The following is a 72,089-nucleotide window of genomic DNA, read 5'->3' as shown; positions in this document are numbered from 1 at the left end:
TTATCCATAGGTAAACAAATCATCGGCCAGAGGGTCAAGTGTGCACTCCGAACGCTCCGAGAGCAAAACAAGATGGGTGGTGCTAAAGCTTAAGAGGGTGTGAACGATGCTGAATGGGTGTACAGTCGTGGCCAAAAGTTGAGAATGACACAAATATTAATTTTCACAAAGTCTGCTGCCTCAGTTTGTATGATGGCAATTTGCATATACTCCAGAATGTTATGAAGAGTGATCAGATGAATTGCAATTAATTGTAAAGTCCCTCTTTGTCTTGCAAATGAACTGAATCCCCCCCAAAAAAATGTCCACTGCATTTCAGCCCTGCCACAAAAGGACCAGCTGACATCATGTCGGTGATTCTCTCGTTAACACAGGTGTGAGTGTTGACGAGGACACGGCTGGAGATCACTCTGTCATGCTGATTGAGTTCGAATAACAGACTGGAAGCTTCAAAAGGAGGGTGGTGCTTGGAATCATTGATCTTCCTCTGTCAACCATGGGTACCTGCGCCGTCATCACTGCTTCCACAAAAAGGGCTTCACAGGCAAGGATATTGCTGCCAGTAAGACTGCACCTAAATCAAACATTTATCGGATCATCAAGAACTTCAAGGAGAGCGGTTCAATTGTTGTGAAGAAGGCTTCAGAGCACCCAAGAAAGTCCAGCAAGTGTCAGGACCGTCTCCTAAAGTTGATTCAGCTGCGGGATCAGGGCACCACCAGTACAGAGCTTGCTCAGGAATGGCAGCAGGCAGGTGTGAGTGCATCTGCACGTACAGTGAGGCGAAGACTTTTGGAGGATGGCCTGGTGTCAAGAAGGGCAGCAAAGATGCCACTTTATCTCCAGGAAAAACATCAGGGACAGACTGATATTCTGCAAAAGGTACAGGGATTGGACTGGGGTAAAGTCATTTTCTCTGATGAATCCCCTTTCCGATTGTTTGGGGCATCCGGAAAAAAGCTTGTCAGGAGAAGACAAGGTGAGTGCTACCATCAGTCCTGTGTCACGCCAACAGTAAAGCATCCTGAGAACATTCATGTGTGGGGTTGCTTCTCAGCCAAGGGAGTGGGCTCACTCACAATTTTGCCTAAGAACACAGCCATGGTACCAACACATCCTCCGAGAGCAACTTCTCTCAATCATCCAGGAACAGTTTGGTGACGAACATTGCCTTTTCCAGCATGATGGAGCACCTTGCCATAAGGCAAAAGTGGCTCAGGGAACAAAACATCGATATTTTGGGTACATGGCCAGGAAACTCCCCAGACCTTAATCCCATTGAGAACTTGTGGTCAATCCTCAAGAGGCGGGTGGACAAACAAAAACCCACAAATTCTGACAAACTCCAAGCATTGATTATGCAAGAATGGACTGCCATCAGTCAGGATGTGGCCCAGAAGTTAATTGACAGCATGCCAGGGCGGATTGCAGAGGTCTTGAAAAAGAAGGCTCATGAACTTCATGAACTTTGCATGAACTTCATGTAATTGTCAATAAAAGCCTTTGACACTTATGAAATGCATGTAATTATTCTTCAGTATTCCATAGTAACATCTGCCAAAAATATCTAAAGACACTGAAGCAGCAAACTTTGTGGAAATTAATATTTGTGTCGTTCTCAAAACTTTTGGCCATGAGTGTAGACAAAGAAGAGCTCTTCACTAGATAGCAAAACATTCAAAGACAAAAGTGAGTTTACAAGCTGATCAACTTTCAAAGCAGAATTACTTTCCCATTGTTCCTCAAATGCAGTGTATGATATACCATTTTGTAGCTCTGAGTCTCTACTTTTATCTAATGTAAAAAACACCATTTCAAATTTTGCTACAACAGACCAAATCCAGGTGGTGAGTCACTTCCAAAATCCATTTGCTGAATGCTGGCTGAACCCTCCAGAAACTAGATGTGTTGATAGGATTCAAAACAAACTGACTGAAAACAGGTGGTCCGAGAAAATTGCATCTAAACACCACGAAATCTGGCAGCAAGGCTTATTTTGATTTCTCAACTCATCCTCAACCTTTAACATTCAACTCAACCATGAGCATAAATACATAAAAACACAGCACACTGTGTATATAGAGAAAAGGCTAATTATACTGTTTAGGGGTATACAATAGCAGGAGTAAAAAGCATGCAACTGACTCAAGTACTCACTCCTTTACAATACAGTCAATGCATTCTAGCACCTCCCACATTCAATTCCTCTTCATGAGGGTGTTATTAAATACCCCAGAGTACAAGTAACAGACACATCAAGAAATTACACAAATTAACTTAACAAGGCACAGCTGTTAATTGAAATGCATTCCAGGTGACTACCTCATGAAGCTGGTTGAGAGAATGCAAAAAGTATGCAAAACCGTCATCAAGACAAAGGGTGGCTACTTTGAAGAATCAAAAACTAAAATATATTTCAAGAACTTTGAAAGTTTCTTCAAGAGCAGTCGCAAAAAACATCATGCGCTATGATGAAACTGGCTCTCATGAGGACCGCCGCAGAAAAGGAAGACCCAGAGTTACCTCTGCTGCAGAGGATAAGTTCGTTAGAGTTACCAGCCTCAGAAATTGCAGCCCAAATAAATGCTTCAGAGTTCAAGTAGCAGACACATCAACATCAACTGTTCAGAGGAAGCCGCGTGAATCAGGCTTTCATGGTCGAATTGCTGCAAAGAAACCACTACTAAAGACCGTGAAGCATGGAGGTGGTGGTGTGATGGTGCTTTGCTGGTGACACTGTCTGTGATTTATTTAGAATTCAAGGCAACCTTAACCAGCATGGCTACCACAGCATTCTGCAACGATACGCCATCCCATCTGGTTTGGCTTAATAGGACTATCATTTGTTTTTCAAAAGGACAATGGCCCAACACACCTCCAGGCTGTGTAAGGGCTATTTGACCAAGAAGAAGAACAATGGAGTGCTGCATCAGATGACCTGGCCTCCACAATCACCCGACCACAACCAAATTGAGATGGTTTGGGATGAGTTAGACCGCAGAGTGAAGGAAATGCAGCCTACAAGTGCTAAGCATATGTGGAAACTCCTTCAAGACTGTTGTAAAAGCATTCCAGGTGAAGCTGGTTGAGAGAATGCCAAGAGTGTGCAAAGCTGTCATCAAGGCAAAGGGTGCCTACTTTGAAGAATCTAAAATGTAAAATATATTTTGATTTGTTTAACACTTTTTTGGCTACTACATGATCCCATGTGTTATGTCATGAGTGTCCTGAGGGGATCCAGATGGGTCGGAACACCTTTGCAGTGGATAACTTCAGCCAGAAGTCAGAAGTTTACATACACCTTAGCCAAATACATTTAAACTCAGTTTTTCACAATTCCTGACATTTCATCGTAGTAAAAATTCCCTGTTTTAGGTCCATTAGGATCACCACTTTAAATTAAGAATGTGAAATGTCAGAATAATAGTAGAGAGAATGATTTATTTCAGCTTTTATTTCTTTCATCACATTCCCAGTGGGTCAGAAGTTTACATGCACTCAATAAGTATTTGGTAGCATTGCCTTTAAAATGTTTAACATGGGTCAAACATTTCGGGTAGCCTTCCACAAGCTTCCCACAATAAGTTGGGTGAATTTTGGCCCATTCCTCCTGACAGAGCTAGTGTAACTGAGTCAGGTTTGTAGGCCTCCTTGCTCGCACACGCTTTTTCAGTTCTGCCCACAAATTTTCTATAGGATTGAGGTCAGGGCTTTGAGATGGCCACTCCAATACCTTGACTTTGTTGTCCTTAAGCCATTTTGCCACAACTTTGGAAGTATGCTTGAGGTCATTGTCCATTTGGAAGACCCATTTGCGACCAAGCTTTAACTTCCTGACTGATGTCTTGAGATGTTGCTTCAATATACCCACATAATTTCTCCTTCCTCATGATGCCATCTATTTTGAAGTGCACCAGTCCCTCCTGCTGCAAAGCACCCCCACAACATGATGCTGCCACCCTATGCTTCACGGTTGGGATGGTGTTCTTCGGCTTGCAAGCCTCCCCCTTATTCCTCCAAACATAATGGTGGCCCTTATGGCCAAACAGTTCTATTTTTGTTTCATCAGATCAGAGGACATTTCTCCAAAAAGTATGATCTTTGTCCCCATGTGCAGTTGCAAACCGTTGTCTGGCTTTTTTATGCCGGTTTTGGAGCAGTGGCTTCTTCCTTGCTAAGCGGCCTTTCAGGTTACGACGATATAGGACTCGTTTTCCTGTGGTTATAGATACTTTTGTACCCATTTCCTCCAGCATCTTCACAAGGTCCTTTGCTGTTGTTCTGGGATTGATTTGCACTTTTCGCACCCAAGCACGTTCATCTCTAGGAGACACAACGCGTCTCCTTCCTGAGCGGTATGACGGCTGCATGGTCCCATGGTCCCGCGTGCGCTATCATGCATAAATGTATTTTGTCCCCCTACACCAAAGGCAGGTTAAAATATCAAAACAAACTCTGATCCAATGACATTAATTTGGGGACAGGTCAAAAAGCATTAAACATGCATGGCAATTTAGCTAGTTAGCTTGCACTTGCTAGCTAATTTGTCCTATTAAGCTAGCTTGCTGTTGCTAGCTAATTTGTCCTGAGATAAACATTGAGTTGTTATTTTATCTGAAATGCACAAGGTCCTCTACTCCGACAATTAATCCACACATAAAACGGCCAACCGAATCGTTTCTAGTCATCTCTCCTCCATCCAGGCTTTTTCATCTTTGAACTTATATGGCGATCGGCATCTAAACTTTCATAGTATTACCACGATGACCGGCAAAAACAGTTAATCTTTCAATCACCCACGTGGGTATAACCAAAGAGGAGATGGCACGTGGGTACCTGCTTCTATAAACCAATGAGGAGATGGGAGGGCAGGACTTTTGGCGCGATCTGCGTCAGAAATAGAAAGGAGTTCTAGTTTAGCCCTTGGCAACGCAGACACTCGTTGGCGCGCGCGAGCAGTGTGGGTGCAATAATTGAATAACATGGATTTCAAAATTTATTTTGCGACGCTCGAGCACGCGACGTGTCCGGTCTGGTCAGCATATAACAGAAGCTTCAAAAGCCAGGACATCATTTTCTGGAATTTTCCAAGCTGTGTAAAGGCACAGTCAACTTAGTGTATGTAAACTTCTGACCCACTGGAATTGTGATACAGTGAATTATGTGTGAAATAATCTGTCTGTAAACAATTGTTGGAAAAATTACTTGTGTCATGCACAAAGTAGATGTCCTAACCGTCTTGCCAAAACTATAGTTTGCTAACAAGAAATTTGTGGAGTTGTCGAAAAACAAGTTTTAATGACTCCAACCTAAGTGTATGTAAACTTCCGACTTCAACTGTATATACACTACCTTTCAAAAGTTTGGGGTCACTTAGAAATGTCCTTGTTTTTAAAAGAAAAGCTCATTTTTTCCCCATTAAAATAACATAAAATTGATCAGAAACAGTGTAGACCAGTGGATTTTTTATTAACATGACTAAGTGTAAGCCTATGCAACATTAACCAATTTAAAAACAGTACTGTAGCAATGAGGTTTGTGCAGTAAGCTATAGGCCCATTACATTATCACCACATACTGGCTTTGCTTGAATTTACCTGCCGTTGTTCGGTATATATATTTTTTTATTACATTTCAAAATTTGACGTAGGCTATATGATCACACCGGTAATAGACCCATTGTTGTATTACTTGTGAGGCACAGCTGAGTGAACATACATTTAAATAATTTGCTTTTTATTTTACTGGGCTGATGGTGCCTGCATCTGATGGTCAGTCGCAGCGGAGAAACAGCAGACTGGAGTGCCCATCTCTCAACATCCCTCCACTCTCCCTTTCCTCCACCGACCAAAAAGGGACAGTCTTCCAGCTGATGGCGAAACTTGAAACTCGCACTACATTATTTCTGTCTCATGCACAAATTCATGTTGTTACTCATATGAACAGAGAAAGTGAAATATACATTGATATTAAAAAAAAGAGCCAAGCCGCTAATAATAACAACAACGCAATCCTAGAGATACACTTCCTACTCATTCATTACAGCTGTACTGCTTGTTGTAGCGCTGAGTGGAAATAGGAAGAACGTGCATTTTATTGCTTATAATAGTGTTGAATACAAAGTGTTGACAGTGCGGAGTAAGAACTTAATAACATGAACTCACTCATAAAAACATCAGCTCTTTGCTGTATTCTCTTGTAATGGTTATAAACATTTTGAAATCTCACAGTATCAATTTTGCCGTAGCTTGCTTTTATGCCTGTAACGTTAGTGCAGACTCGGTCATCTAAGCAATCTGATTGGCCAGCGGTAGGCCTATAGCGCACATGATTTTTCAACAGTTTGCCTACCCCGGCACGCAGGGCAGCCGAATTGGCTGCACCTACCGACAACAGCCCGAGAGTAATAAAAAAAAAATAGGAACACAAGGCTTTATCTTAGTTTTTTTTACAGAAATGTTTGGCGATCGACTAGAAATGCCTTGGAGATCGACAAGTCGATCGCGATCGACTTGTTGATGACCACTGGTGTAGACATTGTTAATGTTGTAAATGACTACTGTAGCTGGAAACTGCAGATTTTTTATGGAATGTCTACATATGCGTACCGAGGCCCATTATCAGCAACCACCACTTCTGTGTTGCAATGACACGTTGTGTTAGCTAATCCAAGTTTATAATTTTAAAAGGCTAATTGATCATTAGAAAACCCCTTTGCAGTTATGTTAGCACAGCTGAAAACTGTTGTCTGATTAAAGAAGCAATAAAACTGGCCTTCTTTAGACTAGTTGAGTATCTGGAGCATCAGCATTTGTGGGTTCGATTACAGGCTCAAAATGGCCAATGACTTTTCTTCTGAAACTCGTCAGTCTATTCTTGTTCTGAAAAATGAAGGCTATTCCACGTGAGAAATTGCCAAGAAACTGAAAATCTCGTACAATGCTGTGTACTACTCCCTTCACAGAACAGCGCAAACTGGCTCTAACCAGAATAGAAAGAAGAGTGGGAGGCCCCGGTGCACAACTGAGCAAGAGGACAAGTACATTAGAGTGTCTAGTTTAAGAAACAGACACCTCACAAGTCCTCAACTGGCAGCTTCATTAAATAGTACCCGCAAAACACCAGTCTCAACGTCAACAGTGAAGAGGTGACTCCGGGAAATAAAAATAACATATATTTTTTAAATTGTGGTAATCAAAACAGTTTTTAGCACGTGATTGCATTCATAATTGCTATTTGTTGTAAAATGACTGGCTTATATAAGCACGTTTCACTCCAGTAACAGCAGTTGTGATTTTTAGGCACTGCTCTTGTGCCGTCTGACATGTGATAGGTAATTCTGCTCCTCAAACAAGGCTCTGTATGCTGTGTGCGTGGGATAAATAAAATACACGAAGACTAACGAAAATACACAAGCACCAATTTAATTCCACTAAAGGCAAATTAACCTATAGCCCAGTAAGAATGACCGGTCAAATGTATTGTTGTGTTTCAGCCTGCATTTAAAATTGATTAAATTGAGATTTTGTGTCACTGGCCTACACAGTTGAATGGCTGTGATAGGAGAAAACTGAGGATGGATCAACAACATTGTAGTTACTCCACGATACTAACCTAAATGACAGTGTGAAAAGAAGGAAGGCTGTACAGAATACAAATATTACAAAACATGCATTATGTTTGGGGCAAATCCACACAACACATCACTGAGCACCACTCTTCATATTTTCAAGCATAGTGCATCATGTGAAGGGTATGCTTGTAATCGTTATGGACTGGGGTGTTTTTCAGGATGAAAATAAAATGGAATAGAGCTAAGCACAGGCAAAAATACTACAGGAAAACCTGGTTCAGTCTGCTTTCCAACAGACACTGGGAGACAAATTCACCTTTCATCAGGGCAATAAGCTAAAACACAAGGCCAACTATACACTGGAGTTGCTTACCAAGACATTGAATGTTCCTGAGTGGCCTAGTTACAGTTTTGACTTAAATCTGCTGGAAAATCTATGTCAAGACTTTTAAATGGCTGTCTAGCAATGAGCAAAGGACAGCAACCAACTTGACAGAGCTTGAAGAATAATGTGCAATCCAGGTGTGCAAAGATCTTGACTTACGCAGAGAGACTCACAACTGTAATCGCTGCCACAGATGATTCTAACATGTATTGACTGGGTGTCAAATCTTATGTAAAAGAGATATTTCTGTATTTCATTTTCAATAACTTTGTAACAATTTCTAAAAACATGTTTTCACTTTGTCATTATGGGGTATTGTGTATAGATAGGTAAAATAAAAAAATCTGCTTTCATTTGACATGCGTCTATGAACTTCATGTTGGTGCTCATGGGTCCTTTTACATGGAAATGACCCTCACTAACATGCAATGGCGATGTTTTTTGCAATGGCTGAGTCAGCTGCTTAAAACGCAAAGTCGAAAACATTTCCATGAGCTGTGAGTGACAAACACTAAACAAACGAATGAATTGTTATGGGAGGTTAAACGCAGAGTGGCCTTTCAAAATTCTTCATGTAGATAAACTATATCCCATCTCCTCAAACTGACACCTTCTTGCAATGCAAACTCACCCATCTACAGTCAGACTGATTTTTTTTTATTTCATAAATACAAAATAATAACTACTGCAGTGTTGTTCACATTGACATGTTGTGTACCACTTATAATCCTGGCCTCGTCTCTTCCCAGACATCAAACGACAATAAATAAGCTATGGCAAATTTTCTGACAAATTAAAATGTGCCAAAGGGGAGGGTGGTGGCAACATCAAGGTCCCTGCTGAGTGAGAGGCAGAGAAAAAGCTTTAACATTTGCTACTCTCTACAAATAACGACCGTTTCCCCAAATGTCCGCACCTGTTCGGACAAATCCGCCTTACCCACCTCTCTCACAGACAGGAAGTAAACAGGGACTCTGCTTTTTGTGATAACAATTTACAGGTAAATCAAAACATTAAAGTAGGTTAAAAGGGGGGAAGCATTATATAAGGAGCAAGCTAGTTACTAAAATCCTAAAATGCTAGTAGTGCCCTACTTTCATTCTGTGTGAAGCCATTACACACACACACATATTTAAATTCCGGACTCGGACTTGATATTGCTCGTTCTGATATTTCTTTATTTTTATTTGTGAACAAAGAATTAACACCACCACTGCTCTTCACGCTGAGCTGGGATAGAACTACAAGGGTGTGTGTCTTCATTCAACAGTTAAATGAGTTGAGCACAGTCAGTAGAGGCCAATGTCAGTGATATACATCCTGCGCACATAGCCATTAACCAAAGGAAGGGTGTGAGATGTTAAGAGTAACCCAAATGCATTAAGGCTAGAGGAAGCTCTTACTGTGTTGGTTTCTGTGACCCTACCTCACCCCTAGGTGTTTCCCACCTAGCTATTTAGTCATGTGACACAGTGCTTAGGTTGCTCTTGAATAAGACCTGTGTACACACATTTTGCTGGAGATAAGGAAGAGACACACACACACACACAGCGAGACAGAGATGGAGAGACACACACACACACAGAGATATGGAGAGAGACAGACACAGAGACACAGAGAGAGAGAGAGAGAGAGACACAGAGAGAGAGAGAGAGACACAGAGAGAGAGAGAGAGAGAGAGAGAGAGAGAGAGAGAGAGACACACACAGAGAGAGCGAGCGAGAGACACACAGAGAGAGCGAGCGAGAGAGAGACAGAGAGAGATGGAGAAAGACAGGGACACAGAGAGAGAGAGAGAGAGAGAGAGAGAGAGAGAGAGAGAGAAAGAGATGGAGAGAGAGAGAGAGAGAAAGAGATGGAGAGAGAGAGAGAGAGAAAGAGATGGAGAGAGAGAGAGAGAGAGAGAAAGAGACGGAGAGAGAGAGAGAGAGAGAGAGAGAGAGAGAGAGAGAGAGAGAGAGAAAGAGATGGAGAGAGAGAGAGAGAGAAAGAGATGGAGAGAGAGACAGAGAGAAAGAGATGGAGAGAGAGAGAGAGAGAAAGAGATGGAGAGAGAGACAGAGAGAAAGAGATGGAGAGAGAGACAGAGAGAAAGAGATGGAGAGAGAGAGAGAAAGAGATGGAGAGAGAGACAGAGAGAAAGAGATGGAGAGAGAGACAGAGAGAAAGAGATGGAGAGAGAGAGAGAAAGAGATGGAGAGAGAGAGAGAAAGAGATGGAGAGAGAGAGAGAAAGAGATGGAGAGAGAGAGAGAAAGAGATGGAGAGAGAGAGAGAAAGAGATGGAGAGAGAGAGAGAAAGAGATGGAGAGAGAGAGAGAAAGAGATGGAGAGAGAGAGAGAAAGAGATGGAGAGAGAGAGAGAAAGAGATGGAGAGAGAGAGAGAAAGAGATGGAGAGAGAGAGAGAAAGAGATGGAGAGAGAGAGAGAAAGAGATGGAGAGAGAGAGACAGAGAGAAAGAGATGGAGAGAGAGAGAGAGAGAGAGAGAGAGAGAGAGAGAAAGAGATGAGAGAGAGAGAGAGAAAGAGATGGAGAGAGAGAGAGAGAGAGAAAGAGATGGAGAGAGAGAGAGAAAGAGATGGAGAGAGAGAGAGAGAAAGAGATGGAGAGAGAGAGAGAAAGAGATGGAGAGAGAGAGAGAGAGAAAGAGGTGGAGAGAGAGAGACAGAGAGAAAGAGATGGAGAGAGAGAGAGAAAGAGATGGAGAGAGAGAGAGAGAGAGAGAGAGAGAGAGAGAAAGAGATGGAGAGAGAGAGAGAGAGAGAGAGAGAGAGAGAGAGAGAGAGAAAGAGATGAGAGATGGAGAGAGAGAGAGAAAGAGATGGAGAGAGAGAGAGAAAGAGATGAGAGAGAGAGAGAGAGAGAGAGAGAGAGAGAAAGAGAGAGAGAGAGAGAGAAAGAGATGGAGAGAGAGAGAGAAAGAGATGGAGAGAGAGAGAGAAAGAGATGGAGAGAGAGAGAGAAAGAGATGGAGAGAGAGAGAGAAAGAGATGGAGAGAGAGAGAAAGAGATGAGAGAGGGAGAGAAAGAGATGGAGAGAGGGAGAGAAAGAGATGGAGAGAAAGAGATGGAGAGAAAGAGATGGAGAGAGAGAGAGAAAGAGATGGAGAGAGAGAGAGAAAGAGATGGAGAGAGAGAGAAAGAGATGGAGAGAGAGAAAGAAAGAGATGGAGAGAGAGAGAGAAAGAGGTGGAGAGAGAGAGACAGAGAGAAAGAGACAGATAGGAGAGCGAGACAGATATATTATGTACAGTGCCTTGCAAAAGTATTCAGACCCCTTGGCACATTTTATTGTGTTACAAAGTGGAATTAAAATGTATTTGTCATTGTCAAAAATCTGCACAAAATATTATGTCATGTCAAAATGTTAAAGATTCATAAAAATGTAATAACTTAAATAAAGTCGTTACATAAATCCATTTTAATCTCACTTTGTAAGACAAAATGTGAAGAAATCAAAATACTTTTGTAAGGTACTGTAAATCCTACTGACGGCCCAATAAGCTGTTGAGTTCTTCATATAGAGGAGCAAAGAAAAAAGGTTGCAAGTCTTCCATTTTTCTTCATAACTTTGGAGATTACACTTTTGCACTTTGTAGTGCATTTCAATTCATACTGACATGTGTAAAGCAGAGGCAACAACACTAGATAGGTGCGCATTCCTCAGCATCTCTTACCTGTGTCTGTGTTCATCGTGGCCCCCTTGTCCATGTATGACCACCTGTTCACCAGGATGCTTAGCCCCCTTGGGAGCCTCGATATGTGGAATCAGCACATCTTCCAAACCCAGGTCAAAGCGCTTGTGTTTTGAGTTGTCCGGGAGGAAGAAGAAAGCCCCAAAGCATAAAGTGATGAAGGCACTGAGGATGAGGAGGAGGATAAACTTCTCTGAGAGCCTCAGAGTGGCCCTGTGATGTGGGAAAGAGGCAGCGCCGGGTGACAGGGTGGGTATCCTGCGGCCCGACAGCGGCAGTAGAGCTGGTGTGGTCATGTTGGACTGTGGAAATTAACTGAGGGTGGACAAATGTCACGGCTGTATTATCTGCTGCTGTATTATCTCATTCCGGCGGCGAGTACGTGTCCAGAAATCAAGTGTTGCGATCCCTCAGTGAAGTGACTGGTCACGAGTGAATTTATGTTTTTTATTCTGAAATTGAAGGAGAGAGTTATGAGGACAGAGCAGGTATATTATTGGTGCATACCATACACTCTTTGGTTCATTAGCCTGAACAATACCTGTCTTTACAGTCAGAATAATCATCACAAAATATAACAATGAGGCTTTTAAGTCAGTAACACTAAATCATTAACCTTACAAAAGACCTAGGAACCTGCACATCTGACTTTGGGAGTAACTGTATTTTGAATAAGCACAATCTGTTAGTCCATAAGGATTAACAGCCCATTCAGAATGTACTGTATTCATTGAACGCAATTATAAAGAACAAGGTAACGTTTCAAAGGAGAGTCGGCAAAGACCTTTATGTCAACCCGGTTTGAAAAGGGAAAGATACTTTCAGGTAGGCAGGCTAAAGGTTACATCAAATAGTGATACGTAGCTAGATGATGGCAAAATCACCTGCGTGAGCGCGTGATACCATCACCTCCACTTATCAGTGATATCCCTGAAATCTAATGCGATACATGTTTCCATTGCAGTACCTAATATAATTGTGTAATAGTAATTGTAAGCAAAGTCACAATTAAAAATATCTAATAAGCATAATCGTGGAGGAAACAAATCTTACCGTGCAAATTCTGTCATTCTGATCCATGTTCTTTGGTTGTGATCCGAACACTATGAGCTGGATAAACAACGACAGAATCAAAACCAACTCCAAATGTTTTGTTAATGCCTAACTAACACATATTGTAAGTTCATTTAACAGGACAGTTATTAGGCTTTTAAACAGTGAAAAAATGTAATCAGATAGTGTCGCATCATCGACAAGGTTCTAATACAGAGATACATTCTCCCTTGACCATTTCAATAGTAGCAAAATAACTGTTACAATGATAACTAGCTAGCTACTTATGTTCCTGTTAAATTATGTGGTAAAAAATCGGTCTTGTCTTGCAAATTTGTATGAATATTCCCAATATACTGTATTTTATCAGCTTCCTCACCCGGGCCTGCCGTCTGATATCGCGCAGCGTCTCCACAGAATACCAAATTCATCCACTGAATTGACAGGCTTGGTTAGCCATCTAGCTAGTTAAATTACTAATGAAGAAAAGCAATACCATTAACTTAGCTAGCTGCTTAAACACATATATGTGCACCCGCAATATTGTATTGTAATATTAGCTAGCTACGTTTCTCGGATATGTTGAGGTTAGAAAAAGAGTTGGCCTGCTAAAGACTGCGCCTTTTTCTGTAAAGGCATCTGGCTAGCTAGCTACTGTTAGCAAGCTGGCTAGCTATCCTCCTGAGGCAGTCCGTTACGATATTTCGCCGCTGCTGCATCACCTCAATAATGCCTTTGAGTAAATCGGTGACAGACATGCATCCTAGTCCACCGTTTCCAAATAGCCGTGTTCAGAAATGTATTCGGGTAACTCGCTATATATGATTTTATTTTGTAGTTTTGCTTTCCCTTTGCTCATTTCATTATTGATAGCTCTACAGCTATCTAAATAGCTAGCCTCTGTCATGGGATGTTGATACTGCTGCAACTCTACAACGAACGACGGCTCCTCCCACAATCTCGAACATCGACTACCCAGCCTGGTACATTTAGGGAGCGTCTATCAATTACAAAAGTATTTTTGCAACGTGTTTTATTTGTATTTATTTAACCTTTATTTAAATAGGCAAGTCAGTTTTGCAACGTGTATGTCTGTGTGATTTAGCACTGACTGTACTTTGTAGCTAGTCCTTGTATTAAAAAAATATTTGTATTGCATGTGAAAGACTACAATGCACAATGGCTGAATATGGATCTAGCAATTAGTGCTTTGCAAGGTAGCCTGGTTCAGTGTTTCCCAGAGCTACTTGGCCTATCCACGGGGAGTATGAGACTCATGAGACCCATAGGCTTACTGGTAAAAGTAACATGAGGGGTCAGGATGGAAGCTCATTCAGCTCATATCAACATTTCAACATAGCAGAACATACTTATAGGAAATGTTTCTTCATTTGTAGTATTGCGTGGTGCTTTCAGAGGTGGCACCACATATAAATAAATCAGCTGTAAAACAGTTTTATATGGGCTATGATGGGACCATTTTTTTAAAATCTGGTCATGGTTTTACAAAAAACTAGACAACAACTGCGATTGGACAATATAGGGCTAACAGGGCTGACCTTGCTTTATGCAGGGTTGCATCATGTGGGCCTTTGCATCTGTAATTTAAAGTTACTCACACAGTATGGCATCGCTTTTCTGTTGATTGATTCATTCCAGTAAATCATTTTGGATTGATAAGGTCTAGCTTAGCCAATCAAAGTTTGAATATAAACCAAATTTGATCACATTCACATTTTCTCTTAACACAAATAAATAGCCCTATTTTAGGGTCGAAATATTTAGCTTAGGCTATGAATACATGATGTTACCACTTCGTTTCCCTTGGCCAGAGGGGATCAGAGCGCCTAGGCTTCTCTAGGCTACCTGCAGCTAATCAAACTGAAGATCGGATTAATTGTGCATGAGTTTTCAACCCTTTTGTGTCAATATTTTTTATCAAACTGAATCAAAAGTGTTGGGGCAAATGCCGGCGGCACTGCTTTCCTGATCTCTGCAACGTGGATAGATGGAAATTGCCACACAATGCTACAGGTTATGAAACATATCCTATATGTATGTTCTACCATTTCAAAAGGTTGACTTAATATCAAACATTTTTTACTTAGTATTAAAATTAAAATGATGGCGAGAATGAGCTTCAATACTTCAGGGGTACTCAGGGCAGAGAAATTGAGTTGGTGGTACAGTAACCTTAAAAGGTTCGGAACCATTGGCCTAGTCCCGGAAATTCCAGACCTAGGGCCCTAGGGCAACATTGTTAACATTATGGGAGACAACCCATCTGGCTAGGGAGACTATTTGCAAGTCCTTCAGTTAAGGGCAAGGGAATTATGGGAAAGTGGATGTTTTTTTAAGTGTCGAAAACAACATTGTAATTGTGTAGAAAGACATTTAGTGGCACATGATCCTATAAAATACACTTAGCAAATGCACTCTCTTGTTGCCTACCATTGGGCAACAGCGCACAGTTAATCATCTTCAGTCTGTCAGCTTATAATCAGAATGTTACTTTTGACCCTGACTCCCAGACAAAATGTGTTTTCTGCCCACTTTTACACCAAGTCTGAAAATATTGCTTCAGTCTTCGACTTTAAACATAGTGTATAAGTTGTGATAATGGATGTGTTGTCTTGTCTGCCCATTTTATAGTATGTCAGAGGGGGGCTGGAGTGAAGATTTTTTGACACATTATAAAGTAAATCCATCTTGAAACGCGGTCACGTCCTGCTGAGTGGGGGGACAGAGCCCAAGTCAGTCAGTGGGTCCTTGAGTTGCCATTAGCTCAGGCCCCACTCCGCACCACAGGACCACTGGGCAGATTAATGTGACACCCCTTACTGAGTGAATTAGTAGTGTGGTGCTGTGGCACAGTGTGGTGTAATCACTGTAGAGTCCTCTTTGGAGATGCATCGTGTGTCACGCACGCTCGCAAACTGTACATTTGAGTGGCTGGCTCTGTGCCTAAAAAGAGACCAAAACAAAAATGCTGAGCTGACACAAAAGGCTGACGCTTTTAAAGCCATATCAAGTTCCGGCTGAGGGGGGCCGTTTGCTTCGCTGCACCTCTTGTTATCAATGTCAGAGGGGTACGGATCATTGGCCTGGAGAGGACTCATGGTGAACTTCAAGCCCAACAAAACAATGCAGCAAAGACAAAGTGCTCATTACAAACACTTCTAGAGAAAAAAAAAGAGTGGTGAGGGAAAAAGAATCAAAGAAAGGACAACTGGAAGAAAGAGACGGTGAGGGAGATTAAGGTTTAGAACAACGAGGCCCTGGTGCAGCAAATTAAAAGGCATACTCCAGCAGGTAAACATAACATAATGAAACAGCATCTGGCTTTGGAGTGCCGTGTGAACGGGATGGCGAATTACGATGGTTTAAATCCAGTCAATAAAGTAGAGTACCATCAAACTACCCTGGGGATTCATGCCGGTGCAAGAGGATAGGCTCCCATGCTACGTCATAGAGGGTATCTGTCAAATGTATGTTCCAGTGATGATAACATGGGTAGGGGGTTGGTGAGGGTTACTCCATATCTGATGTTCCAGGTAATGGGGCGTCTCTGTGCCGTCCTACGGTGCCAAGAACACAGATGACGAGTCCCAGGTGATGTGACATGACGGGCAGGTGTACTAGATAAAGAGAGCTCTACAAACAGGACTGGAGTGGTGGTGTTTGGAATTAGATGATCTGATGGAGACTCAGTCAGTCAGAGCAGTGTTTGTGGGGATTATTGAACTGTCTAGTATTCAGGTACTCTGGCTGCCAGTTTATTTCTGGCTCTTTTAGGCCAAGGCATCTGTAGATTCAGTCCTGTATGGCCAGGTTCACATCATTGCCTGGAGATTGCCATGGGGCACTCCACTCTCCTGTGTGATGTGGGGTCAATTTAGAGCAATGTAAGTACATTAGTGTGATGATATGGCTCTGGCCCTTGTCTGAAATCAGGTTACACTGTGTTCAGAGTGACACGTTGTCAGAGTCTTTATTTATGTCACGCACACACACAAAGAAAATGATCTCTGACTCTACTTATCGCACCATGGAACAATAGCTACAATGCAGTTGATTCTTCCTGCTCAGCGCACTCTATCTGGCCTGTGTGCCGTATCCATCTTGTCCAAAGGGAATTTACTAATATGTTCTGCGATGTACATGCATAATAGAGGTTGAACTAATATAAACTAGTTTAAGTAAATTATTCAAAATTCATCATAGATAGACTCTACTCTAATTCCATCACCGTACATTTATAATTATAAACCGCTCTGGGTTCATGTACTTTTAAATGACCTCTATTTCAACCTCTGCAATGATGAAGAACATTGTGGTTCATCTCTTGGAGCCCTGAGATGAAGAGCCTATCAGAGTATGACGTCAGTCACAGGGTTGTCGTGGCGATGTGTCGTGGCAAGCTCTTTACAGGAAGGATAAAGATGGAGTTATCACCTCACACACACAAATATGCAAAGGATCGATGAGTGATGGTCACAGCTCAGCACACCAACAGAAAGGGGGAGAGTCAGTGAATGAGCCAGGTAGATTTTTTGTGAGAGAAGGAATAAAAATACAAGGAGGAAGACAAAGGAGCGGAATGAGGGAGTGTGAGACAAATTATTCTGTTATGTTGTATTAGAAGAGGTTTTTAAGCTTACAAGACACGTTGTCTCAGTTTCCAATCATGGGTTTAAAGCGTTTATGTGGGACATAAACCTCTTCTCTCCCGGGTCCACTCTGCAGACAATGGTTTAATAGTCCACTGTAATGTGATTTCAACACTTGTGTTCTAGAGATCAGGTAACAGAGGTTAGTATTTGAGTCCTCCACCCCCTCAACATAATCATTTCTAGAGATCTTTACACCTCACTGCTCCCACCAAACAACTGTACAGAGGAGGGTCAGCTACCTCAGGGAGGGTGAGAGTGTGTTTGTTTGTTAAGTCTAACACAATGATACCAGTAGTACAACAGCTGTTCAACCAACATGTAGTACAACTTCCACATAGGCAACATCAACAACTGTACAACAAACTAAACATTATAATGGTCATTACATTATTAGTCATTTCCAATACAGCGTAATTAGATAGGTATCATTCTTGATTAGGCACTGTCCCCCCTAATAAGTATTCTCTAAGGCGCTCATGTGTAATGGAATATTTCCATTAAAATGGTATGATGGGCTGAAGTAAGAGTGAATAGAACACTACTGTCATCAAGTGGTGGAGAATGGAACTGCAGTGACAACAAACTTTCAGCCTATTATTCTAAACCATGACTACATTTATTATGAATGTTATGCTTCGTATTCAGGATGGAAACGATATAACTGTTGTTAATATTGTACTGACACATCGTCAAGTGATGCCAGTGTGATTTTTTTAAGATGAAAGAGAATGGTCTTTCAATTACATTCCTTCTTCTCACTTTTATCCGCAACTTTCCCACTATCTCGTTAATCATCTGAAAGGGTTGATTTGTAGACCCATGTCTGGTGGTGGTAGGGGTGTCCTGGTCCCTCAGAGCTGCACTGGCCTCAGATGGCCCCGGGGCGAGCCTGACCCTGCCCCTCCCCCCACCGCTGTTACTGTTCCCCCCACTGCCGTTATCACACTCTGGGGCAGGCAATCGGATGCCTCCACCACACTGCCACAGCACGACCAGTGGGGCTTACCGGAGTGACCCTTATGGCCGTGACCACAGCCCCAGAACCCTCCTGCACACACACAAGGCAAGAGTGTTAATATTCATAGTTTTGAACCTGATATTTTCAGAAAGGAGTAAGAGATTAAAAGCAAAGCTATCGTGACCGTCGTGCAAATGCTTAGTAAATCTGTCTGGTGCTTAATGTCATGGTGGACAGCAAACACACACTTCTTGACTGACAGACAGAGACTCATGTCCTCACAGAGCCAAAAATAGTTAATGTTACCTGATGTGCCAAGTCCACTGAGCGCACCAGACAAAGCACATGTCCAATTCTGCACATACAGTTGAAGTTGGAAGTTTACATACACTTAGGTTGGAGTCATTAAAACTCGTTTTTCAACCACTCCACAAATTTCTTGTTAACAAACTATAGTTTTGGCAAGTCGGTTAGGACATCTACTTTGTGCATGACACAAGTCATTTTTCTAACAATTGTTTACAGACATTATTTCACTTATAATTCACTGGGTCACAATTCAAGTTGACTGTGCCTTTATACAGCTTGGAAAATTCCAGAAAATTATGTCATAGTTTCTGAAGCTTCTAATTGACATCATTTGAGTCAATTGGAGGTGTACCTGTAGATGTCTTTCAAGGCCTACCTTCAAACTCAGTGCCTCTTTGCTTGACATCATGGGAAAATCAAAAGAAATCAGCCAAGACCTCAGAAAACAATTGTAGACCTCCACAAATCTGGTCCATCGTTGGGAGCAATTTCCAAACGCCTGAAGGTACCACGTTCATCTGTACAAACAATAGTACGCAAGTATAAACACCATGGGACCATGCAGCCGTCATACCGCTCAGGAAGGAGACACGTTCTGTCTCCTAGAGATGAATGTACTTTGGTGCGAAAAGTGCAAATCAATCCCAGAACAACAGCAAAGGACCTTGTGAAGATGCTGGAGGAAGCAGGTACAAAAAAAATGTCCTCTGGTCTGATGAAACAAAAATATAACTGTTTGGCCATAATGACCATGGTTATGTTTGGAGGAAAAAGGGGGAGGCTTGCAAGCCGAAGAACACCATCCCAACCATGAAGCACGGGGGCGGCAGCATCATGTTGTGGGGGTGCTTTGCTGCAAGAGGGACTGGTGCACTTCACAAAATAGATGGCATCATGAGGAGGAAAAGTATGTGGATATATTGAAGCAACATCTCAAGACATCAGTCAGGAAGTTAAAGCTTGGTCACAAATGGGTCATCCAAATGGAAAATGACCCCCAAGCATACTTCCAAAATTGTGGCAAAATGGCTTAAGGACAACAAAGTCAAGGTAATGGAGTGGCGATCACAAAGCCCTGACCTCAACCCTATAGAATATTTGTGGGCAGAACTGAAAAAGTGTGTGCGATCAAGGATGCCTACAAACCTGACTCAGTTACACCAGCTCTGTCAGGAGGAATGTGCTTATTGTGGGAAGCTTGTGGAAAGCTACCCGAAACGTTTGACCTAAGTTAAACAATTTATAGGCAATGCTACCAAATACATATTGAGTGCATGTAAACTTCTGACCCACTGGGAATGTGATGAAAGAAATAAAAGCTAAATAAATCATTCTCTCCCCTATTATTTTCACATTCTTACAATAAGGTGGTGATCCTAACTGACCTAAGACAGTGAATTTCTACTAGGATTAAATGTCAGGAATTGTGAAAAACTGAGTTTAACCTGTCTGGGCTAGGGGGCAGTATTTTCACGGCGGGATGAAAAATGTACCCAATTTAAACAGGTTACTACTCTGGCACCGAAACTAGAATATGCATATTATTAGTAGATTTGGATAGAAAACACTCTGAAGTTTCTAAAACTGTTTGAATGGTGCCTGTGAGTATAACAGAACTCATATGGCAGGCAAAAACCTGAGAAAAATCCAAGCAGGAAGTGGAAAGTCTGAGAATTGTAGTTCTTCTTTTGATTCTCTATCAAAGCTACAGTGTCTGTGGGGTGACGTTGCACTTTCTAAGGCTTCCATTGGCTGTCTAAAGCCTTCAGAAAGTGGTTTGAGCATTCTCCTGTCACTGGGCAGATAATAGGAGCTCAGTTACTGAGTGGTCTGCCTGGCAACAAAGGGATTGGATGTGCGCGGTCAAGCGAGCACGTCGTTCCTTCATCTTCTTCTTGAATAAATATGCTATTGTCCGGTTGGAATATTATCACAATTTTACGTAAAAAATACCATAAAGATTGATTTTAAACAGCGTTCGACATGCTTCTAAGTACGGTAATGGAACATTTTGACTTTTCGTCTCTCGTTCCGCGCTCGCGCGTTATGCCTTTGGATAAGTGATCTGTACGCACGAACAAAACGGAGGTATTTGTACATAAATATGGATTATTTCGAACAAAAACAACATTTCTTGTGGAAGTAGCAGTCCTGGGAGTGCATTCTGACGAAGATCAGCAAAGGTAAGAGAATATTTCTAATACTAATTCTGAGTTTAGGTTGCCCCGAACTTGGCGGGTGTCTGAATAGCTCACCGTGATGGCTGAGCTACGTACTCAGAAAATTGAAAAATGTGCTTTCTCCGTAAAGCTATTTTAAAATCTGACACAGCGGTTGCATCCAGGGGTAGTCTATCTATAATTCTTTAAATAATTGTTATATATTTTGTCAACGTTTATGATGAGTATTTTTGTAAATTGATGTGCACATTCACCGGACGTTTTGGTGGGAATACATTTTCTGAACATCACGCGCCAATGTAAAATGCTGTTTTTGGATATAAATATGAACTTGATTGAACAAAACATACATGTATTGTGTAACATAATGTCCTAGGAGTGTCATCTCATGAAGATCGTCAAAGGTTAGTGCTTCATTTAGCTGTGTTTTGGGTTTTATTGACACATGCCCTTGCTTGGAAAATGGCTGTGTGATTATTTTTGTCTATGTACTCTCCTAACATAATCTAATGTTTTGCTTTCGCCGTAAAGCCTTTTTGAAATCGGACAATGTGGTTACATCAAGGAGAAGTGTATCTTTAAAATGGTGTAAAATAGTTGTATGTTTGAGAAAGTTGAATTTTGACATTTTGTTGTTTTTGAATTTGCCACCCTGATATTTCACTGGCTGTGTCCCGCAGTCCCGCTAGCGTCCCACGTAGCCCATAGAAGTTAAATGTATTTGGCTAAGGTGTATGTAAACTTCCGAATTCAACTGTACCTAGCATTCTGCTCCTGTAGTAGCCTTTACTCTGCTGCACCTACTTGGCACACTGCCCATAGAGGACATACCTAGCATTGTCCCTACACCAGTACTAGATGTGGCCTCGCCATTGAGTTCCACAGATAAGTGTATATAATATTTCCCATTTCAAACATACCTAGCCAAATACTCTGTAGTCTGCTGTGCCTACCTGGCATGGTGCCAGTACAACCACAGCGCGCCTCCTTAGAACCCCCACTGGAACAGAAAGAACAACAGTGGAACATTCCACAGTGCCGCTGGACCTTTCTCTTCACATTTAGGACAAAAGGGGAAACCTGGAAGAGAAAAGAAGTGAAAAGAAATGAATGACAGAAATGAGAGTGAGAATAATTGAATACAAAATGGAAATACAGGGCCATGCTGAGCCCTGACCCGGGGTTGGTAGAGTACCTTAACGTGTTGGGCCTTGACACACACCCACACATAGTAGGACCCTGGCTCTACGGGGGTGTAGGAGATGGAATAGGAGTCATCACTGTTATCCACCACCGCCGCCTCCAATCTGCTGCAGAGAACACAAGTAACCCTTTTCTTAACACCAACAGATATTATGTATTATGATGTAGTTATAAGGAACAGTAAAACGTTCCAACAATGTATGACCCCTTTATTAAAGCATAAGCAGACTCCTTTACTCTCATATACACTCACACACATGTATACACCCATACTCACAAACACACACACTCACAGCCAATGCTGCTGTCCCATGTACACAGAGACTACAAAGCACAACCCCTTTTTGCCCTCAGAACAGCCTCAATTCATCGGGGCACGGACACTACATCGGTGTCGAAAGCGTTCCACAGGGATGCTGGCCCATGTTGACTCCAATGCTTCCCACGGTTGTGTCAAGTTGGCTAAATGTCCATTGTGTGATGGACCATTCTTGATACACATGGGAAACTGGTTGAGCGTGAAAAATCCAGCAGCGTTGCAGTTCTTGACACAAACCGGTGCGCCTGGCACCTACTACCATACCCCGTTCAAAGGCACTTAAATATTTTGTCTTGCCCATTCACCTCTGAATGGCATACATACACAATCCATGTCTCAACTGTCTCAAGTCTTAAAATACTTCTTTAACCGGTCTCTTCCCCTTCATCTACACTGATTGAGGTGGATTTAACAAGTGACATCATTAAGTGATCATAGCTTTCAACTGGATTCACCTGGTCAGTCTATGTCATGGAAAGAGCAGGAGTTCATAATGTTTTGTACACTCAGTGTATATAAAGACATTAAACACTGGACACTTCCTGTTTCTTTTATACTATTTTTCACACTGTGTATTCAAATACAATGCCTTCAGAAAGTATTCATACCCCTTGACTTATTCCACATTTTGTTGTGTTACAGCCTGAATTCAAAATGGTTTAAATATTTTTTTTCTCCCCTCCATCTACATACAATACCCCATAATGACAAAGTGATAACTTGTTTTTAGATATTGAGGCAAATTTATTGAAAATTAAATACAGAACATTCACTGTCTTCTTCCCACCTTTGAGTCAATACTTTGTAGAAGCAGCATTGGCAGCGATTAAAGGTGTGTCTTTCTGGGTATATCTCTGAGTTTTCCACACCTGGATTATGCAACATTTGTCCATTATTATTTAAAACATTCTTCAAGCTCTGTCAAATTGGTTGTTGATCATTTGCTAGACAACCATTTTCAGGTCTTGCCATAGATTTTCATGTAGATTTAAGTCAAAACTGTTACTCGGCCACTCAGGAACATTCCCTGTCTTTTTGGTAAGCAACTCCAGAGTAGATTAGGCCTTGTATTTAGGTTATTGTCCTGCTGAAAGGTGAATTCATCTCCCAATGTGTCACGGTTGTCGTCGGTGAAGGAGGACCAAAACGCAGCAGGTATGTGCAGGCTCATCTTGATGTTTATTTGCTTTCAAAATGAACGTACAAAAATAACAAACCACGACCGAGCAACAAAAACAGTCTGGTACGGCACAAGGCGAAACACAGAACAATCTCCAACAAAATACAAGACAAACACACCCAACTAATATAGGACTTCCAATCAAAGGCAACACCAAACAGCTGCCTTCAATTGGAAGTCCAACCCCAATTAACTCAACATAGAACCAGACACACTAGACTAAACATAGAAATACCTAAACATAAACCAAAACCCGGAAATACTAAATCAAACACCCTTTTAACAAACACACCACCCCGAACCACATAAAACGAACACCCTCTGCCACGTCCTGACCAAACTACAATACTAATTAACCCTTATACTGGCCAGGACGTGACACAATGTCTGGTGGAAAGCAAACTGAACCATTTTTCCTCTAGGATTTGGCCTGTGCTTAGCTCCATTATGTTTCCTTTTTGTCCTGAAAAACTCCCCAGTCCTTAACTATTACAAGCATACCCATAATTTGATGCAGCCACCACTGTGCTTGAAAATATGGAGAACGGTACTCAGTGATGTGTTGTTTTGGATTTGCCCCAAACATAACACTTTGTATTCAGGACAAAAAGTTCATTGCTTTGCCAAATTGTTTGCAGTATTACTTAAGTGTCTTATTGCAAACAGGATGCATGTTTTGGAATATTTTTATTCTGTACAGGCTTCCTTCTTTTCACTCTGTCATTTCGGATAGTATTGTTGAGTAACTACAATGCTGTTGATCCATCCTCAGTTTTCTCCTATCATAGCCATTAAACTCTGTAACTGTTTTAAAGTCACCTCATGGTGAAATCCCAGAGCGGTTTCCTTCCTCTCTGGCAACTGAGTTAGGAAGGACGCCTGTATCTTGTAGTGTTGTGTTGTCTCTCTTGTCGTGATGTGTGTTTTGTCCTATATTTATATTTGATTTATTTTACATTTTTAATCCCAGCCCCCATCCCCGCAGGAGGCCTTTTGCCTTTTGGTAGGCCGTCATTTTAAATAAGAATTTGTTTTTAACTGACTTTCCTAGTTAAATAAAGGTTAAATAAATAAAATACAAATCTTTGTAGTGACTGGGTGTATTGATACACCATCCAAAGTGTAATTAATAACTTCACCTTGCTCAAAGGGATATTCAATGTTTTGTTTCCCATCTACCAATAGAAAACTTCCCTGGTCTTTGTGGTTGAATCTGTGTTTTAAAGTCACTGCTCGACTGAGGGACCTTACAGACAATTGTATGTGTGGGGTACAGAGATGAGGTAGTCATTCAGAAATAATATTATAAACTGGTTGGTTCGAGCCCTGAATGCTGATTGGCTGAAAGCCGTGGTATAGCAGAGTGAGCCCATGCAACTTATTATGTGACTTGTTAATCACATTTTTACTCCTGAACTTATTTAGGCTGAATACTTATTGACTCTAGACATTTCAGCTTTTAAGTTTAATGAATTTCTAAACATTTCTAAAAACAAAATTCCACTTTGACATTATGGAGTACTGTGTGTTGGCCAGTGACAAAAAAAATCTAAATTGAATACATTTTCAATTCAGGCTGTAACACAACAAAATGTGGAAAAAGTTAAGGGGTCTGAATACTTTCTGAAGGCACTGTACTGTTTTCTCACATAGCTCATTCTAATATATCTGTACATTAAATTTTAGTTACACTGTTTATACACACCGAGTATTTATATATACTGGATTATTGACATGGCTCACTGTAATATAACTACTGCTGTACATATTTTTCTATTTTTTTATTTAACCTTTATTTAACTAGGCAAGTCAGTTAAGAACAAATTCTTATTTACAATGATGGCCTAGGAACAGTGGGTTAATTGCCTTGTTCAGGGGCAGAACGACAGATTTTTACCTTGTCAACTCGGGGATTCGATCTAGCAACCTTTTGGTTGCTGGCCCAATGCTCTATCATTCTTAAATATCATTCTTAAATATATTTTTGGGGTATATATACAGATAGATTGCATTTGGATTACTGAAAGTGTTATTTAGATTGTTGATTTGTTCTGACATTCTTTATTTCTTGTTTCTAGTTTTTGATTATTTATTATTTGGGTACTTGTTTGACATTTTATTGCACTGTTAGGAGCTTGTAACAAAAGCATTTTGCTGCACCGGCAATAACTTCTGCTAAACTGTGTACGCAACCAATAATCTTTGATTTGGATTCTATTTTTTAATCACATCGTGATCGTGACTAAATAGCACCTACTGGAATAATCAAGACCTTGATTAACTCAATCAGATGTGTTAGCTGGGATGGAATAAAACCCTTCACACCCAGTACTACAGACAAAGGGGTAGATGTGCATGCTGCAGAGCAGATGGTTCCTCACCTGTCTTTCTTCTCCTTGTGGACCATGCTGACCAGGACAACCTCTCCTCGACCCATCTGCTCTCCAGCAGAGTCTCTACACACCAGGGTAAACTCCACTCTCTGGCCCTCCCTGCCGTGTTGCAGACCTGGGGACAGGTTAGAGGTCAGTCTCTCTCTCTCTCACACACGCACATACCCCTACACACACACATTCTCCTCTGTGCGCTTACACAAGTTGTTTGCCCCTGGATACATGGTGTGAAAGACCATTTAGGGGAACACTTGAGTAGAAGGTACAGTATATAAGCACATACAGCGGCTTGTAAAAGTATTCACCCCCCTTGGCATTTTTCCTATTTTGTTGCCTTACAACCTGGAATTAAGATTTTTTTTTTGGGGGGGGGGTTGTATCATTTGATTTACACAACATGCCAATCACTTTGAAGATGCAAAATATTTTTTATTGTGAAACAAACAAGAAATAAGACAAAAAAAAACAGAAAACTTGAGCGTGCATAACTATTCACCCCCCCAAAGTCAATACTTTGTAGAGCCACCTTTGGCAGCAATTACAGCTGCAAGTCTCTTGGGGTATGTCCCTATAAGCTTGGAACATCTAGCCACTGGGATTTTTGGCCATTCTTCAAGGCAAAACTGCTCCAGCTCCTTCAAGTTGGATGGGTTCCGCTGGTGTACAGCAATCTTTAAGTCATACCACAGATTCTCAATTGGATTGAGGTCTGGGCTTTGACTAAGCCATTCCAAGACATTTAAATGTTTCCCCTTAAACCACTGGAGTGTTGCTTTAGCACTATGCTTAGGGTCATTGTCCTGCTGGAAGGTGAACCTCCGTCCCAGTCTCAAATCTCTTGAAGACTGAAACAGGTTTCCCTCAAGAATTTGCCTGTATTTAGCGCCATCCATCATTCCTTCAATTCTAACCTGTTTCCCAGTACCTGCCGATGAAAAACATACCCACAACATGATGCTGCCACCACCATGCTTCACTGTGGGGATGTTGTTCTCGGGGTGATGAGAGGTGTTGGGTTTGTGCCAGACATAGCGTTTTCCTTGATGGCCAAAAAGCTCAATTTTAGTCTCATCTAACCAGAGTACCTTCTTCCATATGTTTGGGGAATCTCCCACATGCCTTTCGGCAAACACCAAATGTGTTTGCTTATTTTTTTCTTTAAGCAATGGCTTTTTTCTGGCCACTCTTCCGTAAAGCCCAGCTCTGTGGAGTGTATGGCTTAAAGTGGTCCTATGGACAGATACTCCAATCTCCGCTGTGGAGCTTTGCAACTCCGTCAGGGTTATCTTTGGTCTCTTTGTTGCCTCTCTGATTAATGTCCTCCTTGCCTGGTCTGTGAGTTTTGGTGTGCGGCCCTCTCTTGGCAGGTTTGTTGTGGTGCCACATTATTTCCATTTTTTAATAATGGATTTAATGGTGCTCTGTGGGATGTTCAAAGTTTATAATATTTTTTTTAAACCCAACCCTGATCTCTACTTCTCCACAACTTTGTTCCTGACCTGTTTGGGGAGCTCCTTAGTCTTCATGGTGTCGCTTTCTTAGTGGTGTTGCAGACTCTCTGGCCTTTCAGAACAGGTGTATATATACTGAGATCATGTGACAGATCATGTGACACTTAGATTGCACACAGATGGACTTTATTTAACTAATTATCTGACTTCTGAAGGTAATTGGTTGCACTAGATCTTATTTAGGAGCTACATAGCAAAGGGGTGAATACAAATGCACGCACACCTTTTCCGTTTTTAATTTTTTTGAAACAAGTTATTTTTTTCACTTCAACAATTTGGACTATTTGGTGTATGTCCATTACATAAAATCCAAATAAAAATCTATTTAAATTACAGTTTGTAATGCAACAAAATAGTAAAAATGCCAAGGCGGGTGAATACTTCTGCAAGGCACTGTATACCCACAGTCTATGGTCTCTAGAGACTCTGGTGGTGTGTGCTCCAGTAAAAGCAGTGCACCCTGGCTGTTGCTCTTAACACAGTTTACTACTTCACCTGTCCTATAGGCCTACTAGAGTGGGCCAAACCGCTGACTTAAATCTCTTATCTCAGAGCCTGTGTAGTTTTCACAGACATGAACAAAGGCCCACATTTACAAATATGTTTGATAGGAATGGCTTAAGACTGGATTTTCTGATGCGTCGATACTAAAGCCTTGTGTAGTTTACAGCTTTGTATATAAACGTTAAACATGGGCACTAATCCTAAAACAGCCTTACTCTCAGGCACAAAAACTTGGAAAGTAAAGAAACAGTGACCCGGTTCTTTCTCCAACCTTATAACAAACAGTCTTCAAGCCCTGTGACAGGCAGAAAGACAAAACACACACACCTGTATTATGGATTAACATTACATGAATACGACGAAGGTCAGTTTACTTTGACACAGAGAGATGGTTTGTCACCCGGTAGTTATCCCCTACATACCATTGCCTCAGGGCACTGTTTGAGTGTGTGTGTGTGTGTGTGTGTGTGTGTGTGTGTGTGTGTGTGTGTGTGTGTGTGTGTGTGTGTGTGTGTGTGTGTGTGTGTGTGTGTGTGTGTGTGTGTGTGTGTGTGTGTGTGTGTGTGTGTGTGTGTGTGTGTATCTGTGTGTGTACACGTAGGTCTGTGGAAAAAAGCATCACCTGAACATTTTACCCCCAAGAAATGTCTGAACTCAAGCCCCAAGCCTCTGTAACCAGTCTGGGGTCAAGACTTAGGAAGCATTCCCTCACCCCAATAGTTTCTACTAGAAGGCCATAGAAAACAGAGAGGATAGTATGAAGAGAAAATGTACTATAGTTAAAGAGATTGCTTCATGGCTGTTAAAAGTGGGACAGTGGAACTGTCTCGGAAGTAGGGGCTAAGGGAAATAGGGTGTAGGAGGCGGGGTTAAGGGTTGTTTCAGGACAAAGCCTTGGTCTGGGTCTCACCTTCCCCCTCAATGATACAACTGCTGAGCTCCAGTGTCTTGGCGTGGATCACCCCCACCACCGGGTACCCCCCCACCTTCTCTGCACTCTCACGTGGCAGGAAGCAGATACTGCTACCGTTATCGGGGGCGATGGTTGCTGGGTGGTCGTAGTCAGTCTCCACCAGGCCGCCCAGCCTACGGAGGGTCACGCCCTTGGCGCTCAGGATCTTGGAGTCCGACCCGCACGTCAGCAACCACTCTGCGAATGCCACCCCCCCACGGGCGTCTGACAGGGCCTGCTGCAGCTGAGCCCTTTGTAGGTGGAGCTGGTTCCTGCGCTGCAGACGCAACTCCACTAAACGCCGTAGCAGCGACAGGCAGTGTGACTCCACAGCACTAGCGTAGCCCCTCGCAAAGGAACACACCTCATCCTCCATCGCATCCATCCTGGCCTGCAAGGCCTCCGGGGATATGTCCACCTTCCGCAGCGACTCCTCCAGCCGGTCCAGCCGTGGCCGCAGGCGCCCGGTAACCAGCTCCCAGATACAGTCCCCATGGCGGTCGATGACGTCACGTCACGTGTCGGGAGGCAGCAGTGGTCACGGTGGAAGGTGGCGGCACACTCCAGGCAGATGGGTAGGTCGCAGATCTCACAGAAGAGACACAGCTCCTGACCGGGGTGGAGGGAACACAGGACGGGCCGAGAGAGACAACCCTGGGTCTTCAGGTCCTCCAGACACTGGACGGTGTGAGTCGACGTCCTCGTCTGTCTCCTGGGGAGGATAGGAAGATGGATATGGTGAACTCATATGGTAGGTCACAATAAACCACACAGTAATTACATGCTATAATAAGTTCAAAGCTGAAATGGACCCCATTAAACCCACTTTTTACTAGTTAACTTGCAACAAATTGGAACATTGGTCATGACTCATGATTTGCACTCACCAGTCCTGTGTGCTTGACAACAGAACTCACAAAGGTTGACACAGCAAACCTCACAACGTTTCTCTGCGTCTCCGTCGCTGCACAGGTCGCATACCACAGAGTTCTCGCTCATCAGCGTCTCCAGAAACACTTCGTCCAGGGCCAAGTCGTCAGTGGTCAGCCATTCTACCCCGGACAACAGGATGTCCACCTCAGAGTTACACTCGGGACAGAGAACCGTGACGGCAGAGGAGCGCGCCTCGCCTTCCAGATGTACCGCTTTGCCATTGTGTACACCAGACGACACCGAAAACGGTTCCAGTTGACGAACGCAGTCTGCGCAAAAAGTGTGTAAACACGGCAGAATTTTAGGCTCACGATATAAACGTCTACAAACGCTGCACGCCGCCCTCGCATTGACCACGACGCCCCCCTTATCTCCGTTGTTAGAGCTCGAGTTTGTGGTCGGGGTTGGCGGGGAATCCACATGGTCCTTCTCCAACTTTTTGTCTGTAGGTGACATGATCTTTTTATAGTCTTGTCTCGTTGGTTTCAAAACACTTTGTTACAGGTTTTTGTTAAAGAATTTACCGGTGTCCGAAATCGACCAAGCCTATTTGGAAAAAGCCGGCTTGCCCCACCACCACAAAAAGCACTGACCTGGGCTGAAACCCCTGCATTTTGGAGCTGCTTTACTCAAGAAAACAAAAAAGAGACCATGTTTGTATGCAGCTTTAATAACTCAATTATATATCTTTTTTTACATTGTTTGCAAACTGATATGTGACACGTATTAATGCAAAAATAACATGCAAAACAGGCAAGCCCCCCCCCAAAAAACTAATATTATTGTTATACATTTTTTTGCTAAAAATGTGGGGCTCAAAGCAGGTGGGGTACTACCCTGAATGACGGGTCGCCACTGAGCCACACACACACATACACAGTTTGTCGCCACTTGTTAATCAACACAAAATCCATCAGACTCCAGGCAGACCAAGGCAAGTGGAAAGTCACCAGACCAGTTCACTTCACCACAGACAGAACTTTTAGTCATCTTGCCTGTAGGCTATGAAGAGTAGTTTGTGTGCATGTGTTCATGAGGTTAGTTGGTAGATCCAGAGAAAGAAACTGGTTGTAGCTGCTAGGACGTGCCGTTGGGGTAGTAGTATGGGCGGTGCAGCTGCAGTAGGGAAGGAGAAGAAAGTCCTCATTGATATCTCTATATCTGTAATAAAAAGGAAAGATGCTGACTATACACTAGGCACACTGCCAAACGCAGGGTTGGGCAGTACATGTAAACTGATTCCAAAAAAACTGTAACTATAATCAGTTACATTTCCAGCAAAAATATTGTAATCAGATTACATATCCTTTTGCAAAACTAGATGATTACTTCATGAGTTACTTTTAAATCTAGATAATTACTTCTTAGATTAGTTTTACATTTAGGAAGGATGTTTGTTAAAAAATACATTGACACCTTTAAGTTTTCTCAATGACATTCAATTCAGCATTGAAAAAAGGTGTATGTTTACATTTGTTCCACTTGCGTGAGTCTTGAGTGAGTCAGAGACCACTATTACGACACACCAAATGCGTTTGTTGGATCCTTTTTGTTTTCTTCTAATGCCTCTTAAGGGGAAAGAAATCCAAAAGTAACTGAAAGTAATCAGATTACATTACTGTGTTTGGGTAATCCAAAAGTTAGGTTATGTTACTGATTACAATTTTGGACAGGTAACTAGTGACTGGCCGTGACTGAATACCCATACTAGCGTACTAAATAGTATGCGACAAAAGAACGTTTCATAGTATGTGTAATTTAAAAAAAATAGTACTCCGAATGCATCATGTAATGCACGATTTTGTGTTGACCCCCGCCATTCGTTCATTTTGGTACAGCGTGTCAATTTATCTGATTATCAGCTGTTGTCAAGCACATGAGTCGGAAAAGATGAGTGAATTTACTAAATCAAATGCTGAAATTAGTATGCAGTTTAAGTATGTAGTAGTACGCTAGTATGGGTATTCGGACATGTAACTGATTACATTTAGAAAGTAACCTACCCAACCCTGGCCACCAGTCACTTTATTTGTCACTTTATTTTTTGTTTAGCTGTCCTTGTTGGTCATGTTGTCATGGTGATATAGACTGACAAGCCTGTAGGGTTAAATGCCACATCAATTGTCACTTTATTTTTTGTTTAGGTGTCACGGTTGGCCAGGTTGTCATGGTGATATAGACTGAAGAGGATGTAGGTGTCATCACTTGAGGGAGTGACTTCACTTGTGTAAATGTTTTTAAACTGTGAGAGAGTCGTCTAACATGCACTTCTCATCCAGGTATTTGTTCAGTATAAAATACTATTTTCTTTGCCCCGAAAGGTGTTTACTGGACCTTTGATGGTTGCCCGAGAGACAGCCTTCACCAGATGGTTTTGGATGATGCAGGTGTAGCTGTCGTTCAATGTAATTTGCTGAAGGGAGCTGATGAATCGGGTTATCCCGGCGGAGTTGTTGAAAAAGCTAGTTTCACTCTCGTTTAGGACGTTGTCATTGACGTCCAACCAAAGGACATCTGGTTTTGGGAACCATCTCTCTCCCTCTGCTGTCAGGGTAGTGTTGACCCACTTCAATTTGGGGGCTGAGAAAGCTGAAATGAAGCATATTTTAAGAGAAAGCTACTTTGTGTGTAGTTCTACAAATATGAATTGTGAAATATTGAGAATGCCTAAGACTTGGCTTCTTACCTGCAACTCTGAGGTTAACACTGGCAGTCCCTGAGCCACTAGGGGCATTCACACTGCAGTAGTACACCCCCTCATCTTTCATTTTCACGTTCCTCAGCAACATAGAGGCATTGCCTCCACCTATGGCGTCTGAGAACAGCTGGGTTCTATCTTTAAACTGGGGGTTCTGCTCCGTCAGCTGGACTGCTCCTTTATTGTAATTGTACACCACTTCGCTGAGGCCCTTCTTCTTCCATGTGATTGACACCTGACTGGTCAATTCCCCACTGTTAGTTGAAGTCTTGAACTTGCAACTCAGGATGACATCCTCCCCCAGGTTCCCGATGGGCCACTTGTTATTGCTATCCACAGTGCCCTGGGAACCCCCTAAACCCTGAACTAAAAGGACAGCACACAGAAAAAGAGAACACAACATACAGGAGATTTGATTAACACAAGGATACTGTGTGCAGTTCATACAGACTATTGTTACCCACATACACTGGCACACACACACACACACACACACACACACACACACACACACACACACACACACACACACACACACACACACACACACACACACACACACACACACACACACACACACACACACACAGACAGGTACACATGCACTCTCACGTGTGCTCAAATGCATGTTACATGTTAACAGAGACATGACATGGATCTTGACAATGAGGATGACACAAGTGAGTACACAGTATTTTTAAATAAAGGTAAAAAAATATATAATAATAATATATGGGTTTTTCAATAAACTATTGTACCAGTGAGCATATCTTGTAGTAGACAACTGTTTGGAGCTGTTACAAAGTCATTAAGAATCATTTGTATTTTTTTTCATGTGAATAAATGAAGATATAAAGGGGGAACTTTGATACATTTAATATAATTCATAACTTGAATCAAAACCTATGATTAAACCCTTTCTCGTGCTTGGAGTCTTCACAAAAATAGTGTGACAAAACAACATTTCTTTCCTTACATTTATGATACTGTTGTTTGATGTTATATCATATAGTAAGCATTTAACAATTGAATTACACATTGACCTTGATCCTGTGAAATTCATGGATATTGCTGTCGGACACTTTTTTTATGGCGATCTCGGGAGTGTACTGTGACCTCCTAACATTTCGTATCTCCATATGTTACGGTGTGAGTACAGTTTTCATGGGACCACATATACAAATTAATGTATGTGATTGCAAAATCAAATGTTTCAAACAGAGAGAAACTTTAATATGATTAATAAAACAAAAATGTATACTGTCGTTAACAGGGCTCTTCAATAATAATGGATAGTTGTTTGATGCGCGTCTGATGTCTGTTTAATTATGTGGGGACATTATCAAACAACATCTTCTGATTCAGGAAATACTTTACTGAACGACAGTCAATTGACAAAGAGCATGTGTGATTCTACACGCGATTTAACAACAGCCAAAGAGCAGGAATGAATGCTGATCTCGAGCCTTGACCGAACATTTTAGGGTCTATGTTGTTATGGCGGCCAAGATAAATAGTCTACTTCCTGGACAACATTAAATCAAGATTCCTGAGGTATAGTGCTGAGTGATTAACCGACATTTCTATTATTTTTCGTTTTTAAAACAACTAATTGACATTGGTTCAATTATTTGAATTATATTTTGTTACGTGTTTTTATGTGAGTTCAATTCGCACATTGCACAGTTTCTAGACGTATATCATATCCAGCCAGAACTGTGTGGTGCAAGGAGGTGTAGTTTCCAACAGGCCAATATTGTACATAGTTTAGCGCATAAAACGTGATAATTAACTACAATGGCCATAATCCCTCGGCATCTACTTGTCTGGTCTCTTTTTACTTTGCCTGCTATGAAAGAGGCAGAGTAATGCGCGATCGTGAGGGATATAGAGAGCAGCTGTTGCTTCGAGAGGTAAAGCTACCTGAAAATGCATTATCTAATTGATTGATAGTTGGTATTCAGCAGTCATAAAAGTATGCCTTATTTACTTTAAATAACTCCAAAATAATGATCTTGTCAGACAGCATAAGCAGCAACTCTGTATAGATGAAATTATGACTTGGAGTGAAATAATAAAGTCATCAAATAAATATAAATATACATAACTGAAATATTTTTTTTAAAGTAATGTGAATAAATAATGGTTAATAAGTGATCAGCAGTAATGGGCATTCACTACCATCATGGGACTTGTATTAATTGTTTTATTCTGCGTTGTTACAGTATTCAACCCACATGATGCATAGTGCATTTAATGTTGTAAAAAATTATTGAAACTGAAATCGAAAACCGTCATAATTTTTTTAGAATCTTACCGAAACTGAACCGACCTCAAAAAGCACGAATTGCTCAGTAGTACTGAGGTAAGATTACGGTCCGTTTGTTTTCTGAATTAAAACGGAGCAATCTGGAATTTGAAACTTCCATATGTATTTGTTTTTTAATAGAAATGGAAAAATAAAAACGTTTTTTTGTTGTTTATGCATATAAAGCCCCAAAACAACTTGATATTTCAATATTCAAATGTGGGTGGGGTAAAGTGTGGAATGCCTGTTCAAGTGCACAGCCAACACTTCCTGTCCTTTCAAAGTAGGTCACTCTTCTAACTCCATTATATGAATCTATGAAAATATGATCTATTAATTAATTGATTAATAGCTTCCCATACCGTACCACAGTGCCAAGATCAGGTAAGATTAAAACATTTCTGCACTAGATTTAGTGTACATTGATTTATTAATGAACTGCTGTTACTGTAAATAGTTAGCTGACTGATATATCCTGGCTACCTAGCTAACCATTGGTAATCTTATTAAATGATGTTATACAACCAAAACAACAGTATATATTGCTAGACTAGAGATATGCCCTAGCTATAGTTAGTCAGTGGTTGCACATCTAACTAACTGGAATGAAACAAATAGTAGACATGTAAATATATCCTTTCACTGTTTACAGCAGGTCTCCAGCTACCCAGACCCTGATCAGCCTGACAGGGTGCCATGGGTGTGTCCAGTTTACACCTGTGCACATCTGTGTGTGTATAGCAATGGAATTAAACATCCAACCAATGCCTCAAGTGTCATGTTGCAGGTCCACCACAGACCCCAAGGGTTGTGGGGTCCTGTCCATAAACAACCCCTAGCCCCTACCCCTACACTTAAACATTTGTGGAGATCTGAGAGAATTTGACATTTGTAAGCAATACTGCCAAAATTCCACCAAGCCTATCAGAGGGTAAGGTGGAGCTCTCACCATGTCACCACTCATCAATCCCTCTCAGATCTCCACAAGTGTCTAGACTCTGGGCAGTAGGGACTAGGAGGGGTTTCTGGACAGGCCATGGGGATTATGGTTGCTCAGTCAGTCAGTCTGGCACTGTCAAAAACATTTAATAGCTGTCAAATACTTGCTTATTTTGTCCTTGGGAGATCTCATTTGCATTTCCCAGATTCATTGCATCCTCTCTCCTCGTCTCCTCGTCTCCTCCCCTTATCCAATGGGTATTGAGAAGGAGGCAAGGAGAGAGGACGTTAGGAATGAAGGAAATGCAATTGAGGTTCTCCTCTTGTTTCATCCATTCCTCACCTCCCTCTCAAAGCACATTGGGGAAGAGGAGGGAAGGTTCCTCCGCTCCTGCTCCAATGCACTTTCAAGGAGAGGCAAGGAATGGAGGAAACAAGGACAGAAGAAGCAAGAATGTGATGTCTAGTTTTTACACAAACACACGCACACAGCTTGAAAAGTTTACTGATAATACGGATTCCATTATTAGTTATTGTCTATGATTTTGTTGACAGAACCCATTGTATTATATTTTTCTACTCGAATAAACTATTAAAAAAATATAGAAATGCTGTTATTTAGCTTTTTCATTCTTCTGGAATGTTTAGCATGGATATACATTAGAGAGAAGTTGACTAAAGCACAAACAGACCTGGCTAATAGGCATGACAAAGAAACATGCAATCTCCATGTTTCATGTGACATTTTGAATGACATGTAGATGTTCTGTTGTTGCTAGGAGTTATGGTCTCATTTTCCCTATATAGACTCTTATCCCTGTAACTACAAATGTGAAGCTGCTAGAAAATCATATTTAAATGTATATCAAACCATTTAGAAATGTTGACCCTGATGTCACACATTGGTCCCTTTGTTTATAGAAAGATCCATATGTTCACTACGTACCTGAAAACGACACAGACAAGATGAGGATGATGAGTCCAGCGGCTACAAAGATCATGACTATCATCCTGGAAATGTAGATGAAAAAATCAAGCAAGATTCTAGCAAGAACCTTCCAAGTCAATTGAACATCACAATATCCAATGATAAGTTCAACTGACTATGCACTTGTTGGTGATATGAAGCAAAGCTGTTGCTGGCCTCCAACCACCATATTTTTAGAAAGACACATTGAATAGAGGCCTCACCCCCAGAAGATGATCTGTCCAAGGGAGGCCATGGCTCCTTGGTAGCTGTGTTCTTATTTACAGGGTTATGATAGTTCCAGCTGCTCCCTTGACCAGAGTCCACATACAGTACCGTATGATGTGTCGTCTACAGAAGCTACATATGAGATTGACAGAAGCTCCACACCCACCTTAAGGCATTAATGCAATATCAAACATTGAACTCTTCTTGAGTCAATATTGTCACTATTAGTTACTAGTTACTTGTCCAAAATTGTAATCTAACTTGGATTACCCAAACTCAGCAATGTAATCTGATTACTTTCAGTTACTTGTGAATTACTTTCCCCTTAAGAGGCATTAGAAGACAAAAAGGAACCATCAAATGTAGTTGGTGTGTCATAGTGGTCTTTGACTTGTGTTCAGACTCACTCAGGAGGAACAAACTCAAAGTTGCGCCTTTTTTCGATGATGAATTGAATGTCATTGAGAAAACAGAAAGGTGTCATAATGTATATTTTTTTCTCACAAGCATTCTTTCTGAATTTAACAGTAATCCAATAAGTAATTATCTAGTTTTTCAAAAGTATCTAATCTGATTACAGTATTTTTGCTGGTAACGTAACTTATTACAGTTACAGTTTTTTTGTTATCAGATTACATATAATTTATTACATGCTCATCAGAGGCTGCGGTCAGTGGCCGGGGACTTTATGGCCAGGGACTTTAATGCAGGGAACTTAAATCCGTTTTACCTAATTTCTACCAGCATGTTGAACGTGCAACCAGAAGGAAAAAATCTCAACCACATTTACTCCACACAGAGAGACGCATACAAAGCTCTCCCTCGCCCTCCATTTGGTAAATCTGACCATAATTCTATCCTCCTGTTTCCTACTTACAAGCAAAAACTAAAGCAGGAAGCACCAGTGACTCGGTCAATATGAAGCAGATGCTAAGCTACAGGACTATTTTGCTAGCACAGACTGGAATATGTTCCGGGATTCTTCCGATGGGATTGAGGAGTACACCACCAGTCACTGGCTTCATCAATAAGTGCATCGATGACTGAGTCCCAACAGTGACCGTACGTACATATCCCAACCAGAAGCCATGGATTACAGGCAACATCTGCACTGAGCTAAAGGGTAGAGATGCTGCTTTCAAGGAGCTGGACTCTAACCCGGAAGCTGATAGGAAATCCCGCTATGCCCTCCGACGAACCATCAAACAGGCAAAGCATCAATACAGGACTAAGATAGAACTACACCGGCTCCGACACTCGTCGGATGTGACAGGGCTTGCAAACTATTACAGACTACAAAAGGAAGGACAACCGCGGGCTGCCCAGTGACACAAGCCTACCAGACAAGCTAAATTACTTTTATGTTCGCTTCGAGGCAAGTAACACTGAAACATGCATGAGAGCATCAGCTGTTCCGGATGACTGTGTGATCACGCTCTACATAGCCGATGTGAGTAAGACTTTAAACAGGTCAACATTCACAAGGCCGCAGGGCCAGAAAGATTACCAGGACGTGTACTCTGAGCATGCGCAGACCAACTGGCAAGTGTCTTCACTGACATTTTCAACCTGTCCCTAACTGAGTCTGTAATACCAACATGTTTCAAGCAGACCACCATAGTCCCTATGCCCAACAACACTAAGGTAACCTGCCTAAATGACTACCGACCCGTAGCACTCACATCTGTAGCCATGACATGCTTTGAAAAGCTGGTCATGGCTCACATCAACACCATTATCCCATAAACACTAGACCCACCAATTTGCATACCGCCCCAACAGATCCATAGATGATGCAATCTATTGCACTCAACGCTGCCCTTTCCCACCTGGACAAAAGAAACACCTATGTGAGAATGCTATTCATTGACTACAGCTCAGCGTTCAACACCATAGTGCCCTCAAAGCTCATCACTAAGCTAAGGATCCTGAGACTAAACACCTCCCTCTGCTACTGGATCCTGGACTTCCTGACAGGCCGCCTCCGGTGGTAAGGGTAGGCAACAACACATCCGCCATGCTGATCCTCAAAATGGGGGCCCCTCAGGGGTGCGTGCTCAGTCCCCTCCTGTACTCCCTGTTCCCTCATGACTGCATGACCAGGCACAACTCCAACACCATCATCAAGTTTGCCGATGACACAACAGTGGTAGGCCTGATCACCAACAACGATGAGACAGCCTACAGGGAGGAGGTCAGAGAGCTGGCCATGTGGTGCCAGGACAACAACCTCTCCCTCAACGTGATCACGACAAAGGAGACGATTGTGGACTACAGGAAAAGGAGGATTGAACACACCCCCATTCTCATCGACGGGGCTGTAGTGGAGCAGGTTGAGAGCTTCAAGTTCCTTGGTGTCCACATCACCAACAAACTAACATGGTCCAAGCACACCAAGACAGTCATGAAGAGGGCACGACAAAGCCTTTTCCTCCTCAGGAGACTGAAATCATTTGGCATGGGTCCTCCGATCCTCAAAAGTTTCTACAGCTGCACCATCGAGAGCATTCTGACTGGTTGCATCACTGCCTGATATGGAAAGAGCTCGGCCTCTGACCGCAAGGCACTACAGAGGGTAGTGGGTATGGCCCAGTACATCGCTGGGGCCAGGCTTCCTGCCATCCAGGACCTCTATACCAGGCGGTGTCAGAGGAAGGCCCAAAAAATTGTCAAAGACTCCAGCCACCTAAGTCATAGACTGTTCTCTCTGCTACCGCATGGCAAGCAGTACCAGAGCACCAAGTCTATGTCCAAAAGGCTTCTTAACAGCTTCTACCCCCAAGCCATAAGACTCCTGAACAGCTAATCAAAGGGCTACCCAGACTGTTTGTATTGCTCACCGTCTTTTACGCTGCTGCTACTCTCTGTTTATTATCGATGCATAGTCACTTTAACTCTACCTACATGTACATATCATCTCAATTATCTCGACTAACCGGTGCCACCGCACATTGACTCTGTACCGGTACACCCTGTATATAGCCTCGCTATTGTAATTTTACTGCTGCTGTTTCATTATTTGTTACTTTTATTTTCTATTTTTTTACTTAATACTTATTTTTCTTAAAACTGCATTGTTGGTTAAAGGCTTGTAAGTAAGCATTTCACTGTAAAGTCTACACCTGTTGTATTCGGCGCATGTGACAATTTTGGGGGGATTTGATGCAATCACTCCCAAACCCTGGATATATGGATACAATCAGACTTACCCTTGAATCCATAGAAGCATAGGCCTTTGACGAATGTCCATCTCCCTTGGTTTGGGCGAGCAAGTTTTTCCAGGTTGCACTAGTTTAGGCCGCTCTCTTGTCATTTCTGCCTGGACATCACTCCTCCAAGGGTTTCTTGGGTCGACCCCTTCTTCTTTCCCCCTGGGGGTTCCATTTCAGGGTGTATACAATCCAACAGCACCTCTTTTTATTTGTAGTTTAATGGGTTCCAGTTCAGTTCCCCTTTAGAGGACTCGGTTCGACATCTTTGTTATTGTCTGTTTGGTTAATCTCCATGTTTCTGATCCATACATCACCTGTTTCACATTGGAGTTGATGACTCCAGTTCTTTCAATTCAGAAAGTAGCCAAAACTGGAATCCCAATTCCAATTTTCCTCAATGCTTCTCTATGAGGAAAATTTGGAATTGTTGTTTTATTTTCTGAATTGACTGAAGGGTTGTTACATTTGATTTCAATCACTTTTTGACCGCATCCCTTTTGATTTGAATGAAACTTTCTTGACTTATTTTCCGATGGTAGAAGTGGTCAGAAAGTAACTTCTTGGACCTGAATGCCAAAACACTTAGACCTACTGGGCACACCACATCATTTCAACATGGAATATTGGGTAATGTTTGGTAGAGACCTTGATCAATGAGATTTAAACCTTTATTCACCCACTCAAAATGTCAGCCAGAAGTTTGCTGAATTCCCAATGTGTTATTTTGGTTTAGTTGTCATCTAAATGTGTTATTACTGCATTTTCAACCATTTAAAAGCACAGCAAAGTTCAAATGGGAACAAATGTCAGATATTTTGTATTTATACAATTTAATGTGTTATCACTATGCTTCATCTAATAGCGCAACCAAATGACCTGGATTGCAGTTGAGATAACATTAAAAGTAATTGATACGTTGGATTCACATCTCCATCTCAACCAAGAATCAAAGTTAAAGAACAGGACAAAGTCAAAATAAGATGTGGAACTGCTGTTCCATGTGGGATTATGGTATCATGTGGACAGTGCATGTAAAGTGTTTATGCACTTCACTAAGATAATGTGCTTAGACTTTATTTGACTGTAATTAGATTTAATTCACTTTATCGTGAGATAGACTGAACCTGATTGTGACTTCACTTTGCTGTGATATCACCCTAATTTATCTTATTTGATATTTTAAGCTTTGACAGAATGAGCAACCCCAAATTAGTTTTGTGTCCTGTGCTGGCTTTATTTCTGTCAGGCTACACAAGATATCGCTATTTAAGAGTGTCACACCCTGATCTGTTTCACCTGTCTTTGTTCTTGTCTCCACCCCCCTCCAGGTTTCACCAATCTTTCCCATTATCCCCAGTGTATTTATACCTGTGCTCTCTGTTTGTCTGCCAGTTTGTTTTGTGAAACCTACTACCGTTTTTCCCCTTGCTCCTGTCTGTTCTAGTTCCTAGTTTTTCCCATTCTGCCTACCCTGAGCCTGCCTGCCGTTCTGTACCTTGCCACACCACACTGGGTTTTTGACCCCTGCCTGCTCTGACCCTGAGACTGCCTGCCGTTCTGGACCTTTTTCACGCCATCTGGATTACTGACCTCTGCCTGCCCTTGACCTGTTGTTTTGCCTGCCCCTGTACTAGTAATAAACTTTTGTTACTTCGACACTGTCTGCATCTGGGTCTTACCTGAAACGTGATCAAGAGAGCCTCAATAATATAACACATCAACCCAGAAGAGAGCAATACATTTTCTCATTAGCCACCATGGCAAATGTTAAGTTTTGACATTCCTCAGTCTTCTCTCCCTGTTGACCAAAGCTGCCAATGTTTTAGTTTTCCTGGCTGTCTTCATTTTGGAGTACATTTTGAACCTTCCATTCTTCTTCAAGCCTGCATGGTACAGCATACAACCCATAGGCCCTCATGGCATAGTGTGCATGCAGTGTCCACCCATTATAATAACTTGTGTTATCATGCTAATTGTTAAGATCTAGCAGAAAATGTTTTGCCGCAAGAGATGCAGTGTGTTTCAGGAATTATAGCTGCTGCAATTGCTTCTGTTCATCTACCAAACTTGTGATCACATTTCTGACATTAGTACTCAACTGGATAGGTGCTCTCATAAACTGAGACTGGTTTGTGTGCTATAAGACCAACAACCACCCCAAACATGTGGGACTTCCCAGTAGAACAAACCTGACCTCTGAGGAGAGACTTGTCATCACTGAATACAAGACTGACTCAGTTGTGACAGTTTATATTATGTTCAGAAGGTTTATTTTATAATGCAAAAAGGCTAAATGCTGGTCAAATGTTCAATGGTAACTGACAAATGTATCACAAATTAGATACATCAATAAAATACATATTTAAAGGCCATATTATCTTCCCCTGGGCTGCTAGACAAAAACATGTGTGCTAATAAACAATGCCACTCCAGTGCATGACACAGCCTAGGATTTTACCTGTGATGTTCATTCAGGTGAAGACTCTGGAACAGCTGAAGAAGTAGCCATTTCTACAACCAAGTAGCTATTATTTATGTTCGTTCAGGTGAAGACTGGAACATCTGAAGATGCCTTAATACGAATATATCCCACATGTGAATGTGTCTAATACCCGTTTTAAAAATCCGCATTTAACCTAACCCCTCTGAATCAGAGAGATGCCTTGCTCAGGGGCAGAACGACAGATTTTTACCTTGGCAGCTCGGCGATTCGTTCCAGCAACCTTTCAGTTACTGGCCCAACGCTCTAACCACTAGGCTACCTGCTGCCACTGGTTAGATTATGTAAATATTTAGACTGCCCAGGGATGGATGAAAAGTGTCTTTATTGCCAACTGTCACTTTAAAAAACATTTGGATCTGATCTTTTCACTGACAAATATATGACCATCTACTTCCTTTCCCTGGTCATTGGCATGCCTCTGGTTGGTGGGGGCCTTATCTGGCACTAGTGTGTTAATTTTATTTATTTTTTTATTTTATTTCACCTTTATTTAACCAGGTAGGCAAGTTGAGAACAAGTTCTCATTTACAATTGCGACCTGGCCAAGATAAAGCACCTGTCTCAATAGCAGAAACACGTGTGGCCAAGTTGGTCAACCATATTACCAAAGGTTGTACGAGGAAATTCTGTCAAAAGAAGTGAACAATCATTTGAAGACAGAACTGGAGAAAATAGCTGAAGAGAAGGCCAAGAAGATCTTCCTCTGACACATTCAGGTCATCAGGGGTCAGAAGAGACAACAGGAAGGGGGACTGACAGTGACATGGATGTTGTGGAATCATGGCAAGCTAACTCTGTTTTTTTTGGTCAGAATATGAAAGTTATGGAGTTTCAGCAGCTAGTGGATCCAGAACACACAGGGTCTTACTACACAACATATAGCTGGTTGAGTAACTGAAGACCTTACTCAGTAAGAGTCCAGGCTGAAAGGTAAGATGAACGTGACTTTACTATATGGTGTAGGCATCCATCTTATTCTTCTCCCAGTATGCATCGATTTACATCTTTATTAATAGTCATTAACCTTGACCTTTCTTATAGCGACACCTTGTGGTGAACTTGGTAAGTGAACACAACACTAGCGAGTCAGGTTCTTTTGGATTTGACTTTCATGCTGTAACACACACTGATTCAAGCTGACTATGTTTATATATTGTGAAACAGACACTTTAAATCAATCCATTCTTTTAGAAAGGCTTTAAGGTGTGTGTGTGTGTAAAGGATCGAAATGGAACCCGAGTGACCAATAGCATGACCACATTACCCTGCTGTTCTGCTTATCCATCTGAGGATTATTTCAGTCAGACAAAGAAAACAGAAAGAAAATTGGAGCAAGGTCTTATCAGTATGACTGAAATCACACAATGACAGCTGTATGGATATAGAACATGGCCATAGATTGAGGAGTATAAATACATTTTAAAAATGATTGCTCTTGTATTTTGAGCAAACATAAAATCACACCTTTAAATGCAAAGATTTGGAATTACAAAACTGATTTGATCAGTGAAAAGGTTATCAGTATAGCATAGTACCTTAACCTCGTAATAAGTGAAATAATAAAAGCAATAGCTGCAGATGTATATACTGGTCATACACCTTTCTCCTTCTGGAAGTCATTGGGCCCTCACTCCCCCTGTGGTCCCGAGGAGGATGAGGGGAGAGAGGGGGTGTGGGGGGTCGATGCCCAGGAGCTGCCGTGTGGACGACTCCCAGTCCCAGCCAAACTCCAGCCTGCTGCACACACACGGGTACTCCCTGTCTGCCCAACACACCCAGTCCACCGCCCTCCTCACCGCCTCCCAGCGCTCACACCTGGGGGAACACACACAGTAACCATATTTAGTGCATGCGCAAACACACGTGCATCGAGAAATGCACCAAACAAAAACAAAACATAGATACCCTTATCCCAAGAGAAACAGACACATGAATCGCATGAACTTCCCTCACACTTTCTAGATTGAACAGAGTGCTTGGGGTGTTATATAGTGGAGCAGAGAGAGGAGACCCATTGTACCTGGGCTGAGGAGGAGAGTGGTCCAGGTCCAGACGGAACAGGCTGAGCAGCAGCTTCCCCTCCTCTAGCCTCCTCACCCTCATCAGCTGCAGCACCAGCAGACTGGCCACCAGCCTCAGGATGTCAGCATGGGCCCTCACACCTGACACACATCAAACCCATTTTTATTTGTCAAATGCGCTGAATACAACAAGAGTAGACCTTACCGTGAAATGCTTACTAACAAGCCCTTCAACAACAATACAGTTAAGAAAATATTTACTAAATAAACTAAAGTAAAACATTTTTTAAAGTAACAATAAATGAGGCTATATTGTACAGTGCCTTGCGAAAGTATTCGGCCCCCTTGAACTTTGACCTTTTGCCACATTTTAGGCTTCAAACATAAAGATATAAAACTGTAATCTTTTGTGAAGAATCAACAACAAGTGGGACACAATCATGAAGTGGAACGAAATATATTAGATATTTCAAACTTTTTGAACAAATAAAAAACTGAAAAATTGGCCGTGCAAAATTATTCAGCCCCTTTACTTTCAGTGCAGCAAACTCTCTCCAGAAGTTCAGTGAGGATCTCTGAATGATCCAATGTTGACCTAAATGACTAATGATGATAAATAGAATCCACCTGTGTGTAATCAAGTCTCCGTACAAATGCACCTGCTCTGTGATAGTCTCAGAGGTCCGTTTAAAGCGCAGAGAGCATCATGAAGAACAAGGAACACACCAGGCAGGTCCGAGATACTGTTGTGGAGAAGTTTAAAGCCGGATTTGGATACAAAAAGATTTCCCAAGCTTTAAACATCCCAAGGAGCACTGTGCAAGCGATAATATTGAAATGGAAGGAGTATCAGACCACTGCAAATCTACGAAGAGCCGGCCGTCCCTCTAAACTTTCAGCTCATACAAGGAGAAGACTCATCAGAGATGCAGCCAAGAGGCCCATGATCACTCTGGATGAACTGCAGAGATCTACAGCTGAGGTGGGAGACTCTGTCCATAGGACAAAAATCAGTCGTATACTGCACAAATCTGGCCTTTATGGAAGAGTGGCAAGAAGAAAGCCATTTCTTAAAGATATCCATAAAAAGTGTTGTTTAAAGTTTGCCACTAGCCACCTGGGAGACACACCAAACATGTGGAAGAAGGTGCTCTGGTCAGATGAAACCAAAATTGAACTTTTTGGCAACAATGCAAAACGTTATGTTTGGCGTAAAAGCAACACTGCTCATCACCCTGAACACACCATCCCCACTGTCAAACATGGTGGTGGCAGCATCATGGTTTGGGCCTGCTTTTCTTCAGCAGGGGCAGGGAAGATGGTTAAAATTGATGGGAAGATGGATGGAGCCAAATAGAGGACGATTCTGGAAGAAAACCTGATGGAGTCTGCAAAAGACCTGAGACTGGGACGGAGATTTGTCTTCCAACAAGACAATGATCCAAAACATAAAGCAAAATCTACAATGGAATGGTTCACAAATAAACATATCCAGGTGTTAGAATGGCCAAGTCAAAGTCCAGACCTGAATCCAATCGAGAATCTGTGGAAAGAACTGAAAACTGCTGTTTACAAACGCTCTCCATCCAACCTCACTGAGCTCGAGCTGTTTTGCAAGGAGGAATGGGAAAAAATGTCAGTCTCTCGATGTGCAAAACTGATAGAGACATACCCCAAGCGACTTACAGCTGTAATCGCAGCAAAAGGTGGCGCTACAAAGTATTAACTTAAGGGGGCTGAATAATTTTGCACGCCCAATTTTTCAGTTTTTTATTTGTTAAAAAAGTTTGAAATATCCAAGAAATTTCGTTCCACTTCATGATTGTGTCCCACTTGTTGTTGATTCTTCACAAAAAATTACAGTTTTATATCTTTATGTTTGAAGCCTGAAATGTGGCAAAAGGTTGAAAAGTTCAAGGGGGCCGAATACTTTCGCAAGGCACTGTATATAGAGGGGGTACCGGTAATGAGTCAATGTGCAGGAGACAGGTTAGTTGAGTAATTTGTAAATGTAGGTAGGGGTAAAGTGAATATGGATAGATAATAAACAGTTAATAGCAGCAGTGTAAAAACAAAGGGGGGGGGGAGAGAGTCAATGTAAATAGTTCGGGTGGCCATTTGATTAATTGTTCAGCAGTCTTATGGCTTGGGGGTAGAAGCTGTTAAGGAGCCTTTTGGACCTAGACTTGGCGCTCTGGTACTGCTTGCCATGTGGTAACAGAGAGAACAGTCTATGACTTAGGTGACAGGATTCTTTGACAATTTTTTGGGCCTTCCTCTGACACCGCCTAGTTTATAGGTCCTGGATGGCAGGAAGCTTGGCCCCAGTGATGTACTGGGCCGTACGCACTACCCTCTGTAGCGCCTGGATGACACGCGCACACAATATTTTTGTAATTTTTCTTACTGCTCAAAAACAGCCCTAACTGAATGTTCATAGACTCCCAGACAAACAGTTCTCTAGTATCAGTCTGTAGTGTAGCCTACCTAGAGAGCTGATGCCTCTATTCTTCAGGAAGACGTTTGCAAAATAGTCCACATCCACACCGAGGAGGGAACCCAGGCTGGCAGAGCACTCCCAGTAACCTTCCTGGAACAAACAAAACATGTTGATAGCCTTTTAGCCTTTTTGCTCATTGGCGAATGGTGCCACACATTGGTATGGATGAAGTAAGTTCCCCATAAAATGCTTTGAGTATCTGGAAAATCTGTTTCTGAATTCAATCCATGCTCCTGCACTATCAATAAACAATAGAATGTATATACAGAGATATGATTAGTTCATATTTTCTATCAATAATAGTATTTTCTATGCAGATGAGACAGGCCTTTAGAAAAGGGAACGTTTACTGTACTTACCGAGTGCTGGAGGGCAAAAATCTCTGTCCATTTTACTACATCAAGAGTATTCTTCCTGAATTCAAGACCTTCCCTCCTGAAATCAAAATCTACCTAATTAGGATACCACAGAGCTACACATAACAATACATGTCTCCAATAGAGGTCATACACAGACAGACAAAGTTACGGACGAATGGACGCTGACACATACCTTTCACTGTCTCCGACAAGTTTCTGTATGTTTTTTTTTATATCCAGAGGTTTTTGTGCTTGTGGTAGTACATGATGTTGTTGTAGTGTCCTGAGAGAGCTACCAAACAGAGAGGAACCAAGTGAGGCCCCTAAAGGATGGGTCAGATTGAAGCCATGAGTGGTGGGTAAAGGGGAGTTGAGGTGTCCGCCAGTAAGTGGTGCCTCAAAACTTAACCCCATTGATCTGCCCGAGCTTCCAAGATAAGGGAGTGTGGGGCCAAACAGCGAGCCTGCTGAAGAAGCCTCAAATAAACCTGGAATGTAACATGCATTGGCTGTGTCCCCAAACCAAGAGCCGTGATGTTGGCTGCTTTGAGACCCTACCCTCCCACCCCCGAAACTAAACCCTGATGGGGGCACAGAGGCAGGGACAACAGAAGGCTGCCAGTGGTCCATCTCCACTAGTCCACAATCCTTATCCTCAGATAAGCTATTATCCACGGTCCACATTTTGCTAGTCTCACACAGTTCCACAGGATAGGGCTCTCGGGGTTTGGAAAGTAGCAGGTCCTTACCGGCTTGCAGTTTCGGGAAGGTAGCAGTATGGGAGATAGCCCCAACTCCAGGTTTGGGATGACCTCTCATCTTGTGTTTTATTGCTCGAAACTCATTGGAGACAAGAGCAGAGGGAGGAGGAAGAGAATCTGAAACTGCGTCAGAGAAAGACTGCAGTCGAGATGGAGGAGGACCAGGAGAACTGAGGACAGAAGCAGGGGGTGTAGGAGGAAGAGCATCTGAAACTGTGGCAGAGAAAGACTGCAGTCGAGATGGAGGAGGACCAGGAGAACTGAGGACAAAAGCAGGGGGTGGAGGAGGAAGAGCATCTGAAACTGTGGCAGAGAAAGACTGCAGTCGAGATGGAGGAGGACCAGGAGAACTGAGGACAGAAGCAGGGGGTGTAGGAGGAAGAGCATCTGAAACTGTGGCAGAGAAAGACTGCAGTCGAGATGGAGGAGGACCAGGAGAACTGAGGACAAAAGCAGGGGGTGGAGGAGGAAGAGCATCTGAAACTGCGGCAGAGAAAGACTGCAGTCGAGATGGAGGAGGACCAGGAGAACTGAGGACAGAAGCAGGGGGTGGAGGAGGACCAGGAGAACCGACGACAGAAGCAGGGGGTGGAAGGAGAGCATCAGCAACAGCGCAAGACTTGAGCTGAAGAACAGAGGGAGGAGGACGAGGCACATCAGCAACAGAGAGAGACTTCTTCTGTGTCTCTACAGTGTCAAATGCCGGATCGGCACAAACCTTCCTGTGTCTGTCCGCCCGTCTAAAGTCTCCCTGTCTACTCTTCGCATGCCTCACTATCTCTGGGAGAGACTGGATGGTCTCAGACAGCTCAGGGATGAAATCCGTCTCCACAGTCATAGCCAGCATTTTGGTAGCAAGGTATGGGGTGACTGGTGTGCTTTGGCTACCTGTAATCGTGTGGAGAGTTGGAGAGTAAAAAGAGGTCAGAGCCTCACTATGCATGATTACTGAGCCACGAAGGGGGTGTTCAGATTCCTGTAAACCAAAGTACTGTAAAACAAAGACAAGAACAGTTTAGTGATTAAACTATGAATTGACAGGAATCATTTTTCTTTATAGTTAACAACAAGAAAGAAGCAGATCACTACCATGTCATTAAAGCACTCCATCTCTTCATCCGTCACAGCTCCTTCACTCTTCAAAGTCATATCCGGAGGTTTGGTAGCAGCGGACACGGTCACTGGGCTGCCAAAGACCATAGAGCCCATTAAGTAAGAGTAATTAAGTCCTTCCCATGATTCGTCATCCACCTGGAGTTGAACCAACGATTCATGCTCCTCCCCCATCACCATCTCCTCCATACAGATATTTCTGCATAAAACACGCCCTGGCCCACCATCCAGCAAGTTTGACATTGAGTTTGATCCCAAGTCCATTCCATCTCCCTCATATTCCTCCTCCAGCCAGCTAAGGTAAGGTAAGAAGTCGACGTCCTCGTCTGAGATCAGTTTGGGAACGTCTGTGAAACCCACGTTAGGCTGCTCTGAGTCCTGGGAGAGAAAGAACACATCAGAACATTGTATATTTCTATATTTGTATTGAAGTATTGTTGATGTGTGCGCACACACACACACACACACACTAGCGTTTGGCAGACGTACCCTCTCCTCGATGGCAACAAAGCTGGTGAACTGAGACAGGATGGAGAACTCTTTGCTCAGCTCAATGATGAAGGACTTCATCACTGATTTCTTCCCCTGAAGAGAATTGATACTATATATATATAAAACAAAAAACTTTCTGTACACACAGAATAGGTACAGTGTACACACTCCATACTAGGGTTGTCATGATACCAGTACCGCAATACTAGGAAGGAAGGAAGGAAGGAAGGAAGGAAGGAAGGAAGGAAGGAAGGAAGGAAGGAAGGAAGGAAGGAAGGAAGGAAGGAAAGAAAGAAAGAAGGAAACAAAACATGAAGCAGCCTTAATTTTCAGAGGAAAACACTCCTAATGTTGGTAAAAAACAGCATTATGTTGTCACCCAGAGTCACGTTTCTTTTCCAAGCTATAGCACACAATATTTTACATAAAGTAGGTTTTTAAACGACCATTAGCCTGCTTTGCGTTTTCTTTTTTGGTAAGAAAAATCTGGTGTTGTAGTATAGCGATACTGGTTGTGACAACACTACTCCATTCACAATCTCATGTTCACACACACCTCATGTTCAGCCTCGTTGGTGTGAAGACTGCCATCCTCATAGTCTCTGATAACAGCCCTCGCTGTGAGCTTATGAAGGAACTGAAACACGCGCGCACACACACACGCACACACACACACACACACACACACACGTATTACAGGTGTGACAGACAGTATAAACAGTAAGGTGAGGTGAGTGTGGTGGTCTTACCGTGCCCCTGGTTTTCTGTAGCTCAGTGGTGGACACCATTGTCTCAATGTTCTGACCACTCAGGTCTCCAAGAAGAGTGGCCTACGGCACCGGACACATGGACAAGTTAGTCTCACAGCGCTTTGTGATCATGGGCATGTCATGTCCACGCACGCACGCACACAAACACGCCTCTGTGACAGTATACCTGTGTACAGTGTGGCACGAAGCCGTAGACCAGGGTGTGGCAGTCAGTGAAGAGCGCGTGGAGCTGAGAGGGGGCCTGGACCGGAGGGGGAGCTGAGGGGTTAAACTGCTGCCACTTCACAGACACAGAGCTGCAGCCTGGAGACATGATGCGCTTCACCTGGCACGCCACCTGAGACACACACACAGAAAAACATCTGTTTAAAGGGATAGTTTGCCCAAGTTGACCACATGTTATGTGGTTGTGTTGGAACCAAAGATAATATACAGACATCTAAAGACATAGGAGAGGTCGCTGTAAAAGTGTGCTGGTACCTTCTCCCGCCAGGTGTGCTTTGTCTTTGTGTCAAAGAACTCATAGGCCCCTCCCCCTGCCTGGGCCAGGGCCCGCAACATGTGCCGATTGGCTGTTGGGCTGAGGCCGCAGGTGAAGAGGCGGCTGTGCTGGGCATGCTGTCTGACCAGCTGCAGGGTCAGGGCTTGGTTCTGGACGTGGCCGTCTGATAGCAGCAGCAGGTTCCTCACGCCCTGTGACGGAGGCAACAGACTCAGGCTGCGCAGGGGCCTCCACAGCTCAGTGCTGCCCCCAACAGGTGGGGAGGACTAACAACAACAGGGGAAAGGATCATTCAGAAAATGAGAATTTGATCAAGGACAACATTTACATGCACATAATACTCCAATGATTGTGAATATTCCATTAAAATATTCTGAGTGAGCTTTTAATATGCTCAAAAATATATATGTTTGCCTAATATTCTAGAAACTAATGATAAAAGATTGTGATTGGCCCCTGGGCCTGTCTGTCAGCACTCACCATGATGAACTTCTTGGCTGGTTGGAGAGCCTCGACTAGAGGGTTGGCCGAGAGAAAAGCATCCTTCTGGTCTATGAGACAAAACCAAAGTCAGACAGATGAGTATGGGGGAAAAGTTAGTGTCTTACTGTCAAACACATCAGTCTGAAGTAAGCAACAACAAACATCCCCCACTAACAAAGCGAATACAAATGACATGATACATGAAGTTGATTTCGCTCAGTTTGGAGACTGTTTGAATAGGAGCCCACCTGAGCCAAAGGAGATGACGTTGACTCGAACGCTGTGGTGGTCCATGGTATTAACAAGCTGCAGGGCGATTCTTCTGGCGTTCTGGAGAGCGTCTCCTCTCATGGACTCAGACGAGTCCAACAGCAGGATCACCTCACTGGAGCCGGACATGGGGCTGGAGGTGGGGCAGGGCTCAAAGTCTGGGTAAAATACCAACATACAGGCCTGGAAGGGGGGGGGAAACGTAAAGAGATGGATATGATTAGACAGAGAGAGGGAAGGAAAGATGGAGCGATAGAGGGATACAGACCAGGCGGTATTTAAGAGAGACAGATGTACAGTATAGAGAGAGAAGGAGAGATACTGACCTGGCTGTCTTTATCTGGATGTTTCTCCACCCACATCCTGGGTAGGTGGATCTGGGCCAGACTGAAGCAGACCAGGAACCCATCTGGACCCAGAGTCTCACCTGGACATGTCCTCACCACCGCCTTACAGTCGGTCCTCTGGGGTTAACACAACACACACACACACACACACACACACACAGTGTTACACACACGCGCACACACACACAGAAGCATGTACATACACTGCTCGGTCTGCTGTGTTACCTTGATCTTGACTTTGTGTGTGAGGCAGTGCAGGTTGATGATCTCATTGGGCATCTCAATGGACATGTCCAGACTAAACTCCCTAAGGAGAGACAGACACTACAGGTCAGTATGAGGAGAGAGACAGACAGACACTACAGGTCAGTATGAGGAGAGAGAGAGAGACAGACACTACAGGTCAGTATGAGGAGAGAGACAGACAGACACTACAGGTCAGTATGAGGAGAGACAGACACTACAGGTCAGTACGAGGAGAGAGACAGACAGACACTACAGGTCAGAATGAGGAGAGACAGACACTACAGGTCAGAATGAGGAGAGACAGACACTACAGGTCAATATGAGGACAAGGGATTATTAGGGAATTCAGATGTAATGATAAGGATACAGGAATGGTGTACCCATCCATCTACAGAGCTAGTTAAGAGGAACACTCACCCTTGGGAATCCAGGTTGGTCACACACACCTTTTCCAAAGTCACCTACAGACACACACAATGGCACACACATGACGCAAACCTAAACGCAACATTAATAACATATAAAATCAATCAATCTAGTCCCTCCTACCTGAGTCCTCTGGTTGAGCGCTGAGCTCTGTTGCCATGGCGCCACACTACCGGGCAACGAGAAGTTGATCAAGCCCTCCATGACGACCAGCTCGGTGACGAAGGTAACTTTGATAAGGACGGTGGCACCGGCAGGCAGGTTCCCAACGCTGATGGTGAAAACATCCTGAGGGCGCGCAAAGATAATAAGACTGAAACCACAGATTATTTCAACCATAGGATCATCATTATCTGATTTAAAAGAATGATCTGAGAGCTCAGCATATCATATGACACACTGTCTGTACTAAAGAGAGCAGGTTCACATTTGACACATTCTATTTCCTGTTCAATGTAAAGTGAGAAAGTATGTCTGCAGAGAGGTAAGGAGGTAGGGAGAGACGTACAGGTGCATCCTGGTCCATTAGGTAAGCTCCATGGCCTCTCTCTATGGCCTGTTTATACTCTTTACGTGCCTGCTGCTTCTCCTTCACCTGGGACAGAGGGACACCACAGCTCACAACACAATACTACACATGCATAACTGATCACTGTGTGCTGCTGAGAGGGTGAATTACCTGTCCCATTACATGTTTCCCATTGATGAAGGCCTCAAAGCCACACACAGCAGCAGAATCATCCAATGGGAAGACGTACTTGGCTTCGATGGGGGCGGTGCTCTGATTGGTGTATGTCTGGAAGATGATGACCTGGTAGCCAATAGGAGAGAGGCCTGTTACTTAAGGACTGATGTCCAGTCAAGTATGGTACAGTCCAGTATAGTCTAGTTTAGACTGGACTGAAATGGACTAATCTAGTCCAGTCGTACCTGGGAGAGCAGATCCATCAGCCTGGCCCTGACATGAACGGCCTGTAGGGGGAGTGGTTGTCCAGAGCAGTCCAACAGGCCTGCAGTCACCTCCTCTAGAGGGTTCTTACAGCTCCCAACATCCTCCTCAGCCTCACCACAGGACACTACACACAGGTCATCAAGAACAGTCTCAGAACAAGCAAATGTACTTATTTTAGGTATTGTCTATTTTTTTGCACTTTAAAAAAAGGGGCAATCAGCAGTTGTTACATCCATTTTTGGACTTAAAAATTAATTATATGTATAACCTCAAAACATGGTTAAATCTATAATTTTGATATCATGGATGGCCAGTCCTCGAATGCATAGCTCTGTTTATGAATTTGAGAGGGTTACATTTATCCAGCCCCATCCATCAGCTTTTTACCGAAACAGGGTTGGAGAGAATGCTTTGTTACGGTTTCTATTGGGTCAGCTTTACGTATGGCCCTGAGTTTCGTTGGAAGTTTACAATAAAGATGTATTTAATTGAATTAAGTTCTTACAGAGGTCAGACGGTGAGACAGGAAGCGGAAGCTCGGTAGAAGAAGTATCTATGGTGGGCTGGAAGTCCTTCAGCTGGTCCTCCTCCAGTCTGAACTGTACCATATATTGCAGCCTCACCTGCTCTGGGCTGTACACCACATACTCATCATCCTGGAATACACACACATATCAGAAACACAAACACGCAGGGAACCGCACGCACGGACGGAAGCACGTACACAATCTGAACATTACAATGTCAGCATTAGCACTGAACAAACGAAGGTACAGAATTTTTAAAAAGGGTTACGTCAAACTCTGAGGGTTTCTTGGGGGTGTGGCGAACCCCGTGTACACTGTGGTATCCCTCAGGGGAGCGAGTCAGGCTGCTGTCCCTCTTCTGGAGGTCAGTACAGCGCCCCAACGCCACGTCACACACCAGCAGCAGCCGACTGCCGTCCGTCACACTGGGCTTAGAGTACTTCAAACTGGTACTGAGGATACACACAGAGAGTATATTGACAATACTTCACACTGCTGCTGATAAACAGAGAATATATTACATTATTTCAAACTAGTGCTGTTCATATACAAACAGAATATATTTGCATTGTCTCAATAGAATTTATTTGGCATATAATGTTGTCGACTGACCTCATTGCATCACTGAAGTAGATGCCACCGCCCAAGTTCCCAATGTCTGTTCTCTCAATCCCATGATGCTCCACTCCAACTCTGGGCAGCAACAGACCCCTATAGACAGAGAATTGGCAACATATCACGTCAGTCATGTACAATATGTCAATCATTGGTGTGCGTGTGTGTGCTCACCGAGACAGGATCCCCACAAAGCTGCTGGGGCTGGAGGAGTGGAGGAGGGGCTTAACGTTCCCCAGATCCTCTCTAAACATCTGTAGCTCTACCCCTCTGTTTACTCTCAGCACCTGCAAGATCTGCACCTGTCTACAGGAGAGAGATGGAGAGTTAAACACACAAGCACGCACGCACACTGGAGTGCAGGGCATAAAATGAACACCGGCCACCCATGGGTAGATTTAGGTACTGGAGTGTAAGAATGTCTATTTCACCAGCCACGTTGGCGGGTGGTCAATTTGCAGGGCTCTACAATCCGAGCATTACATTCACAAATAAAACGTAAAAAGTCAAGTATGAGCACATGAGCGAGTTGGTTAGAAAAATGCTGCAGTAGCTTTTTTCAAAGTATTTCTGCAGTTTGGTTTCATAACTGCTAATTGCACAAAGAAATAGGAATCCTATATTCTACCTTGCGCAGCAAAACTGCCTGGCAGGGAGGGCTGTGTGCCCTGAGTGAAGTGCTGATAGATACATTTTTGGAGGCGCTGTGCACAGGCATAAAAGTTGGTCTAATTTACTCAAATTTTACAAAGTTAGACTTTGTCCAACATTGTTTTGTTCACAAGCTGGGTTGTTTTCCAACGTTAGTTTGACTCTGCTGCTTCAACTGATAGTGAAGAGATGATCCACACACACACACACAGACGTCATGACTCGAGTGGCCCCATTACCACAGTAACCTCCCGCTCTTAAAAGGGCAGCTGAACATTTTCTCTCAGGTCACAAAAAAATGTCATGAAATTGAGCAATATACCACATTGCTTCTTACCAATACATTTATTGCTATAGAAACATTACAAAGCATGGTCATCTTGAAAGAGGTTCACCTAGGGGTCATGATAGGGGCTGTACCAAATGTTTGATGTATTATAATAATTGATTACGCTTATGTTATATTAATAGAAGGGGAGGAGTTATAAGACCCCTCCCTCCTTACATTTATAGGGTCCTAGAGTACAGATTAACTATATATATATATATATATATATATATATATATATATATATATATATATATATATGATAACACTAACTAGTTCTGCCTGCAGGGGAGTGTAAGAGATAAGAGACTAGTCAGACATTCCACTAAAAAAACAACTTGGACATTTACTGTTAAGCTTTGAGATAACACTAAAACTCCTTGTTTATGTAGCTGAGTAGGCATGGTTTTGGTCTCATAAGTAGAAGGTAATGACGTAGGCAGTGACATCACTAGGGCTGGACTTCGGGTTTAATAAAATAAAAACCTTTTCTTTGATGCAGAACTTACTCGGAAACATGCGTTATGTTCCTGTTGTCAACTTCTGTCTGCAATTGCATTAATAAAGGTTTTTGAATGATTTAATTAAAGATATTGTCATAATGCTAATTTCACCAATGAGCCAATGACCGACAAGGAAACAAACCCCCACAATCTGTTTTTGGTGTGTTTTTTAAAATGAAATTATGGATGTGACTGAAAGATTTGTTCATCTACCTGCCACAGTGGCTGGTGGACCAAAAAGTACATTTTAGGCCCTGTTGGAGTGGGTCAGTACCTGTCCTGTAGAAGTTCTGTGACATACAGCAATTCAGGACCAGGGGGAACTCTTTCAATGCTGCACCTCAGCGCGCGGTACTTCCCCAGACAGGAAGGGATGGGGCTTCTCAGTGTTGCCTCGCTCACATTCAGCACGTCTCTGATTAACTACAACAAAGATCCATGTTAGTGTTCATTTAATTGTGTGAGACACACACACACACACACACACACACACACACACACACACACACACACACACACACACACACACACGATATAGGCTAGGACTATAGATATGTAGAGGGGAGAAAGTCAATAAGTGGTTGAGGTGGGATTGGATCCCATGTCATTTAAACTGTGTTCATTCTGCTAAAAAATAACAGTGTTGTGTGTGTTACCTGGCAGAGGTCCAGTTGCGATGAGATGAGTTTAGTGTGGAGAGGGAGATGGGACTGATCAGTTTTGTGTGGCAGGAGGGTGTAGACCTCCTCCATCAGAGAAGCCACCTCAGTGTCTGGCCCCTCCCCCTGTCTCGCCCTCAGCTTCCTCTGGACCTGTAGCAGCAGCCCCTCAGCCCTGCTCACCTACACAACAACGATACAGCTTTAATGAACACAAGTACTCAGAGACCAACAGACAGAAAGACTAATACAGTATGCATCATGAACACTGCGAGCCAACCCCAGCTCACTTACATCGTTGAGACTGAGGCTGGTGATTGGAACCTTGAGGACGTTGTCCAGACAACCAAGGGCCTCTGCCCAGAGCAGCTCCACGAACACGCCCACTTCCTGTGATAGGCTGCTGCAACTCAGCTTCTCCTCCAGCAGCAGCTGTCAATCACACAAGACATGTCAATTAACCCCTGACTGGCACCCACAGCATTGATTACTGTATTGCTGCACAGAATCACATAGAATCCAAGTCTTACAGTGGAGTGCCAACATCTATTGGAGTATTTCTCAGGTGATGGGTAAAAAAGGGCAAATCTGATATAATATGTTGTGTCTGTCTGTATTTTTAAGAAACGATGTGTCTATACATAAAGGGGAGTGTCTGACCTGCTGCAGGCTGGCAGAGCCCAGATACGGAGCCTCTGGAGGGAGGGTGGTCCTGAGTGTGAGTCCTCTGACCTGCAGCTCCTTCCTGAGAGTCTGGTAGACCTCCACAGCCTCCTCTGACATGGAGAGGAACACCTGCTTGTCCTGCACAGCTGCTGACTGACAGACAGACAAGACAGCAGACCAAACAGGTAGTAGGGATAGTTCATCCTAATGACATAATAACTAGCCAAGAAACCATGGATCCTGTGAATCAGTGACCAAAGACATGAGCTCACCTTGGCACCATGGTCCTCTCTCCAGTACCTCACCACACGGTACTGCTGCTGTCCCCCCTCTGTGCTGCCACTCTGCAGCTCCAACACCGACCATGTGCTGCTGTTAGCCTGGAAAACACATAGGTACACACACTGCATAGTATGATACCTATATACACACACACACACACACACACACACACACACACACACACACACACATATATATTGCTCCAAAAAATAAAGGGAACACTAAAACAACACATCCTAGATCTGAATGAATGAAATAATCTTATTAAATACTTTTTTCTTTACATAGTTGAATGTGCTGACAACAAAATCACACAAAAATAATCAATGGAAATCCAATTTATCAACCCATGGAGGTCTGGATTTGGAGTCACACTCAAAATTAAAGTGGAAAACCACACTACAGGCTGATCCAACTTTGATGTAATGTCCTTAAAACAAGTCAAAATGAGGTTCAGTAGTGTGTGTGGCCTCCACGTGCCTGTATGACCTCCCTACAACGCCTGGGCATGCTCCTGATGAGGTGGTGGATGGCCTCCTGAGGGATCTCCTCCCAGACCTGGACTAAAGCATCCGCCAACTCCTGGACAGTCTGTGGTGCAACGTGGCGTTAGTGGATGGAACGAGACATGATGTCCCAGATGTGCTCAATTGGATTCAGGTCTGGGGAACGGGTGGGCCAGTCCATAGCATCAATGCCTTCCTCTTGCAGGAACTGCTGACACACTCCAGCCACATGAGGTCTAGAATTGTCTTGCATTAGGAGGAACCCAGGGCCAACCGCACCAGCATATGGTCTCACAAGGGGTCTGAGGATCTCATCTCGGTACCTAATGGCAGTCAGGCTACCTCTGGCGAGCACATGGAGGGCTGTGCGGACCCCCAAAGAAATGCCACCCCACACCATGACTGACCCACCGCCAAACCGGTCATGCTGGAGGATGTTGCAGGCAGCAGAACGTTCTCCACGGCGTCTCCAGACTCTGTCACATGTGCTCAGTGTGAACCTGCTTTCATCTGTGAAGAGCACAGGGCGCCAGTGGTGAATTTGCCAATATTGGTGTTCTCTGGCAAATGCCAAACGTCCTGCACGGTGTTGGGCTGTAAGCACAACCCCACCTGTGGACGTCGGTCCCTCATACCACCCTCATGGAGTCTGTTTCTGACCGTTTGAGCAGACACATGCACATTTGTGGCCTGCTGGAGGTCATTTTGCAGGGCTCTGGCAGTGCTCCTCCTGCTCCTCCTTGCACAAAGGCGGAGGTAGCGGTCCTGCTGCTGGGTTGTTGCCCTCCTCCACGTCTCCTGATGTACTGGCCTGTCTCCTGGTAGCGCCTCCATGCTCTGGACACTACGCTGACAGACACAGCAAACCTTCTGGCCACAGCTCACATTGATGTGCCATCCTGGATGAGCTGCACTACCTGAGCCACTTGTGTGGGTTGTAGACTCCGTCTCATGCTACCACTAGAGTGAAAGCACCGGCAGCATTCAAAAGTGACCAAAGTGGTCTGTGGTCACCACCTGCCGAACCACTCCGTTATTGGGGGTGTCTTGCTAATTGCCTATAATTTCCACCTGTTGTCTATTCCATTTGCACAACAGCATGTGAAATGTATTGTCAATCAGTGTTGCTTCCTAAGTGGACAGTTTGATTTCACAGAAGTGTGATTGACTTGGAGTTACATTGTGTTGTTTAAGTGTTCCCTTTATTTTTTGAGCAGTAATATATATATATATATATATATATATATATATATATATATATATATATATATATATATATATATATAGGATCACCACTTTATTTTAAGAATATGAAATGTCAGAATAATAGTAGAGAGAATGATTTATTTCAGCTTTTATTTCTTTCATCACATTCCCAGTGGGTCAGAAGTTTACATACACTCAATTATTATTTGGCAGCATTGCCTTTAAAATTGCTGAACTTGGGTCAAACGTTTTGGGTAGCCTTCCACAAGCTTCCCACAATAAGTTGGGTGAATTTTGGCCCATTCCTCCTGACAGAGCTGGTGTAACTGAGTCAGGTTTGTAGGCCTCCTTGCTCGCACATACTTTTTCAGTTCTGCCCACAAATTTTCTATAGGACTGAGGTCAGGGCTTTGTGATGGCTACTCCAATACCTTGACTTTGTTGTCCTTAAGCCATTTTGCCACAACTTTTGAAGTATGTTTGGGTAATTGTCCATTTGGAAGACCCATTTGCAACCAAAGATCTTGAGATCTTGCTTCAATTCCACATAATTTTCCTTCCGCATGATGCCATGTATTATGTGAAGTGCACCTGTCCCTCCAGCAGCAAAGCACCCCCACAACATGATGCTGCCACCCCCGTGCCTCACGGTTGGGATGGTGTTCTGCAGCTTGTAAGCCTCCCCCTTTTTCCTCCAAACATAACGATGGTCATTATGGCCAAACAGTTCTATTTTTGTTTCATCAGACCAGAGGATATTTCTCCAAAAAGTACAATCTTTGTCCCCATGTGCAGTTGCAAACCGTAGTCTGGCTTTTTTATGGCGGCCTTTCAGGTTACGTCCATATAGGACTCGTTTTACTGTGGATATAGATACGTTTGTACCTGTTTCCTCCAGCATCTTCACAAGGTCCTTTTGCTGTTGTTCTGGGATTGATTTGCAGTTTTCACACCAAAGTACGCTCATCTCTAAGAGACAGAACGCATCTCCTTCCTGAGCGGTATGACGGATGCGTGGTCCCATGGTGTTTATACTCGTGTACTATTGTTTGAACAGATGAACGTAGTACCTTCAGGCATTTGGAAATTGCTCCCAAGGATGAACCAGACTTGGGGAGGTCTACAATTGTTTTCTGAGGTCTTGGCTGATTTGTATTAATTTTCCAATGATGTCAAGCAAAGAGGCACTGAGTTTGAAGGTAGGCCTTGAAATACATCCACAGGTACACCTCCAATTGACTCAAATGATGTCACTTAGCCTATCAGAAGTTTCTAAAGCCATGACATCATTTTCTGGAATTTTACAGTCAACTTAGTGTATGTAACTTCTGACCCACTGGAATTGTGACACCGTAAATTGTAAGTTAAATAATCTGTCTGTAAACAATTGTTGGAAAAATTACTTGTGTCATGTACAAAGTAGACGTCCTAACCGACTTGCCAAGACTTTAGTTTGTTAACAAGAAATTTGTGGAGTGGTTGAAAAACTAGTTTTAATGACTTCAACCTAAGTGTATGTAAACTTCCGACTTCAACTGTATGTATGTATGTATGTATGTATGTATGTATACACACAAACACACACACTGGGGGGAAAAAGTATTTGATCCCATGCTGATTTTTTACATTTACAGAGAAATGATCAGTCTATAATTTTAATAGTAGGTTTATTTGAACAGTGAGAGACAGAATAACAACAACAAAAATCCAGAAAAATGTATGTCAAAAATGTTATAAAATGATTTGCATTTTAATGAGGGAAATAAGTATTTGACCCCTCTGCAAAACATGACTTAGTACTTGGTGGCAAAACCCTTGTTGGCAATCACAGAGGTCAAACGTTTCTTGTAGTTGGCCACCAGGTTTGCACATATCTCAGGAGGGATCTTGTCCCACTCCTCTGTGCAGATCTTCTCCAAGTCATTAAGGTTTCGAGGCTGACGTTTGGCAACTCGAACCTTCAGCTCCCTCCACAGATTTTCTATGGGATTAAGGTCTGGAGACTGGCTAGGCCACTCCAGGACCTTAATGTGCTTGTTCTTGAGCCACTCCTTTGTTGCCTTGGCCGTGTGTATTGGGTCATTGTCATGCTGGAATACCCATCCACGACCCATTTTCAATGCCCTGGCTGAGGGAAGGAGGTTCTCACCCAAGATTTGACGGTACATGGCCCCGTCCATCGTCCCTTTGATGCAGTGAAGTTGTCCTGTCCCCTTAGCAGAAAAACACCCCCAAAGCATAATGTTTCCACCTCCATGTTTGACGGTGGGGATGGGTCATAGGCAGCATTCCTCCTCCTCCAAACACGGCGAGTTGAGTTGATGCCAAAGAGCTCCATTTTGGTCTCATCTGACCACAACACTTTCACCCAGTTGTCCTCTGAATCATTCAGATGTTCATTGGCAAACTTCAGACGGGCATGTATATGTGCTTTCTTGAGCAGGGGGACCTTGCGGGCGCTGCAGGATTTCAGTCCTTCACGGCGTAGTGTGTTACCAATTGTTTTCTTGGTGAATATGGTCCCAGCTGCCTTGTGATCATTGACAAGATCCTCCCGTGTAGTTCTGGGCTGATTCCTCACTGTTCTCATGATCATTGCAACTCCACAAGGTGAGATCTTACATGGAGCCCCAGGCCAAGGGATATTGACAGTTCTTTTGTGTTTCTTCCATTTGCGAATAATCGCACCAACTGTTGTCACCTTCTCACCAAGCTGCTTGGCGATGGCCTTATTCCTGCCTTGTGTAGGTCTACAATCTTGTCCCTGACATCCTTGGAGAGCTTTTTGGTCTTGGCCATGGTGGAGAGTTTGGAATCTGATTGATTGATTGCTTCTGTGGACAGGTGTCTTTTATACAGGTAACAAACTGAGATTAGGAGCACTCCCTTTAAGAGTGTGCTCTAATCAGCCCGTTACCTGTATAAAAGACACCTGGGAGCCAGAAATCTTTCTGATTGAGAGGGGGTCAAATACTTATTTCCGTCATTAAAATGCAAATCAATTTATTACAATTTTGACGTGCGTTTTTCTGGATTTTTTTGTTGTTATTCTGTCTCTCACTGTTCAAATAAGCCTACCATTAAAATTATAGACTGATCATTTCTTTGTCAGTGGGCAAACGTACAAAATCAGCAGGGGATCAAATACTTTTTCCCCCTCACTGTGTGTATATATATATATATATATATATATATAAGAAAAAGTATATATATATATATATATATATATATATATATATATATATATATATATATATATATATATATATATATATAGTGGGGAGAACAAGTATTTGATACACTGCCGATTTTGCAGGTTTTCCTACTTACAAAGCATGTAGAGGTCTGTAATTTTTATCATAGGTACACTTCAACTGTGAGAGAAGGAATCTAAAACAAAAATCCAGAAAATCACATTGTATTATTTTTAAGTAATTAATTAGCATTTTATTGCATGACATAAGTATTTGATACATCAGAAAAGCAGAACTTAATATTTGGTACAGAAACCTTTGTTTGCAATTACAGAGATCATACGTTTCCTGTAGTTCTTGACCAGGTTTGCACACACTGCAGCAGGGATTTTGGCCCACTCCTCCATACAGACCTTCTCCAGATCCTTCATCCTTCAGGCAATACGGACTTTCAGCTCCCTCCAAAGATTTTCTATTGGGTTCAAGTCTGGAGACTGGCTAGGCCACTCCAGGACCTTAAGATGCTTCTTACGGAGCCACTCCTTAGTTGCTCTGGCTGAGTGTTTCGGGTCGTTGTCATGCTGGAAGACCCAGCCACGACCCATCTTCAATGCTCTTACTGAGGGAAGGAGGTTGTTGGCCAAGATCTCGCGATACATGGCCCCATCCATCCTCCCCTCAATACGGTGCAGTCGTCCTGTCCCCTTTGCAGATAAGCATCCCCAAAGAATGATGTTTCCACCTCCATGCTTCACAGTTGGGATGGTGTTCTTGGGGTTGTACTCATCCTTCTTCTTCCTCCAAACACGGCGAGTGGAGTTTAGACCAAAAAGCTCTATTTTTGTCTCATCAGACCACATGACCTTCTCCCATTCCTCCTCTGGATCATCCAGATGGTCATTGGCAAACTTCAGACAGGCCTGGACATGCGCTGGCTTGAGCAGGGGGACCTTGCGTGCGCTGCAGGATTTTAATCCATGACGGCGTAGTGTGTTACTAATGGTTTTCTTTGAGACTGTGGTCCCAGCTCTCTTCAGGTCATTGGTAATGAGTGGAGAACAGGAGGGCTTCTTAAAGAAAAACTAACAGGTCTGTGAGAGCCGGAATTCTTACTGGTTGGTAGGTGATCAAATACTTATGTCATGCAATAAAATGATAATTAATTACTTAAAAATCATACAATGTGATTTTCTGGATTTTTGTTTTAGATTCCGTCTCACAGTTGAAGTGTACCTATGATAAAAGTTACAGACCTCTACATGCTTTGTAAGTAGGAAAACCTGCAAAATCGGCAGTGTATCAAATACTTGTTCTCCCCACTGTGTGTGTGTGTGTGACATGCATACATACATACATTACATACATTAAACAACCAAAGTAAAGACAGGTGTGTCAATCAACAAGTAAGATAAATAAACTGTAAGATAAATAAACTGTACTGCCTATGGGTGGACTTACCTTTCCAAAAATTGAGTATTTGGCCACTTGGAAATTTGTTGGATATGTTGGAAGATCATTGTCACTTTCAGTATACACTCTAAAAGAAAAAAAAAGAAAACACAAACGAGTCTTGTAGCTTATTACTACACTACGGGTGGGCCGTCATTGTAAATAAGGATTTGTTCTTAACTGACTTGCCTAGTTAAATAAAGGTTAAATAAATAAATACATTATTGCAGGGATATTACACAAGTTGCATACAACAATTACATAACCTAGGTTATTCAACTGGTTAGTACTCTGGTATAAGGCCTGTGTCATTGAATGTGGGGCCATGACCAGGTTATAGTCAGGAAGGAAAAGTATGACATCTAGTCAGGCAGTAATTGACAGGTAAGTGGTACAGTAGGTACACACCTGAATTTGCCCAGGTAAGTTCTCTCCTGATTCCCCGCACTCTCGGCTTGATTTACAGCATTCACTGTCTGGATCTGAACTTCAGCCGGCTGGCTCGTCCCCTTCAAAACTAACACACATAACACACACACAAACACACCCTATGACAAAGTCCAATTCTATTCAAAACATCCATATATTACACACACACCCCTTCGTCAAAAAGGCATCGTTCTTCAAACACAGAAAAGTGCGATGAAACACACCCATAGTGAGCACACAGTGCCTTTGTCAGTTAAAGACAACTGTGGGGAAAAAACAGCCTCCTGACTAACTAACTCAAAAGACCTCTCTGGGTGAATGAGTCAACATGCTGGGAACAGAGAGAGAGACACCACCCACTGTGATTGTGTCAGAGGAGAATGCTCAAAGATGACAAACTCTTGCTCTGCTTGCTGAATGTGCAAGAAGCTTTTCATTGGAAATACACACACGTAGAAGCCTGCATGCAAAGAGAATGGTGATGCATGAAACTGACAGTGATGAAGAAGCTGAGTAGTATTATTACTTAGGGATTAATTATAGGTAAAGCATAGATGAGAAAGATAAAGCATCTATTCATTACTGAGTATATTTACCTGCCTTAGTGACAACTGTTTTGGCAACATTGTTGTGTAACATTGTATATTTTATCACCAATAAAGCATATTTCAATTTTGGAAACAAAGGGGAAAGGTTTGGCTTGTACCTGACAGAGATGGCAAGGGAGAGGCAGGCCTGGGTGGGATGAGAGAGGTAGAGGGAGGGGGGGGCAGGCAGTAGTCCTCTACAGGCAGCAGGACTCCCTTCTCCAGGCAGCGTGACACATACTCCACCCCTACTACTGGAGTCTGATGCTTCTTTATGCTCCGCACCCGACTGGCGCTCAGACTGGACATACTGATCGTCACTACGAGAGTACACTGTGGGGATGACAGAAAGAGAGAGATATATCAAGAGAAAAATAGAGAGCAAGAAAGACAGATCATCAATACCGCCAACATGTTTGAATCTAGCCTATGAATTCAAAAATGTTTGTGTCACTGTGCACCTGACCTGCTTATTGATCACATAGGAAATGCTGCCCCCATTCTCTGTTATTGCCAGCTTCAGCCTCTTCTTCTCCTTATAAGGCAAAGTCTTCAGCTCCAAAACCACAAAACAGTTGTCAAACGGAGCCATAGCTGTTGAAGGAGAGAAAAACCTTTATGACATGGTCTTATCAAACACACCAGCCGGGTCTCAGAGCATTTCATATCATTCTGTACGTAAATCCGAGACACTCCATTTAGCATGATATGTTACCTTTGGTATTGTTACATAAGACACATGATTACTTCAAAAGTAGGGTGGTTAGTCGGGGTGGATGTGTAAAGCGAACGTCTAGCAACCCAAAGGTTGCGAGTTCAAATCAAATCATGGACAACTTTAGAATTTTAGCAACTTTCAACTACCTACTACTTTTTTGTTACTTTGCAACTACTTCGCATTGTTAACTAACACTTCCCCTAACCTTAACCCTTTTTGCTAATCCTTCCCCTAACCCATCTCCTTAATTTAACTCTAACCGTAATCCTAACGTTAGCCACCTAGCTTGAATTCGTAACATATCATAAGTTTTGCAAATTTGTAACATATTGTACGTTTTTAGACAATCGGAACATATAATACGAATTGCAGTTCGTAACATATCATACAAAATCGGTGATGGACATCAACAAATTAATATATACCATACGAAACATAACATACTAAGTGAGTCTCTTGATGTACGTACAGAATAATACGAAATGCTCTGAGACCAGTTTGAACACACACAAACACACACACACACACACACACACACACACATTCCAAACACTTAACAGACACACCTTATCCCCTCAAATTAAGTGGACACTTCTGATAACGTACCATGACGTCTGACGAGTATACACTTGCAGGGCAAGGGGCGAGGGAGGAAGGAATGATTTTTAAATGGACCGCCCTTGCCCGGAAATTCGTCACTCGTTCATCCCGCAATTATTGTTTTCAGCCACTGGTTGCGTGTAGGTGCTTTATATGCTCTACAGTCAATTATGATTGCATGTTTACTTATAGTAACTATATAATTATTAATATACACCTACTGTTTGATAGCTAGAAAATGAATTAGCTAACTAACGTTATCCCGCCTAGCTGGAACTTCTGAAGAAGGAAAATTTGTTATTTCTACAATTTCCAAAAGCTAACCAAACAAAAACATCATTACTTTTATGAGACGTGGTTGTGCCGTCATGTGCATTAAAGCACAATTTCTAACCTGTTTACTTACACTTGTATGTTGACTTATCCATATTGACGTTGAGGTTTTACGTTTCGGTGGACTTTTCTTAGCGGATGTACAATCAACGCGAATTTAATTATGGGGGGGTTTCAGGCCCGAAGTAAACATAATTGTACACTAAAAATCGATCAAAAACGACGGCTGAGGGGCTTATGTTGCGAACATCCCTTGTTTGGACCGACGTCCAAAATGGTGACTGGGATTCCCCCAAGGGCATAAGGCGAGGGTAAGTGGACGAGAGTGACTTTTCTGAGTTGAAACGCAGCTTAACAGCCCTCGGTCCTAAACGTTTTACATCGTCACATCAGTGTACCTCAAATGCCCCTTGCCCAAGCAAGGGAGCGTGATGATCAGAGATGCAACGTCATTGGTGGAAATCTTGAAGTTGAGCTTAAAAACAACTAACCTAAAGTTATTCATGTACCTAGGAAGCTAACGTATCTAGCTCGCTACAGTTACCTAGAGCTGGCTAGCTAGTTTTATAGTTTGGTCATTTATTCCAACAACAAAAATGTATGAATCTAGCAACGTTTTATATGCTGCTCACTACGAGACTATGCCAATTTGCCAACGCTAAAATCAATGTGTGTATATATAAGCTTTTTCTGACATGCCGGAAATGCAGCCTTGTTGATTACATTTGACACTTCACCGCCACCAATGTTTGACATGTGACTAGTTTGCATTGAAGTGTGGGTCATAACAACCCCACACGCTCCCTCGAGCTAAATCTTGGGCCGAGGGGGCAACGTTAGTGAATTGGGCCTCCACTTAAAATGGCTATCAAACTGCATCCGGTTTCGACGTGGATTCCGAGGGAAAGTGGCTAGCGCAAGGGCTGTGGGGGTAAAAAATAACATGTTTGGACTGTTACAGATGCGGAAGTGCGAGTGTAACAACAGATATTTTAGCTTTTTGTCAGGTTGAAAATGTATGTGTTCTCGCATAACCAGTTGAGTACATTAGACCACTTGTCGACAATAGTCACAGTAAAATCAATATCTTTGGAAAAATGCTATACATTCAGACCTATAAAGAAAATATGTAACTGTTTTACCGTAAGTAGGTGTCCGTTACTGTTGCTGTCTTGCAGTGAAGATAACTTTACATTATATGTTACAGGTGGCTGAAACTGTACTCACACGTATTTTCCTACTGTACGACAATCTTTACCAGCAACTGTAAACTTCCTTGTATAGAAGAATAACACGACTACGCCCCATTAACACGCCACGCCCTTATACAATGTTGTGATGCCTTCTATTGGCTTAAGGCTCTCATCAGACTGAAACTTGACCAGTTGAAAGTATACATAAATACAATACATTATTGTATTACAAGTTGTTTATTTAAAAATTAAAATATGCAAATGTACTTAAATATGCGCTAATTTGCATATTACAATCTGTTTTTCAACACATTGCTTCAAGGTAGAATGTTTTTAATTGTATTTTTAATTGTGATAAGACACTTTGGTCAGACTTTTTTTACAGATCAGTTTATCAAAACTGTAAACACCATGTAAACTAATGTGATGTACTGTAATTGACTATTCTAACAGTAATTTTTTTATTGAAGGTGCAGAATGCCGTGTATGGAGGATTGACAGGGGTGTACAGATGAGCAATGCCAGTGGAACTTGGGCACACAGCGGAATTTAGCTCCAAAAAGGTTGAGCGAGGTCTTTTGAGTTCTCTGACAGTACCCCGGCCGCTTCTCCATCTCTACCTGCAACCCCTGCGTACCACTCCCACAACGCACTTAAGAAGAGTTTGGAAGGGGCCAATGTTCCACTTGGAGCCTTCTGCACAAGGGCATCAAAGCTAAACCAAACAGTCATCAAGTTCCAGCAGCAGCCTCACAGTGAACACGGCATCAACATACAGTGTCAGAAATGTTTGTAATTTGATGACTTTTATGTTAAGCTGGAGGAGTGTAAATGTGCCAGCTTGGAGGAGGTTATTAAAGCACAGAGTGCCTCCTATGCGTGGTATGACACACTTAAACTTCAGATCACTGCAAGCTCAGTAAAGAAGGTTCCTGTGCGCACCTCAACAAATCCTGACTACTTTGTGCAGGAGCATCTCTTCCCCAGGTTCCATGGAAACTCAGAAACCACATATGGCAAGGAAAACGAGCAGGTGGCCTACACATGGATGGAGAGCTGTAGGTTTAGTTTGGAGAGTAGAGGCACAGTAGTGTGTCAAGGAGCCATGTCTTTCTGCAAGCCCCCAGATGGAGTGTTAAACTCTCAAGAACTTCTAGAAATCAAATGTCCTGTTCTGAGTGAGAAGTGTGAGTCTCTGGCAAACTCATCGACGTGAAGCTAGTGGATGGAGTTCCTCAGCTGCAACATAATGGAGCCTGTGGGTATCAAATCAAAATCAAATGTATTTATATAGCCCTTTGTACATCAGCTGATATCTCAAAGTGCTGTACAGAAACCCAGCCTAAAACCCCAAACAGCAAGCAATGCATGTGAAAGAAGCACGGTGGCTAGGAAAAACTCCCTAGGAAAAACTCCCTAGAAAGGCCAAAAACCTAGGAAGAAACCTAGAGAGGAACCAGGCTATGAGGGGTGGCCAGTCCTCTTCTGGCTGTGCAGGGTGGATATTATAACAGAACATGGTCAAGATGTTAAAATGTTCATAAATGACTAGCATGGTCAAATAATAATAATCATAGTAGTTGTCGAGGGTGCAACAAGCACGTCCGGTGAACAGGTCAGGGTTCCATAGCCGCAGGCAGAACAGTTGAAACTGGAGCAGCAGCACGGCCAGGTGGACTGGGGACAGCAAGGAGTCATCATACCAGGTAGTCCTGAGGCATGGTCCTAGGGCTCAGGTCCTCCGAGAGAAAGACAGAAAGAGAGAATTAGAGAGAGCATTTTTAAATTCACACAGGACACCGGATAAGACAAGAGAAATACTCCAGATGTAATAGACTGACCCTAGCCCCCCGACTCATAAACTACTGCAGCATAAATACTGGAGGCTGAGACAGGAGGGATCAGAAGACACTGTGGCCCCATCCGATGATACCCCCGGACAGGGCCAAACAGGCAGGATATAACCCCACCCACTTTGCCAAAGCACAGCCCCCACACCACTAGAGGGATGTCTCCAACCACCAACTTACCGTCCTAAGACAAGGCCGAATATAGCCCACAACGATCTCCGCCATGGCACAACCCAAGGGGGGGTGCCAACCCAGACAGGAAGACCACGTCAGTGACTCAACCCACTCAAGTGACGCACCCCTCCCATGGACGGCATGGAAGAACACCAGTAAGCCAGTGACTCAGCCCCTGTAAAAGGGTTAGAGGCAGAGAATCCCAGTGGAAAGAGGGGAACCGGCAAGGCAGAGACAGCAAGGGCGGTTCGTTGCTCCAGCCTTTCCGTTCACCTTCATACTACATGCAGGAGCAATTGGGCATGTTCTGCACAGGACTGGAGATATGCAAACTGCTGTCTGGGCTCTGTCTGAGCTGGTTGTTATTGATGTGCCTATTGATGTAAAGTTCTGTGCTGATGTTATCCCTAAACTGAAGGCATTCTATTTCCTACATATGCTGCCAAGGATAGTATATGAGTTCCAGTTAGGCAGACTGTGTGCTGAAAATATGTTAATCTATGTGGTATCGAGGCTAATACTTTGTTTTGAAATAGTTCTTATATTTTGTGCCTTGTAAAGATCTCTGTTAGCTCAACCTTATTATCTAAGCATAACTCTTGGTGTTTTTTGTTGTTGTCTTGCACAGTTCTCTTCATATGCATATTTGCATAATTCTTCTTGGTGTTTTTTATGTCTTTCCTTGTACAGCTCTCTCTTCATGCATGTTTATCTAATGCCTAAGGATAACTCCTTATGATTTATGAATATTTTAATTGTACCTTGTATTGCTCTTTATTTTCATTTGGCACTTCATTAACTTATCTAAGCATACCGTAACTCATCTTGCACTTGAGAAATTATGGCGTTAATAAAAACATGAAATTCCACTTTGAGATTTTCTTTGATACTTAACACATTTCTTCCTAAATTTCAAAATGTTTTCAGTTTGATTCTGAGTTTGGTTTTCAAGGGCACAAATTAAGAAAAGTGTGGCACTTGATAAACAGTTGTCTTCCCTCTTGGTCTGTTAGACATTTTGGTGTTGAATAAAATTTATTTTAAAGACATTTAAAAAGGCATTATAGCAGCACCTAGTAGATGCCTGTAATTTTCAGGAACAGGCAAAGTTACAGTATATTTCAAATATAGGAACAAAATATTCAGATTAAACAGGAAATATATACACTGCTCAAAAAAATAAAGGGAACACTTAAACAACACAATGTAACTCCAAGTCCATCACACTTCTGTGAAATCAAACTGTCCACTTAGGAAGCAACACTGATTGACAAATTTCACATGTTGTTGTGCAAATGGAATAGACAACAGGTGGAAATTATAGGCAATTAGCAAGACACCCCCAATAAAGGAGTGGTTCTGCAGGTGGGGACCACAGACCACTTCTCAGTTCCTATGCTTCCTGGCTGATGTTTTGGTCACTTTTGAATGCTGGCGGTGCTTTCACTCTAGTGGTAGCATGAGACGGAGTCTACAACCCACACAAGTGGCTCAGATAGTGCAGCTCATCCAGGATGGCACATCAATGCGAGCTGTGGCAAAAAGGTTTGCTGCGTCTGTCAGCGTAGTGTCCAGAGCATGGAGGCGCTACCAGGAGACAGGCCAGCACATCAGGAGACGTGGAGGAGGCCGTAGGAGGGCAACAACCCAGCAGCAGGACCGCTACCTCCGCCTTTGTGCAAGGAGGAGCAGAAGAAGC

The 72,089-nt window shown here is 42.8% G+C and overlaps 4 protein-coding genes across 7 annotated transcripts in view; all 4 read right to left on the bottom strand.

The window, feature by feature from the left end:
- Positions 1-13,653, bottom strand: part of LOC106582087 (mannosyl-oligosaccharide 1,2-alpha-mannosidase IB) — a 140,862-nt gene extending 127,209 nt beyond the window's left edge. The window contains exons 1-3 of one of the 2 annotated variants that reach the window (XM_014164819.2): positions 13,088-13,653; positions 12,709-12,765; positions 11,638-12,107 (exon numbers count right to left, since the gene is read on the bottom strand). In XM_014164819.2, coding sequence (XP_014020294.1) covers positions 11,638-11,951 — 314 coding nt within the window. In that variant the 5' untranslated portion in view covers positions 11,952-12,107; positions 12,709-12,765; positions 13,088-13,653. The remainder of the gene's footprint in view (positions 1-11,637; positions 12,108-12,708; positions 12,766-13,087) is intronic. The other variant, XM_014164820.2, reaches the window with a different exon arrangement.
- Positions 13,654-17,369: 3,716 nt separating this feature from the next.
- On the bottom strand, positions 17,370-30,279 carry LOC106582037 (tripartite motif-containing protein 45-like). The gene is given in 7 exon segments (XM_045704893.1): positions 17,370-18,429; positions 21,782-21,908; positions 22,024-22,138; positions 25,912-26,038; positions 28,849-29,422; positions 29,425-29,602; positions 29,774-30,279. Coding segments are annotated over 7 exon segments (1,824 nt in total). The 3' UTR covers positions 17,370-18,232.
- Positions 30,280-30,598: 319 nt separating this feature from the next.
- Positions 30,599-37,084, bottom strand: vtcn1 (V-set domain containing T cell activation inhibitor 1). Its single transcript, XM_014164739.2, has 5 exons — positions 36,960-37,084; positions 36,715-36,779; positions 32,510-32,887; positions 32,158-32,412; positions 30,599-30,984 (listed from the first exon to the last, which is right to left on the bottom strand). The coding sequence occupies exons 1-5, from the start codon at positions 36,989-36,991 to the stop codon at positions 30,854-30,856; spliced, it is 861 nt and encodes a 286-aa protein (XP_014020214.2). The 5' UTR covers positions 36,992-37,084; the 3' UTR covers positions 30,599-30,853.
- A 5,332-nt stretch (positions 37,085-42,416) lies between these two features.
- parp4 (poly (ADP-ribose) polymerase family, member 4) lies at positions 42,417-68,508 on the bottom strand. Of its 3 annotated transcripts, none has more exons than XM_014164822.2 (34): positions 68,316-68,508; positions 65,989-66,116; positions 65,642-65,855; positions 64,915-65,023; positions 64,516-64,594; positions 58,142-58,249; positions 57,864-58,022; positions 57,498-57,635; positions 57,201-57,386; positions 56,819-56,967; positions 55,237-55,368; positions 55,060-55,158; positions 54,716-54,899; positions 54,426-54,576; positions 53,899-54,044; positions 53,648-53,779; positions 53,477-53,563; positions 53,092-53,256; positions 52,960-53,003; positions 52,522-52,603; positions 52,276-52,413; positions 51,928-52,132; positions 51,677-51,747; positions 51,175-51,462; positions 50,861-51,031; positions 50,674-50,754; positions 50,481-50,561; positions 49,922-50,017; positions 49,409-49,810; positions 47,752-49,310; positions 47,559-47,634; positions 47,187-47,289; positions 44,699-44,840; positions 42,417-44,493 (listed from the first exon to the last, which is right to left on the bottom strand). In XM_014164822.2, exons 2-34 carry the CDS (start codon positions 66,112-66,114, stop codon positions 44,295-44,297), a joined length of 6,102 nt encoding a protein of 2,033 aa, XP_014020297.2. In that variant the 5' UTR covers positions 66,115-66,116; positions 68,316-68,508; the 3' UTR covers positions 42,417-44,294. The 3 variants fall into 3 exon arrangements, with proteins under 3 accessions (XP_014020297.2, XP_014020298.2, XP_014020296.2); XM_014164823.2 differs by having other exon boundaries at positions 68,401-68,472; XM_014164821.2 differs by lacking the exon at positions 68,316-68,508 and adding an exon at positions 67,247-67,489.
- Positions 68,509-72,089: the final 3,581 nt, after the last annotated feature.

Source organism: Salmo salar, chromosome ssa21 (genome assembly GCF_905237065.1).
Source record: "Salmo salar chromosome ssa21, Ssal_v3.1, whole genome shotgun sequence".
Lineage (NCBI taxonomy): Eukaryota > Metazoa > Chordata > Actinopteri > Salmoniformes > Salmonidae > Salmo > Salmo salar.
Note: the sequence above shows the minus strand (reverse complement) of the source record. Positions and strands in the feature narration are given on the sequence as shown.

Bases quoted from the DNA above. Each gene is read 5' to 3' on its own strand.
- parp4 (XM_014164821.2), bottom strand. From the start codon at position 67,268: ATGGATAAGTCAACATACAAGT. The intron at 65,856-65,988 runs GTCAGGTGCACA...TCATCCCCACAG, and splicing joins CCTATGTGATCAATAAGCAG to TGTACTCTCGTAGTGACGAT. The intron at 56,968-57,200 runs GTAACACACACA...TCTTTGTTGTAG, and splicing joins CGCAACTGGACCTCTGCCAG to TTAATCAGAGACGTGCTGAA.
- vtcn1 (XM_014164739.2), bottom strand. From the start codon at position 36,991: ATGGCCTCCCTTGGACAGATCATCTTCTGGGG. The intron at 32,413-32,509 runs GTAAGAAGCCAA...GCTTCATTTCAG, and splicing joins TGTTAACCTCAGAGTTGCAG to CTTTCTCAGCCCCCAAATTG. The intron at 30,985-32,157 runs GTCCAGTAAACA...TTTTTATTACAG, and splicing joins CTCTCGGGCAACCATCAAAG to ATATAGAGATATCAATGAGG.